Source organism: Mya arenaria, chromosome 11 (genome assembly GCF_026914265.1).
Source record: "Mya arenaria isolate MELC-2E11 chromosome 11, ASM2691426v1".
NCBI lineage: Eukaryota > Metazoa > Mollusca > Bivalvia > Myida > Myidae > Mya > Mya arenaria.
Window position 1 is genome coordinate 9,212,639 of NC_069132.1, and position 72,089 is coordinate 9,284,727.

At 34.5% G+C, this 72,089-nt stretch overlaps 3 protein-coding genes across 3 annotated transcripts in view; all 3 read right to left on the reverse strand.

Moving 5' to 3' along the window:
• Positions 1-1,642: 1,642 nt before the first annotated feature.
• Positions 1,643-30,732, reverse strand: LOC128207890 (uncharacterized). Its single transcript, XM_052911078.1, has 47 exons — positions 30,625-30,732; positions 30,231-30,347; positions 29,793-29,837; positions 29,072-29,170; positions 28,255-28,274; positions 28,010-28,128; positions 27,401-27,583; positions 25,162-25,290; positions 22,465-22,623; positions 20,666-20,709; positions 20,157-20,182; positions 19,646-19,764; positions 19,201-19,374; positions 18,833-18,897; positions 17,044-17,140; positions 16,367-16,522; positions 16,230-16,270; positions 16,066-16,094; positions 15,452-15,576; positions 15,149-15,310; positions 14,950-15,008; positions 14,693-14,812; positions 14,405-14,567; positions 13,877-14,044; positions 13,405-13,451; positions 13,226-13,266; positions 12,818-12,927; positions 12,464-12,601; positions 12,257-12,306; positions 11,832-11,945; positions 8,784-8,897; positions 8,294-8,440; positions 7,697-7,968; positions 7,389-7,545; positions 7,044-7,151; positions 6,702-6,815; positions 6,448-6,561; positions 6,048-6,158; positions 5,851-5,964; positions 5,557-5,670; positions 3,684-3,797; positions 3,437-3,519; positions 3,070-3,141; positions 2,803-2,887; positions 2,467-2,567; positions 2,117-2,182; positions 1,643-1,898 (listed from the first exon to the last, which is right to left on the reverse strand). The coding sequence occupies exons 1-47, from the start codon at positions 30,638-30,640 to the stop codon at positions 1,794-1,796; spliced, it is 4,926 nt and encodes a 1,641-aa protein (XP_052767038.1). The 5' UTR covers positions 30,641-30,732; the 3' UTR covers positions 1,643-1,793.
• Positions 30,733-39,864: 9,132 nt separating this feature from the next.
• LOC128209124 (uncharacterized) lies at positions 39,865-43,870 on the reverse strand. Its single transcript, XM_052912996.1, has 7 exons — positions 43,744-43,870; positions 43,461-43,509; positions 43,142-43,236; positions 41,337-41,483; positions 41,064-41,110; positions 40,823-40,836; positions 39,865-40,427 (listed from the first exon to the last, which is right to left on the reverse strand). The coding sequence occupies exons 3-7, from the start codon at positions 43,171-43,173 to the stop codon at positions 40,164-40,166; spliced, it is 504 nt and encodes a 167-aa protein (XP_052768956.1). The 5' UTR covers positions 43,174-43,236; positions 43,461-43,509; positions 43,744-43,870; the 3' UTR covers positions 39,865-40,163.
• Positions 43,871-52,372: 8,502 nt separating this feature from the next.
• The window catches only part of LOC128207891 (uncharacterized), a 22,061-nt gene continuing 2,344 nt past the window's right edge, over positions 52,373-72,089 (reverse strand). The window contains exons 6-27 of the mRNA XM_052911079.1: positions 72,008-72,089; positions 71,739-71,782; positions 71,096-71,127; positions 70,846-70,943; positions 70,534-70,701; positions 69,819-69,865; positions 69,461-69,574; positions 68,715-68,831; positions 62,731-62,775; positions 62,047-62,145; positions 61,176-61,195; positions 60,946-61,064; positions 60,306-60,488; positions 56,812-56,979; positions 56,606-56,658; positions 56,455-56,483; positions 55,870-55,967; positions 55,476-55,616; positions 55,129-55,178; positions 54,223-54,336; positions 52,743-52,793; positions 52,373-52,497 (exon numbers count right to left, since the gene is read on the reverse strand). The exon at positions 72,008-72,089 is cut by the window's right edge and continues 92 nt beyond it. Coding sequence (XP_052767039.1) covers positions 52,373-52,497; positions 52,743-52,793; positions 54,223-54,336; positions 55,129-55,178; positions 55,476-55,616; positions 55,870-55,967; positions 56,455-56,483; positions 56,606-56,658; positions 56,812-56,979; positions 60,306-60,488; positions 60,946-61,064; positions 61,176-61,195; positions 62,047-62,145; positions 62,731-62,775; positions 68,715-68,831; positions 69,461-69,574; positions 69,819-69,865; positions 70,534-70,701; positions 70,846-70,943; positions 71,096-71,127; positions 71,739-71,782; positions 72,008-72,089 — 1,997 coding nt within the window. The remainder of the gene's footprint in view (positions 52,498-52,742; positions 52,794-54,222; positions 54,337-55,128; positions 55,179-55,475; positions 55,617-55,869; positions 55,968-56,454; positions 56,484-56,605; positions 56,659-56,811; positions 56,980-60,305; positions 60,489-60,945; positions 61,065-61,175; positions 61,196-62,046; positions 62,146-62,730; positions 62,776-68,714; positions 68,832-69,460; positions 69,575-69,818; positions 69,866-70,533; positions 70,702-70,845; positions 70,944-71,095; positions 71,128-71,738; positions 71,783-72,007) is intronic.

Consider the following 72,089-nt stretch of genomic DNA (forward strand, 5'->3'; position numbering starts at 1 on the left):
GGCTAATTTGCACCTGGTATGTTTTAAGATGCATTTATACGCTTATTGTATTTTGTTTAATACTTTCAAGTATAGCCGATGGTTTGCATTAAAAACGCCATATAAAATACTGCTAAAGATATAATTACAAATAAACTATAGAGGAGAATACGTGAATACTTCTTATTGTGATTCCTCTATTGTGCAATTACATTGTTGTCCGAATGACGTAAGGCCTATAACAGCTACTAGCCACTTTAGTCTGGAAGCCAGTACTTGCGTGAAAAGGCACGTGATTTACGTACCATTACTCCAGTAATTGTTGGAGACGACTTTCACGTATTGAACAAGCACTCTAGCAACCCAAAGAAGCAAGCCCGTTAACATTTAAAACACCGTCGCCTCAAAGGGAGACGTAATGTTAGTGTGCCGCCGAAGTTAAGGTTCTTAAAACACCATTTGTTACTGTATGCACACTATGTTCCGAATTAGTGTAACGGAGTGCTTGAAGAAGTTAGCACAAATGCTGCAGCTTCATTAAACGTGATTGTTAAGTATTTGAAAGTTTATCAACGAATTAGTATGTTTGATTTTAGTCTTCAAGTTTACTCATGATCCGATGTTGTTTACAAAATAGGGTTCTATAAATAAATGATGGAACAAGCCAGTTACACACATTGATGAACCACGTCTGGGTCATTCCCGTTTGTAGTGCCTCCCTGCTATATTCATAAATACGAGGACAAGTGTCAGGTGGATATATCATAGTTTATTCACCGCTTATTTATCACTGACCGTTCCGAGTTATGACCCAAACATTTATTGCCAATTTGATCATTTATAAGTTTTGTGGGTGTTGTCTTGTGGTATTGTGGCGTTCTGCATCTCATTGAATGTTTGTTATTCTTTTACCCTTTTTTTCTGTATTGTTGAGCGGAAGGCGTCTATGATTTTCTCTTCGTGTTTTTACAAAGTAAACTAACAAACATTTGTGTACCACAATTTCAAGTAACTGCTCATGGCATGAACATATAGCATCCGTCAAACGAAATGCTTGGCAGCGTATATACTTAATGCAATGGTTCAAATATATCCTTAATCGAAAATCACTTAAAATGCTTTACACGAAAGTCATACTACTTTTGTTTGAATATGTAGATGTTGTCTATGATAATCATACTCAAGCTGACAAAGACAACGTAGAGAAAGTACAAAACAGGGCGGCACGAATTATCTGCGTTGCATCACGAAGTGTCTCCATATAAATTTTCTATACTAAAAAGGGACTTGAATCTCTAAAAGAAAGTAGGCTTAAGCATAAACTAACCTTATATATAATATATAAGGACAAACGCGTATACCGTCGTGCTCTGTGCACCGGAGGCATTTTGTATAGTTTTGCACCAGACGAATGCAATAAATACATATCGAAAACCCGGTTAATTCTTTTTCACTAGTTATACATAAAATAATTGTACGATTTAACTGAACTGTGTCTTTTAGGTTAAAGATAAAAACAAACACATTTGCAAACGTTATTTTAATAATAACTAATACTACACTTACTGACAGTAATATACTTCTTGATTAAATGTTATCCTTTGTATTATTATTGTTTTATATTTAATGAAACATCACATCACATTGGTACATCAGACACCATACTATGTAGTTCAACATTATGTCACATATTCGACTTTCCAACGCTATTCCGCAATAGGCACCAAAGTAGACATTGTGTATTTGGAGTCATTTGTGTCATGGTAAGATTCTCCTTGGTGTTAAAATCCCTTGCTTAAGTCGAAAATCAAATGTTATCCAACAATGGCGACCTCGGCTGGTCGGGTGCAGTTAGTGTTACACATATCCTGGTCGCAACATGACTTGCAGAATCCATCAGCGGATGCCACGCCCGGGCACTGGAATGTAAATGTCAATACGATATTATTTGTAAAAGTAAACGTTGAAAGCAAAGAACTGTAGAGAATAGAGCCTTCTAACGAATGCAACATAATTTAAAATATATCAAAAATATGCTTTTGTCTCACAAACGTTTGTGAAGAACTATACTATACTACGGAAAGGAAGAGGTTTTGATTTCAACATCATCTTTTTGTTTAAATTTAAACAAGGATACCTGGAAGTTCTTGCTCACGCACTTTCCGTCGTAGTGTGTAAAAGGACTTCCGTAAATTGTGCAAATCTGTGTAACACAGGTGAACGTATATGAAAACCTTGCTACAAAAACCTTGGTTAAAGTAAACTCGCGCTCTTTATAATACTAGTTATCGTAAGAATTATCATTTTTTACAATATTTACGGATGATATCAATTTAAAACAATAACGTTAAACTTTTTATCCCATGATGTTATTGCATATTTGAGGGACATCGTTTCTTTATGTCATTTAAGTTAACAATACGATAGCACAATTTTAGGAGCAACTGTGATTTTGCTTATTAGGGTCATGTTTCGACTTGTTCTTACTTCGTCCTTGGCGCAAGGGGCTATGTTTTTGCAGAGGGCCATGTTTTCCATGTCATCACAGTCTAGACACAAAGGTCCGCGGTCACTTCGAAGACCGTGTCCTACAATACAGATTAACCTTTACAAAAAGAATATATCAACTAATGTGTGGAGAGATGTCTTTGAAGACACAAAGTAATTGATGTTTTGGTATTACAACTTTAATTCAATGGGCAAAGAACACCATTCATGCTTTCTGTCAATGTTTGATTGAGACTGTTCATTCACAGAAAAAGAATACAATGATACCAACGCCCTATAGCACAGTCATAGTATTTTATAATAAGTAATTCTCACCCATTACGCTACATCCTTGGTGGTTGCAGAAATCCGAGGCACAGCAATGAGTACAGGTGTCACCGGAAGACCCGGACACACAAACCTTCATGTGTACAAATACAGGCTGAGATGAAGTTCTTACACAAAATATGTGCACACTTTTTTAACGTGTTTATGCCGATGTCAAGTAAAGTTTAAATGTCAATGGTTATTTTTTTATTATCTGACTTGTTTAGTGTTGCAGCAACTTGTGCTGTAATGCAGAGTTATTCCAGCAGTACTTACATTGGCTTTTAGACATCCTGTATTATATCTCCGAGATCCATCAGATTTTTTATACGTTTCAGTTACACAAACCTAAAATGGCAGATGAAATTAAAATACTTGAATCGATTACGTTGGTCCGTATAGCTTATTTGAATATTTTACAGGAGTTAGTATAGTACAGGAGTCAAGTTTATGCAGTTCTGTGAATGGTAAAAATCAGTTAATTACCACATTTTGATTTCTTAGTCAAAAGACAGGAATTTGTATGTCTTATAAATAAAAACATCATGGCGCATAATACAAAATCTGTGTATACATAATAAGTATATCAATGCTTATAAAATAAAATAAGAATCTGAAATGTATAATTTAAATGTAAACGCACCTCATCTGACTGACATGTAGTTATAGAAGTGCATTTCTCTGCCATTCCGAGATGAGCGCAAGAAAAACACGTGGGACCGTTACCTGACACAAAATCAAGAACATTTTAAACTAAGGCAACGGTTAACACTGCTCAACATCAATTACAAATAGTGATGAACTCCGTTACGGTTACAAGTAGAGGAAGTTTCCAATCCCATGAACAATTACTCATCTTTTATGAAACAAGATACGACATGTTAGCTTACCATCAGAGCAGACGACGCCGGCAAATCCAAGTGGACAGTTACAAGTGAACGAATTTACCCGGTCTAAACATACACCTCCGTTTTTGCATGGTGAACTCTCACACTCGTTTATTTCTGGCATAAAGTAAACATTAAATGAACAAAGGATAACAATGACTACCATCGTCTTTATGTGTTATGAAATGAACATTATTTATATGAAAAATTATAGGAACAAATCCAGTAGTCGAAACTTTTAAAAATGTAACTGACTACCAATGTGAGGAAGCAGAATTCTCACTTGACAACAAATGTTAACACTCACGGTTAAATTGACACAACAATCTTGCTTAACGGCAATCGAATAAAAAGAACAAAAAAAAGCAGCCAATCGCACGCCAATTGATTTCAGATTTCATGCAGTATAATGTTTGTCATTCGTAGTGTTGTGCATTTTACTTTGATAATATTTATCTTTTACCTTTTTTCTTTATTTAGGATTGTTGGGATTAGAGTGAGGTTTGTGCACGTAAACTGGTTTAACACCCCAGTAAATTTAAATGTATATATGCACTGTGCTGTTTGTGGTGTTTTGTGCTGTTCTTTTTTGTTTCTTGTTTGTGATTTTTTGTTTTTGCGTTCTATGCCTTTGGCGTTTACCCAGTGTCATTAAACCGTGTTTGTGTTTAAACCTTCTGCTACTGAGCATGTTTCTGTAGTTTTTCACATAAGTATTGAGAAGATTCAAACTCGAAGTGGAAACGGCGGAACATGATATCGTAATAGGCGTTTAAGGGTTAAATAAATGTCCGATAACACAGTTGGATATATCTGATTGACATGCATTTTCTAAAGTTACCAAAGTAAGTCTGAAGACAAGACCTGGGAAAATGTGCGATTAGTCGCAAAACAGTGTAGGGCCGGTCGGATAAAATAAGGCCGATCAGGCTAGTGGTCGGGTAGAATAAAACAAAATCTTTTAATAACTCAAAATCGATGTTTACCTTGCAAGAGTCCTCGAAATGGTAGTTTTTAGAATTTCAGATTTTTAGTACCAAGTCCCAATATAATAAGTCTCCTGTTTATTAATGTTTTCGAAAGTTTTACCAAATGGGTGGTTGTCTGCATCACCCATTCTAAATTTGTATAATATTGTTGTCAAAAGTATTAAATCACGAATGACAAAAGCTATACGACAAGGTCGTACTTTTTGAACGCCGCAATCAAGTGCGTACGGCAAGGGAGGTCTTAATTGATTGATATACCGTTCAGAAAGAAATATAAAGACCCGATGCGTTTTGTTGTGTCAGTTACATCAAAGTTGTTCACATCTTGTGGTCGTGTTTTTTTTTGCTCATTTTCAAGTAGTACAGTAATTTCTGATAATGCGATTGGCAAGCACTGTTGAGCGAAACCATGTTTAATCTTGCCTGATATCATACGCATCAAAAGCTAAATGATTATTTAAACAAACAAAAACTTTTTTTTTAAAAACATCTATGTCAGTTTTTGTCTAATACACTGATACCCTTCTCCGAACTTTTAGTGAAGATAAATATGAAAACACTGTTGGCAAAACGACTACTAAGGAATACATAATCAAATGTAATAATGTACACGCTGCAATTAAATATACAGGGAAAAAAGCCTAGTAGTCAAACATTTAATACTTACTCTGTTGATAGGCACAAGGTCAATGTCACAACACACACACAAAATACAGAAAACCCGCTCATTATCTAGTATTGTTTTATCTAAAATATTAAGATAACGCATTTGAACGGTAAATCAAACACGATTTCATAGTAACAAGCTTGTACTGCAGGTGTTATCCAATTTATTTGCGCATAACACTTGTCCAAAAATACAAGGGCAATAAGTCGTTGATACTTACTTGAACTACAAAGCTTTCCACTGTATCCAGGCTGACATTGGCACATAAATGTTGCCAATCCATCAACGCAAGTACCATTATAAGCACATGGGTTTGACAAACACTCGTCAATATCTGAAGGCGGACATAGTCTGAGTTTTAATAATTCATTAATGATCACCTTTTGTATGACTTCGTCGTCAACACTCTAAACTATTTGCTTAATATCGGTAAAGAACCAGTCAATTTTTGGTATTGTTCCCAAACGTTTGTTTTTCATATAAGGGCATAAATAGGGATAAAATTTATATGTACCATGTTCGCATCTGGTTCCATCAAATCCCTCAGAGCAGCTACACGTTAAGGTGTCTTCATGGGAAGAGCAGGTAGCTCCGTTTAAACAAGGCATGGATGCACAAATGTCTTGACCTGAAATAACAAAAAAACATTACAAAGAAAGAGTATTTGAAATAAGAATAATATAGAGGAACAACAATAGATCAGACGCTTACTCATTTCGCAGTACTTCCCGGTTAAATGCGCTGGGCAGATGCACAGAAACAGAGAATGATGGGAGAAACATTTTCCATTTACGCAGGGATTGGAGAAGCACGGGTCCAGCACTGAAATATTGCAACAAAATACTAACGCATGTGTAATTTGATTGTTTATGCCTCTGTAACGGCTTGAGTTGCTAATACGAAAGTATCTTAAGGAATATGCAACAAATTATTGAGATAACCTGAATAAGAAATAAGTTGAAAAAGTATTAGTTCGTGGCACAAATATTATATGACCACAATGAAGGGTGGCAGAAATACTTACAAAATAAGTTTTTTTATCATTTATATCATGTGTAATTTATTCGAATTGGTCAACATATAATTTTTTCCCACAAATATTTTAACATACTGTTTTCGCAATGGTCACCATCAAAGCCCTGCACACACGTGCACGTGTAACCGTTTACGTCATCCGAACATGATCCGCCATTCAAACATGGATTTGACAAACAATCATCAATTTCTGCAAATTGATTAAGTGTTCGTCGGTCAACTATTTTTATACATTATTGAGATATATGAGTATGAAATGCGTCTTACTGTTGTTAACTAGTCTGTACTTCATTTTGATTTTGTGATAAGCACACTTTAACAGTTACTTACCTGTTTCACATAATATCCCTGCATAGCCATGTTTACAATTGCACACGAAATTGTCAACGTCATCTTCACATGTCGCTCCATTCTTGCAAGGAGATGAACTGCATTCGTCTTGATCTAAGAATTGGATACAGGGATGTGCAAGAAAGTATTTTTCTGTCCTTCAAAGCTATATCAATATCACTCTAAAATAACACTGAACCGCTTTATATTAACACAAACTGGTACCACTAAAAGCGAAAACAATATCTTCATAATACACAAGCGCTAGTTTTGTTACGGCATTGATGTTGATGATTAAAAAATAACTGTAGATCAGAGTGTATTCATAACTATATAAATCACCTATCTGGCAGTTTTGTCCTCCATAACCGGCATGACAGACACAGAAATATTCGTTTTGATGGACGTAACACACTCCGTGAATACATGGATTGCCTTGGCAACCGTTTACTGTAGAAGATACATGTACATAACAACGTTTATATTGGATGAAATTTAAAAGAAGAATCTATTTGCGTAAAGTTTAAGAACAGAGATACGAAAAGAATAAATTTACAATTATCTGTAGAAATTTCATCATAAAGTATTAATTTAAAAATATCATCTAGATTGATAGTGGTTAGACAACAGTTTAGAAACTTTTGAATTGTGTTTTATAAACCGCAATTGTAAAACTTGACTTCTTACAAGTTCCGGATGACGTAGTTGAAAGCGACGTTGTAACTGGTGTTGTTGTGACAGGGGCAGTTGTCGGTTTTGGTGCACATGATCCATCAGCAAAAGAGATGTCATCCAAAGCAATGTCTCCAACGTAACCGTCACCAACACTGCCCTCAAAAACGATCTGGAGAACATATGCAATTCGACTGTTTTCAATATTTTCACTACAAGTAATACTTTAAAATTGTCAAAACCATGCATGTTTCTAATGGCTTGAAACAGAAAAAAGCAACAGCTTATGTTTCGTTATTACTGTAAAACCTTTTTTGATTTACCTTAAGATCTGAGTGAGGGATGATTTGTACTTTAGCAGACCGCCAAACTGGCCCATGATTCCCTATCGAAGACCAAACGCGTTTTGCTGGGATGTGTGTACCATTTACAGATTGTAGATAAACGTTCAGAGTACCTATGCTAGCGCCAAACATGTTGTACCAGAAATGAAGACAATAAACCTGAGCATCCCTGTAGCTTATCACCGGACTGACAAGCCATGCGGTCTCGTTAACAATTCTCGGAGCACTTGTTTCGATATAAATGTAAGTCCCTACAAAACAAATTCATGTAATGAAATATATTTATTATATATTCAATCAAGGGTATTCATCAAAGAAAAATCGGTATGGTGAAGGTTTTGTTTACGAATAAGTAGATAGCAAAACGATTAACTATCACTATGTTCGTTTCATTCCAAAGGCGTGTTTGGGTCAATAAGACTAAGTCTCTTGGTATTCTACAGAACATCTCACATGTGTGTACTATTAAACGTGTAAGACCCTACTGCCACTTACATATTACATTAATTGAACTGTTGCACGTTTTGTCTGAATCAACATTTGTTTTGAACTTTTATTGACATATTTGATGTATACCATTTGCTGTGCCAACCGTATGGTCCGCATCGGGACCAGTATCCATCGAAGCCGTTGACATTCGTTGAAGCGTCCAATCAAAATTATCCCACCTTTGTTCATTGCGCCAAGAACAAAATGTAGCCTTATCAAAGTTGCATGACATGTCTACAAACAAAAAATAGCTAACATTCAAGATAGTTTGTCCAGCAATGAAAACAAAAATAAACTCGAAATAAAGTGTTAAACAATATAGATATACAACCGAACGGTTAGAACAGAATACACAATTTAGTTTATTTTTAACCGTAAGATCTTAATTTTAATACAATATTTACTATACTAGTACATTTTAAAAACATCGTTGCTAAATACATCAATTATGTTGCCACACAATGTGTACTTTCAAAAACACAAATGCAAGCATTACATTACGTTACACCGACTTAATTCTGATTCGAAAGACGCAGTCAAAATAAAACATAAAACTGTTCTTCAGACAAACCTGTACCTATTTCACAATGAGTTCCAGTGCGTCCGGACGGACAGAAGCATTCGTATCCATCCACATGATCCAAACATGTGCTGTCTATGTGACAAGGACTAGAACCGCATTGATCGACAGCTTGGAACCAGACATGCATTTTATAAATGTGACGTAGATTGTTTCAAAACAATTCAATGTACTATTTGTTAGCTTGCTAGAGTAGTTTCAAGAGTTATTTCGAAATAATCACAAACCTGCTTCTGAGCCAAATAGCTTTCAGGGAATGTTTATTTATTACAACATTACACGAGGTCGTAAATGAATATCAGTGGTTGAGAACTGTAATTTCTATTTAAATGGTCAAATTCAAGGTTTTTATTATTGAATTTAATAAGAAAACCACACATTGACCTAAACTCAAAGAAAAGTTATCTGTTTTGAAATGTGGAACAAACAATATTTTCACTATTATGATTGTACGGGGGCCGTGTTCTCTAATGTCCTGAGTCTGAGTTTGAGGCCCAGAATCAGTGAACAAAATATTTATAATTAACAAAAGTTGTGTGCCTTATTGTAGAACAGATTACTTGTTACACATTTGCTCCTGTTATAGCATTTTTAAAGAAAATCATGTCTGAGGTACTTTAACGTCCTTTTCAACGGAATTTTCTTTCTTAATAACTCGTCATACCGACGTAATAGAGTGTGGATGATCCTTGCTGCTATAGTATGTTTCATTGTGAATATTGCAAAGGAAAAAAAAAAGACAAAAAATACAAGTTTCATTCTAATGATTGATTCTATGATGCTAATTACCATACGTGTTCATAATTATTTTTATTAACAGTAAATTCTGTATTGACTGGTTATGCAATTGGAAATTGAAAATCACGAGGCAACACATGTATTCAAACAAACACAGACAAATCTGGTTGAACAATATCAATGTCAATAAATCGTCGAATATAATGATAATCTGTTTCCTACTTATAGGGAAAATAAAGATGAAAACCTTGTGTATAATACAGCGTGTTAGGAATAAAACATTTGTGATGCTTTGCAAAGTAAAATGAATTCTGCAGGAACTAGCCTATTAGTCAAACATTTAAATATAAACCCTGTTTTATTTGCACAAGGGAAAGGTTTACATGACACTGGACAAAATGCAACAACGTTTACACACCACAGACAAACAACATGCTCATCAGAACAACCTTTAACATAAATATATACATTATAAATTCCATTCATTTAATAAACAGCCTTTCGGCAATGGCAAATATCTTTTGAGTAATAACACAATATTTTTTGAGTATATTCGGATCGTAAATAATCGAGTATTAATATTGTTTGGTATTTCATTAATATAAATGTTACCATGATTACTCAGAGCTGCTAATGAATATTAGAATCTGCCTATTGTCTAATGTTATTCTTTTTACTGCTGCAGGCTTTTGTACATAGCAGAGTTGCGTTTACTATCATGAGATGTATATCGTGTTCATATACACTGACCACCCAATTTCATAACATGGTGTCAGAAGTGGGATTCCACTGCTAATGAGAATGGACATACTTAGATAAAAAAGCAATATATTCAGTGATACTGAATTTATTTCTCTGCACACCGAAGTATACTTTCACGGATTACAAAATGAACGAATTTCATCCGCCGGATAGTTTTGACTTTTCATCACCGAATAAATGGGAAGATTGGAGAGACCGTTTTCAACGTCATAAGACAGCTACAAAATTGCACAAATAGTTTAATCTACTCTTTGGGGAAAGACGCTGAACATTTATTTAAAAGTTTTGGACTTTCGGCAGAGGATCAAAAGAATTTTGATACGGATTGGAAAATTCAACGGACATTTCACACCGAAAAAGAACATTATTCATGAAAAAGCAAAGTTTCATTCTCGAAAACAAACAAAAGGCGAATCGGTCGAATGTTTCATCAGGAGTCTGTACGAGTTAGCTGAGAGCTGCGAGTTCAACGCTGCCGTAAAATCAGAACAAATCCTAGATGGCATAGTGGTCGGAATTCTCGACAAACAGTTGTAAGAGAAATTGCAGTTAGAATGCGATCTAACATTGGAAAAAGCCGTCTCAATGGCAAGACAGAGCGAACTGATAAAGGGACAGGTAAAATAGACTCAATAAATTTACATTTTACTGACCGTTCCAAGGCGGTACCTAACAATTAGCATTACTGGTTTTTTATAATTATGCACTGTGTTGTTTGTGGAGTTTTGTGCTGTAATTCCATGGTTCTTGTTTGTGATGCTTTTTATGTTCTATGTCTTTTGCGTATACCCTGTGCCATTTAATGGGGTTTTGTTTAAACCGTTTGCTACTGAGGTTGTTTCTGTAGATTTTCTTATGAATATTTGAACAAGAGGTGCGGTGTGAATGTAGTAAACTTGCAAACTTTCCAAGACAATACGAATATGACCATCAAAGGTTATTACAGTTAACACTCATGACACACATGCAATTTTCCGTTGTTAACACAAGAAGTAATCGCACTGTCATTGCAGGACACGTATATAATGCAGACTGAATGTAGGGGAGGTTTCGTTAGTATGTTACAACGAAACTAATTAAAAAAAACATGGTCATTATAAATGATACGGACCATCATGGGTGTCAAGACTACCACGGCAATAACTCAATATAATATAAATCTATTTAGTCTTAAGCTATGCAAGTGTACACATACCAAGTAAAAAAACAAAATTTGGAACTTCGATTCACTAGCTCGGGTGCTGCATTTAGACCTTAATGAAGGGATTTTAAAAACGATTATACTAGAAGCCAGACATCTTAGTTCGTAACATTGAGTATTATTATCATTTTTATTACGTATATATTCATTGCGTTGGATTGATTTCTATCGATTGTTTTCGATACACTGAATAACTATGTTTGTATAGATTTAAACTATCGTCACTATTAACATTATTTCACATTACCACAATTCGTACTCCTTATATATAAAGCTGCGTTTGTCAATAGTCTTTTTACGCATTTATCTCAATAGGCTTACATTTAAGATACGAATGCGGTTACCTATAGAACACTCCTGTCCCGTTCTTCCGGGCGGACACAGACATCGTGCGGACATCTCGCTGGACAAACACATCCCACCGTTCATACAATGAAGTTTTTGACACTTGCCGTAATCTGAATATGGATGTGTAAAACAAGGTCTAAATTCAATTAAGGTTAACAGGTGCTCACGTTTGTTAAAGTGAGTTATAGTATGTTCTATACAGCATATAGAATGCAAGTCAAAACGCATGCCAGCTACAAACGATATTTACTTTCATTTTGCGAAAAATTGTCTTAACAATTATGAAAATTTTTACGAGCTCAAATATGAGCCGTGTAATACAATATGGATGTTTACTTAAAATTGATTTGCAACCATGCAGACCTATACAAATATGCAAGTTTTAGGATAGCGCAAAAAAGAGACTATCATTTTAATTTACCGCTAGTTCTCTTTGTTTCTATCAGAAAAGTTCTTTGTTCTCCCTTTGTCCTAAAAATAAAGCAAATAAAGTGTTACCTAAACGTTTAACTTCTGAGCTAAAAAATATAACTTGATCTCCTACACTATCAGGAATGCACAACATGTCCGACTGAAAATGAAATCATAGACACATTTCACAAAATGAATGTCAAAAACCAACACGTACCCGGCCGCAACACACAGCGGCATGACGGTGGGGGTAGACGTATGGTAGCTGATGTCCGTTACACAGGCGTTGTCTACTAAGTTTGTTGTGAAAACATATGACCCAGGTAATCCATTGCCACACTGTCGCACCTGGTCGCTGCAATGACAAGAGAAGTTTATTAGTTTAACCACAAAGTAAAATACTTTCTGTTCTTGAAAAAACTAAACTTCTTGAATGGACTTGGAACCAGAAATATATCCAAGCACGTTCAAACTGAAAACATGCTGGTGTAGCATGATATTTCAGGCAAATCTAACGAACGAGTTTAGAGACTAAAGATACAATTGCTTTAAATTCATCGCTGTAACATACCATTGACCATTGTTGCTTTGAGTTGAAACACTAAAATGACAGGACGAGTCTGGTTGGCACAGAAAACTAGAGTTGGTCAAAGGCATTGAAGGAGAAAACGTTGAGTGACTCTGCAAACAAAATTACTGTTGGTCAAAAGGCATGGCAGAATAAAACATTGAATGTGTCTGCTATCAAAGCTGACAATACTGAACACAAAAGTCGAGAATTGTATAAAAGATCTTTTTATGATTCATATGAAGACAGGTCAAGTTTTATAACATGCCAAATGTATACTGTATCAACACTTAAAATCTAAAAATTGTTATCATATAAATATTGTAAATCTGAAGGGATCAAGATAAGTCATTCTTCTTCTAGCAACTATATTAATTGTTATTTAAACGGTATATATTTGATGCAGCTTACGGAGTTGAACGGTGTTGGTAACGTAGTCAATGTATCTGAAACTTTAAAAAAGCATATTATTTAGATTTGCAAGAAAGCTTCCTTAATATGGTATTTTTTATATACGCATATCGCATTTATAAAGTGCTATATTCAAATAAAACCTGACACATTAAGCCAACTCATATACAAGTACCGACCTGGTGGCTGAATATCCACATGAAGGCAAATCTCGTCAACGTTTACCCTGGAATAAGTTCGAAGTTAATAGGTTAAGACATTTGTGTTAGATAAATAGGGAATAATATACTATTCGGTTGATCTGTTGGGCTCTATCAGTTTGCCTTGCTTGACGTGTATTCCGAATGATAATTTGCGCATGCACAATAGTGAACTGTGTACTAAAAAAACACAAACACATTTTAAGTGCTATGTCCTGCTGTAAACATGTTTTAATTATGAACTATTTGAAACAAAATCTTAACAGACACGAACTCAATAATTATAGAGAGGTTTTTGTTTGTTTGTGTGTAAATTCGCAATACATTTCACCGAGTAAGCATCGATTTCTATATGGTAGACTAATTGAAGATTAAATACTTTCGTGAAAATTGTCAAATGACTGTGGTCTGTTCATGTACTGTATTGGAGTTAATCTATCAAGCTGCCTACCCTTCTTTAGTTCCGTTTGTTGTGGTTTGAAAACAACAGCGATGTGATCCCGGAGGAGCTTTCACGGATGTCATAAGCATGTGTTCGGAAGGATGGTTGAAGCTGCTTATGCTTAGAGATCTGGTGCTGCTTCCGATAATTATCAAGTCACACTTGCCTGGCACGGGTCTAATTTTGAAATATTAACATAAGAATAACAAACCGTACTTGTTGAACACATTGGAATAGACTATCGTTTAATATAAAAGTGTATATTGAAAATACACGTTATTAAGATGTAGTTAGGACATGGATCTCTCATTTAATATATATGCAAAAAGCTAAGTTTGCAATTTGTAATTATACTATTAAAATAAAATGGACAAAATCATGTTCAAATTGTAAATTAGTTAGCCTGTGATTGTAAAGGTATAATCAGCGATATGTGATTCTGTATGTGTGGCATAAGTTCTCATATTTCTCTTAAAGTATTATACCATGAGTCCTATAACCTACCGACAAAGAACGTTAATTGATACATTAGCTTACGGTTTATTAGGAACTCCAATGTAGGGCACAGAAATTGTGCATGGGTTTCCATACTGACAATGGATTGTTTTAGGAAGGGCATTTGAGCCATCAAAATGAGGCGTGTCTGGTGTAGAAGGAGGAGGGTTTATTACACCCGGTAGGTCTTTTGAAGTATAAATAACTGTAAATTATAATTTTGTTTTAAAATATATTCAGATAATAAGAGGCGTGATTACCGTAAATGAGTAGAGAGACATACCAAATACAAGCGATTCGAAAAATAATGTTGTATTCAGGCGTTCATACCCTGTGAGCAATCTGCTCCACTGAAGCCTTTTGCACAAACGCACTGACCGTTGTTGGTATTAAGATCAGAGACACATTTGGAGCCTCCGTGACAGGTAATTGTTTTGCAAGGACCCGATACTTCAAACAACAATAAACAAATTTAATAATTTCAGAATATCTTTGGAAGGATATACAGGAATAGGCTCCTTATAAATGATACATAGTCACGGGTTACAGCATATTCATTTAAAATGACAAACTCTTGCATACTATACCTTTATCAACGACATTGTTTTCTACTGTTATTGTGAAGCATCGTTCTTCTCCTCGCTTACTAAACACAGAGAGAATAAGACGTTTATCACAAATTGATAAAATCAAATCAATTATTGCAAAACATGATACACGGTATTACTGTTTAATGTTGAATACCATAAACAATGCATTCTACAAGGTTATCCATTATCTGTATACCCTGGAAAGACCACCGTGAGACACAGTGTAACAGAGTCTCCAGTCGACATACTGGATGGTGCAATATAAGTTATGTCGCTGGTACATTTTCCAGTGACCTGTTCTGGCTCAAACACGTGAATCCCTTCCACCAGCTCAGGGCTGCTGTCTATGATGCTCGGGCTGAATAATGGCAAACGTTGTACAGTTCATATGAAACGGTTGAAAATAAACACAACATAGTAATAATATTAATTAAGATCAACAAAATTAATAAAACTGTACCCGAAATCATATTTATATTCATATAGAAAAATGGGTTACCATGTATTCGGAAGATTTAACTTTGCGCCGTCAGTAAAGTAAGCAGTGATAAAGCAAGGATTATTCATATTGCAGGAAATTATCACGTCTGTTTCGTATGTCGGTGGTAAGAAATACGGCTTCAGCTGTTTAATCAAAGAAGGTCTCTTGAATCTCATTTTTGTATTATACAAATATATCAAGAAAGTTAGTATTGACAGCGAAAAAAATATAAACGGTTGATTTTAAATATCTATTTGAAATGTATTTGGGCGCATAGGCCAAATCAAGTAATTACATATGAATATGACTAAGATGACATGTTTTAAACAGGAACAGATCATGTTTTGCCAAAATATTGGTTCCAAAAGACACAATATTATGATATTAAAATGCTTAGGTAGACTCAGTATTATGTTATTCACACATTTATGCAGCAAAATATTACGATGTTTACACATCTAGGAAGTCAAAATGCTATGACATTTACCCTTCTGGCATGACACAATTATTGATACTTTCACGTCTCGGAAAATACAATATAATGATATTCACACCTCTAGGAAGACTCAATATTGGGATATGTCCACGTACAGGAAGACACACGTATCTATATATGCTGTTTAATGTCTTACCGGGTCAACCTTAGCTGCGGATTCACGATCTGAAAAACAATAACAACAAAGCACATGTTTTAAATTCATTTTATTTGTACCCATTTGGAAATGTGCAGCAATATTTGGTTACATCTTAATTGATACCTTACAAATTGGCAACACAAAACAACTTTTGGCAGTACCTGAAATCTTAACTGTTGGGCATATCTCATCTTCCACATGTCTGAAATGAAACAGATGTGGCACATAATGATGAATGTTTTTATGATCATAAAGAAGTTATTTAAAAAATACGCTCAAAACCAGGAGTGCAACGTACCCATGTTTGATGGATTGAATGCAAAATCTATGTTCACCAGTCTCTGTTGCAATGAGCTTCACGGTACCAGTCTTACAGTCAGAGGTGCCATTCAACTGTATGTCTTCAACAATCAGATTCGGAGTCACAAAGCCCACACCAACCTCTACTGTCGACCTGGAGATAAAGAGGATCTCAAATGAGTGTTTATTTTGTATCGAATCTATTAAACGAGTTCATTTTAAAACGATCAAAACGAGGCTTATAACATAACTCATTTACGGTCGAAATCCAGGTCAAATTTTCTTCAACACCTTTCTCTTGTCATAGTGTTATTAATTTACATTGTGTGTTATTAGGATGCTTCATCCGCAGGAAAGAAAATAGCCCGATATAAAAACATTTGATTAATAATAAAAACATCAATCGTGTCTCAAATATCAACCGTATTTAAAAGGTTTCACCTATAAACAGCAAAAATACATCTTTCAATCCACTTAAATCAAGCAGATCAATAATAAATGCAATGTCATAACTGTGTGACGTCATAAGAAATCACACGAGTTTGTACATGTCATTTTGCGGTTGGAGTTTAAAAAGAACATACCAAGTCAGCGTCACAGACGCTTTCAATATTGTAGCTGGTCGATGACAGCATGGAATTTTGTCATTTTGAGGGATGTGCACAAAGACATTACCTCCGTGAATTGGAGCACCTTAAATTTGTGAAATCCACCAGAAAAGGGGGATTTGATGTGGAATCAGTGTGTGAACTTAGCATTGCTGGCGAGGTGCCTAGAATGAGAATTTTGCAAGGAAGTAGACGTTTTTTTCACTGGAGTAGAGTATGCTGGACATTTCCTTGTGTTAATTGGATTTATATGGCTAAGGTTGTTCATCGTTAGATGCAATGTTCTTGTGTACCGATGGTAGTATAATATGGTTCGCAGGAACATTGTTGTCATTCAATTTCTGGACGAGATATTTTCCGGCGCTGTGGACCAGGGAGGTGTTAGTTTGAATTAAGCCAGGCATTCTTCACCATTCGTTTCATCGTGGTGCTGAGTTTGCTGACACCGACATTATGATTTCTTTTGAAACAGCGTTTGTAATGTTTGTTTACATTTTTGACAGCGCGCATGAACACATTTTTTCTGTGATGCAGTTACCTAATTTGCATAGTTTTTAGAACTACATGTAGTTATATATGAAAAATATTACATGGGGTTATATCACTCCTGCGCCGTAAGTTATAAAATAATATAGTGCATAACAATTTTTTTTAGCAAAATTACCATATTGTATTAAATAACAATGCCTTTTATTTCAGTGCACAGTTTTCAATTTATCTCAGTAACATCTCTTTTTATCTCTCCCTTACAAGCTCAATATCTTTTGTGAATTAAGGCAGTAAATCCATGTAAATGATGAATAATGCACCCTTTATTTACCACAGAGGACATAAGCTAATTCGCAACAATTTATTCGCCATATTTGTTCATTTCGAAGCATTTATAGATTAATCCATATGAAGACCACTTACGATGACATGCCGCAAATATTGAAAGGGAAAAGGCAGAGTTCTCCTTGTTTGCACTGAATACCGGATGGAACTCCATTTATGTCTCCAGTGAACGTCTGCGGCATTTTGAATTAAAGTTAGTACACACTATAGTCAGTATCAAAAGTCAAAGGTCACAAATATTAATTAACGATTACCTTGCAATACACGATTTCGTTATAAATCTATAATCTTTGTCAACATGTATTGGCAAATGTAGCACTTCAAATAAAAGCATTGTGTTATTTTACTTCGCACCTAATAAAAAGTGAAGCATTGGTAAGACAACGATATACAAGGTACGAACCGATTGTATGCCACCTCCAGTTGATGCTGGCGCAGTTGGTTTAGCGCCTAAAGAAGGAATATATCAAGCGTTTGTAGCATTTAATGAAATCAATTAGTGGGTTATATGTTCAATAAATGAGTGAAAGGGTATTGAATACAATATTTGTCAAGAGATATAACATACCATTGATACCCATTGCTGAGAGACATAGTCATGTAATTCAAATTATTTAGTAATCTGCTTAGGGCGCATTCAGAGTGGCCATTCACTACATTCGTCAAAACGATTAACTGACTTGTTGTACTCATTAAACTCTATGTAGCTACGTTTGCATAGAAACGTCGGTGATTTCGCTAGTCATCAACATCAATTTCAACAAAATGAAAAAAAGGTACCTAGATCGCAATTGGGTCCGGTATATCCTTTCTTGCAGTAACATACGGGATCATTTGGATCATGACCGTCACAAAATGCTCCATGTTGACAAGGAAACGCATTGCAACCGCCAATTGTTGCTAATAAACGCAAATAGAACTGGTATACAAAAATTATACTTAACGTTTAACAAAAACATTTCAAATACTGATACATAATGTGTACAAAATGTGATATGTAACATATTGGCATTATCATATACCTGAGACATCAGCAGTTGCAAGTACAGACACAGTGAAACACCTATCTTCACCGTGTATCTGTCCCCTATTAGAAAAGAATGAAAACACAATTGAAACGTGAACATATATATTTGTTCTAAATATATTTATATTGACTATCAGGTAAAAGTTTAACATGAATGTATCGGTATCTAGTGTTGGTTTTGCAAAACAATATATGCATATCATATCATGTCCGTATCTCATATTGTCGGCCTGTATTGTGGTTTAGTCGACTATGATGTATAGCAACAAATGCTGAACAACACGAGCTGAAATTTCCAATAAACTGGTGCCTTATTTTACTTAGGAATAAAAGAGAACCGGTTATAATTATCAGTATACGAACACGGTCCTGGCAGTTGCCAGACAAATCAGCTTATTCCCTGTATCCCCCACGTCCGGTCTGAACGCCAGGTCAACCGTACAGTTTCCGTTGGTGGACGACCCTTCAATGCATGGGTCGCAGTCAGAGAATACATGCATATGTTCAATATCTGCTTTCTCAACCTTGACGTCGACACTGGAATAATTAACAGTAATTGTTATTAATGTATGATTTCTTTAATTTGACCAATTCCTTTGTGATACTCACTGATTCATAATTAGATATCACGGAAATATATAAGCAGCTATATGCAATTAAAACAAAATGTCGTTTGTAAACGTTAACTCATCTACAATACGAATGCCATTATTTTAACCTGTGTTACCAATTGAACATTGAATATTTGTTGAAAAGATAATTCAATGCAGTGTTTATTTATATTACGTATAACATGTCGCCAAGTTACCATGAAAGCTCGTGTCCGACTCCAGGCGTTACAGTATAAATGACATGACAGGAGGTCCCTTCCTTACACTCTGTCTTGGAGTACGGTTGAAGGCTCGGAAGGATGAAGTGTGGCTTAGTCTGATATCAAATGAAAAAGATTTTAATACACATCAAAGATACGGTGCAGAAGAAAACGTGACGCACATTGTGCGCCAGATAGCTGTAGGTAGCTTTCGATAAAAGTACTAACCTTATTGGGATGTTTACACAAGAAGGCAGAATATATTCAAGATGGTATATATTCAATTTGAGAATACTGTATGAATAGTATGTAAACTAAAAAGAAGCGTTGAACAATGGATATCATTTACATACCTCATAAATATTACAGCAACTTACTCACAAAGCTAAAAACGTATGTAAGTGGCATGCAATTAAAACAAATAGAGAAACCGTTCTGACGTTTTTTTGGTTCAGTAGAACAATAGAACAAAATGTAATATAACAACTGAACAAAGACGAATACATACCGAGTCGCCGTAAACGTACGATACACCTTTAAACATAAAAACGTATAATTAACTCTTATTCATGGTAACACGTCCGGTAATCATTGGATAAATAACATCTTGTATTGTGTTGATACTGGGAATTTAAAATATGAACAGAAATCGTTCAACCTACCGAACGATTATCCAGATGTTAATACTGTCAACATGAAGATCTACCAACTTGTGCAAGTTCATTACGATTCGATTTTTGATATTTGTTGAGAAGTAAAAACAAAACATAGTCAATACTGTGTAAAAGTTCCGACATTTTTTTTTAAAAAGGAAAAGCAATAGACCAAATCTCACTGCTCCACAATCTATGAGTTTGACCATATTCAACGCAAAACAAATTATTAAAGCTCTGATGATTGTTCGGCGTGAAAAGGAAATTTCAGAATCCAAACAATTTGGCAAAAATAAAATATGGTGTAAAATTGAATTAATATTGGATGTCTTATAGAGTGCTTGAAAACAATGCCTTAACGTACCATCGATGACGTGGATCTTGATGCATACCTCGTCCTTGTTTATTCTTAAATGAAACCAATGGATTCAGGACATTAACCAGACAACTTTACATGTTAATATAAACGATTTATCATATTAAGTGAAGGAGTTTTACTTGCAGACTTATAATTAAATCATGATAATTATAATACAGTAAAACTGCGGTCGTTCGAACAAGTGGTCGTTTGAGAACCGGCGTTCCCTCGAGGTCGGAGCTTGGTCCCGCATTTTTTCCTTCTATTTTCATATAAAATATAGAACAGAACAGAACAGAACAGATAATTTATTAAGACTTGTACAAAGTACATCATCTTCTTAACCTTATACATATATAATGATTGAACACATGGTGAGAACACAGGTAATACAATAATGAGTAAATTAGAATACAGATGTATGGACATATTCAAATTAGGTGAGGATGAACAAAAATATAACAAAAAATGAATCATTGTTATAATTCAATATTAAGAGTTGTTCGTCTTATACATAACGCTTCTTTGACAAATAAAGATAGTTTTATAAGTTCTTGTCTATTTGTTGAATTTAACAGTTCAATAAATTTTAGTACAGACGGACGTATATAATAATTACGTTTGATGTATTTCTTTCTAATAAGATTAAAACATGGAAAAATAAAAATAAAATGGAACTCGTCTTCTATATCTCTTCTATTACAACATAAACAATATCTTTCATCACGTTGAATTCGATTACGGTTATATCTACCCGTTTGAATTCTTAAAGGGTGAACAGAAAGTCTAAGTCTACAAAAGAATAGGCGTAAGCTTTTAGGTAAAATGTCTAAATAATGTTCATAACCAAAAGTGGTTTTAAAGTCTTTATACAAAATATACCTGCGCTGCATCGAAATATGCAATATTCTCGGTCCCAAGTACACAAATCATGCACAAAACCTAATGCCCCCTCGAGGTCATAATTTCACACTTTTTCCCGAACGCGTGTTCCAAAATAAACAAACAATTGCTAGGTATCAAAATTTTCGCAAGTTGTAAAAATTGCAGCGACAGTTGAAAGGCAATTGATAAGGTGTGAAAATCCGTTTAGCACTGTTAACGCATGACCGATATTAGTTGATATGGGCATTTTAGAAGAAAATTATGAGAAGTAAATGACGAGAAATTCATTGTGAGAAATGTAAATGAGTAATAAAAATATGAATAAATACTACCATATCGATCCAACATTGGAATCTCTGAAAAGAATTACTTTCCGTCACTTTGCTTTTGCAATATGGCCATTTTGTAAACAAAACCGATTATTGACTTATTGATATTTCTTTTACATTTTATATTTAGTATACATATAGTAAACGACAGCCTTTGAACATATGAGCGATTTCCACAACGCAACACATAATTGGTGTCTTAGTAAACAGACTACTTCAAACTTGAAATACACTGAAATATAATTCATAACAGACTGGAGAATTGAAAATCGGGTCGTTCGAAACCTCGGTTCCCTCGAGTTTAGGCTCAGTCCCCTGCGACCTCAAGCGATCGCAGTTTTACTGTAATGTATATGTTCGTCCACGTTGGCTTTTGTCGTTCCAATGTTGCAACTCAAACAGTGATTGACAACGATATTGTAATGTTTATAGGCGTTATTCCTGTCTGTGGCTTGTGAACTTTAGTGTCTATCAATGTTTGTAACAGGACTAAATAGATAGTAGATAAATGATGGATCTTAATTCAGTAATTTCCATTGCACCATTAGCCTTATCCATGTGTTGTAATGTATCATCAGATTGATTACATACCTTTGTTTATTGAGCGTTTGGAGACACATAACAAAATCTCCAACTTCAACGGGAAGAAAAGAGGCAGAGGACAAAAAGCTTCCAGGGGCGGATAACGGCGTAATTTTAATAGCTGTATCTTCTAAATGAGCGCTCACGTATCCCGGTATCACCAAAGGTCTACAACATTAAGAACATATGCTAAGAATGTCACACACACACACACACACTGATAACTTTTAAGTACTTTAATTCCATCTCTAAAGTAAGTTTACAATGAAAATGTACATATATTAAAACGGCTTTATGTACAAGTCATATAGTACACGACACTGCATAGGCTTGCTGGCTTTAACAAGAATATTAATATTTATGTTTATATATTATATAATTATATATTTGATAAATAAAAAAACGAAATTCATTTGAACCTTTCATTTTTTGGGAAAACACCGGCAACGTTGACCGAAAATCCACACTTTCTGTTCCTGTTACAGTTCACATCGGTAGGCATAGTGGAAGGTATAAAATTTGCCTTAAATTATAAACATAAATAAAATGGTAATTTTATAGTAGAAAACAATAAAGTTACAATTCTTAAAGTTCCATAAAATAAAAGATAGTAACAGTTCAACAAATTGAATCATAAGCATATTACCCCTGTTATTATCGCCATAGGGTTGCTTTCAGAGTCGACTGCAACAAAACCAAAATGAGATATATATTCCGTAACATTTGCCCGAAGCGAATGTCTTTATGCAAATATTTTTCCACAAAAAAAGCTGCCGTAGCAAGAACTGTTCCTCAAAACTTTAAGACTTATGAACAGTTTGTTCATTTTCATGATCAAATTTTGTTCATAGATGCTGCATAAAATATTTAAGCTTCAATGATTATAGATTTGGAAAACGACGAAAACACACTTCAAACACGGGCAACAATAAAACATGATTTAATGTTAACTTTATGTGCCTTTTTTCCTTTAGTACAATATCTGTCTGATCGAATAGGGTAAACAATAAAAGCTTCCTTGTTGGAAATAAATGATGGGTAAATTACAAAATAATTGAAAATATATTGTTGTTTTTTTAAAGAACAAAATGTTTTACTTTTTGTGCAGTCAAGTCCTAAAAACCCTGCCTTGCAAACACATGTAGCTGTGTTTGCGTCAATCAAACAAGCGCCATCATTTTGGCAATGGTTATCACTGGTCCTACAGGGCCCTGTCAAAAAAACCCCAACAAAACATGAACTAATATCTGATAACTTACACGATATGCTGTGTATTTGATGCAGCGTAGATATATAACAATAATAGTATAATATATTCCAATGACCTTTTGTATTAGTGAATCGCAATTAAGTTTCAAAACAGCAACATCAACACTAAAATCAAGAATACGATAAAAATGCAAAACAAACACATATCTACATACACATGTAGTGTTACCTTTCTCACACTGGTGTCCCGTATATCCATCCATGCATCGGCACACAAACGTATCGAACGTATTGCGAAAACAATGTCCGTTGTTCTTACACGGTGAACTTTTACAAGGATCTGAATGTGCAACATAATTAACAAAATTAATCTTACAAAGCGACAGCACAAAATTTACTCTCGAAAGGATACTGATGCTTAGGCGTATTATCGCACAGAGCAAAACAACGAAAATTTATAATTTTAATTTTAATAGTGATATTTGCGTTCTCTACGCTTTTAATCACATTTTATACACCTAAACGTATTAACGTTTTAAAGCTGCACTCTTACAAATTGAACGTGTTGACAACTTTTTTTTTTGTCTTGGAACGAGCCAAATTTTGCGAAACTGCATGGAAACCAGTTAAATAAGACTGCTGACAAACATTTAGATCGCAGATTATTATATCTAAGTTCAAAAATTGATGTTTTATGCATTTTGCTTAAACCGTTAGTAACGGTTTAAGCCATTAAACATTATTTTTCGAACGGAAAGATGAAAATCTAAGATCTGATTTTTTTGTCAGCAATCTTATTGGTTTGCAGACATTTACGCAAAAATTTGCTTTTTCCAAGACAAAAAATAAAAAAAGTTGTAAAAACGGTAAGTTTGTGAGAGTGCAGCTTTAAAATCCATATGTTTGTGTGAGACAGGTCACTGAAGGTAAACAGGAACAGTGGAACAATCTGTGAATCAAAACATTCGAGACAAACATAATAACTGATTGTTAAATTATGTTCAATACTTATACGATTAACTTAAACATACAACACAATTTATACCTGCTGTATATCCATATACATCGACGGTGAAACATATTACTTGATAGTCTGAATCACTGCAATATAAAAGTATGTCAGATTGCATATGGGTTTGTTTTTTTACAAAATGGCGATTTGAATAGATAGTAATTTCCTTTGTACTATTATTTGAAAGTTTTTGTTTCATCCATATGTCTTGAAAACTTTAGATGTATGATATTGCTGTCAAAAGAAGGCTGGACATCGAGTGTGATATCTTGTAAATGTTTGGGATACGCTGTTTTGGCAAATATCAAACCTTGCAAATTGAATCATATAGTTGGAGAAATGCGATTGATTAAACACAACCAAAAAAGAACTTCACAATAGAAGCAGTTTAATTTGTATTGGGATCATATCGTCTGAATTATGATGTTTGAATTTTTTGAGGTACAATAGCGTATCGTCCTGATGAAACAAAATTTAATACTAACGCTGACATGAAGCAAATGTCATGTTGTCCATCTGTTGCAAACTCAAATCCAATCTCACTAACACAGGCATGTTCGTCCTGCTGAGGTCTTTGTACTATCACCTCGGGCATAACAGAGCTCACTTGATTGCTTATGAAAAGGTAAATGACAAAACAGACACTTTGTAAATGGTATAATCATGATATTCAAATATGAATATGAATAAGCAAAATAAATTCCATATGCACGCAATCTCCTTAATATGTCTTAAATAGTAAGTGAATATAGAGTGCCGAATGAAACTTAATAAATACCGGAATATTATGTTATGAAAAGCAAGTAGAATAACAATTACATACCATGATTTGGTAAACGTTGTGTAGAGAAGTACATTGCACATCGTATTTGGCATACAGCGAAACACACTGTGGGCTTGTGGTGTGGGGTTGATAAATCGTACCTTGCAATGGAAAGTAATTAGGTAGACAAAAAAGACTTTAAGGTTTAGTTAAACTCAATATCACTATAAGCTCACTGTCCATATAGGGTACTGTAGGTTTATTAATACTGACCCATGCATCTGTTTAAAAGGTTATTAAAAGGAAAATGTACAGACAGTTCAGTTAATAAATGCCATTTCTTTGTTTATGATTCCATGTACAAATCTTCATTTATAATCATTGATTTCACCGCACTATAAATACACTATAATGATATAATGAAGTATCTAGTTTTTTTGTACCAAAGCAACATAAAAACAATTTAAAGAGTTGCCAAAATTTAAAATGTGTATAAATTACCAAAACACAAAATGTTTAAAATATCAGGTAAACACTTTCTGATTAGAAATGATATCTTCTAAACTTGAGGTATTCTTTGCCTTCTACAATCACTTCGGATTGTTTTGTTTATGTGTATTGTCTTATTTGTATTGATGTTGTTTTTTAATATTTTACGTATAACCAATACAGAAGAATAATATGAATGCCAAATAAAAATGTGATGTTCTTTTTCAGATAACACTACCCCTATTTAACAGTGAATATGTGTTTTATGGCGGAGTGTGTGTCGCTTTGTGTCTCTTGGGCTTTCAGTTGTTTCGCGTACAAAAAACCAAGCACATATAATATTCTATCTGCTCTAGTTTTGTTTGTGTTGTCTTCTGTTTGTGGCCATCAATATTTTTTAGCTGGATTACTATTGAAATTGATATCCATTCAGTTTCACTGCATTCCTATATAATATATACTAGATTATCGACATAAACATAAAAAAACGAACCACAGAAGCCTCCAATTTAACCAAGATCTGTTTAAAAACACAGCGTTGGAGGCCGATCAAAGACATAATGAGAGAGTCTCATTGATCCAAGACGACCGACACAGCAAGCACATATCAAAATATCGTTACAAGTATATTTTGGAGTAGCCTTGGTACAGCTTCCGAAGACTTTGTAAAAAATCACTAAGAAATTAAGTCAGTATACAAGCAATCAATGCTTACAATTCCTTAAACATTAGCTGAATTGAATTTTGAAAAGGAAATACTTACAACAGCTGCTTTTGAGGTACCAGGTTCTGAAACGAAATGAATAGTTGAGAGTTAATTATTAAAACAGTTATAAGTCCAAACTTGTATTACAGACGTTAATCCATTCCAGCAGATGTAGCTGCATGTAATTTTATAACGCTTACTGCAATTGACAAAATATGCCAAACTTATAGCGGTATTAAAATATATTTCGATGTCTGTATAAATTAATTTTACAAACGTACGTCACTAGAGCTCGTTAACTATCTTTACATATGTGTGTACATATTTCACCAAACTCAACCAACCTGATAAAAAATCCAGCTCCATGCAAACACTGTCTGAATCGTTTCTGTCAATCAATTAAACCATAAGAAGGTATAAATCTCTCAAACAATATATTCTGCCTTTTTAATCAAATCTGTATATTGTAAGTGATAAACTGTTATTCAAAACTCATTTCCCAGTAGTTCAGAAAGGTAAACGACCATTACAACTGTTGCGTTTAATGCTGTATAGGGGCTTAGTGTAAATCGTCACTATATTTAATACGTAACGCCATGACAGAACTTAATAAATTGTATCTCTACATGATCAAAACGGAACAAATTTGACAAAAGTCAAGGAATGAGTTGACAGAAGAATTAAGAAAAAATGAGGTTAAAATTTCTGAGCAAAACAAATAATAAAGATACACGCACTATAAACAATTTGTAAGTATTGATTTTACCCGATGTTAGCATCTACGCAGATATACTGTTCAGATCTTTCATTCATATTCAATGTCCCTTTCACCGATATTAAACTTGCAAACACATTATCCAGTCCTTCAATTGTCAACGTTGTATTTACTGGAGAAAATGTAGAATTGCTCAGTGCAGGTGAACTAGATACTGTGAGCGTTGGTTGTTGTCTACAATAGAACACCGATGCTGAATTATTCTGCCTCATATATCTTACAGGGCACAAAAAACATAGGTTAAAGAAGCACAAAGTTGTATTGATCCCCGAAGGACACGCATTTACGGTCGCCAGTAAGTGCTTAAACCTGTTGCGGTGAAATAATAAATTTTGAAAATGAGATCGGAAACACACAATACACCTCAATATTATCCTATCAGCTGTCTCGGTGTAATGGAGACGACTGCTATGAAATCAACTAGATCGTTAAACCAGTGCAACTGCGACTATTATACCTACTGCGACTATTATACCTCGATGATCAACTTGTAAAACACAAACAACGTTCTGTTGTTTATATAGTATTTATGCAACCAAAACTGTGCAAAGATTTTAGGTAAGTGAAGACTGTGTGAAAGAAAATCAAAACAAAACATACCCAGTCTTTGTTTGGATGAAAACCTGTAATTCGCAATTTTGAATTGCCTTCATATGCAAATAGCAAACGAGCTTGCCTCCATTCTTAAGGGTTGGATCAATAAACTTTATAATAGGAGCCTGAAAAAAATAGTCTTGGAAATATCATCATTCAAGAGTCATGATAAGGCGACTTTTACTTTGCAAAAATATCAGTTTTTTTAACAAAATCCAAAGGTCATACACACTACTCTAGTAGCTACTTACATTGGAATGTACTCCAGATCCTGCAAATACAACATAGTTTTTTATAATTCATATGGTATTCTGTTATAAACTGCATAAACCATCATGCCATTTTTGCACAAAATATACATTTAAATCCACTGTTTTCTAGGTTTTAAGGCTAGCTCATTTGACTAGAATTTATTATGTCGAAAAGAAAACCATATAAGGCTTTTAAATATTTTCCCCCAACTAGCTGATAACTGCCGACTGATAGTATAAATGTTCTGAAGTATGTTTTACTCATCTACAACCAAGAACTTAATGAAATATTGACAAATACTACGTCAAATAGGAAAACATTTTACTATTAAACCTGTTTCAGTATATGTCCCTAGTGGGACAATAATCAACGTATTTGACTACTGACCCATGGGTAGCGAGTTTAAATCCTGCTACCCATGATTTGTAGGCATAGTTTTTATTTAATTTCAACACAAAAATGCAAACATGGGATTTAACACATGTTAAACTAAACATTAAGGTTAATCAAATTGAAACGTTGGTAGAATAAGTAGTTATTTACCTGTATTTACAATTATTTATTTTCTTGACAATTATATGTCCTAGTATTCATAATTGCAATTCAATTTTTTTGGTATTGTCCTAGCTTTCAAATAATACGAAGTTTCACTTTATCTGTATTTGTACAGGTTTCCGTTTAGTCTTTACTGGTCTGATACTAACTGTGCTTTCATTAACGTGTGACTTACAGCTCCCATGGAGATGTTCAGAAGATGAACTTTTGCGATATTAATCAAACAAAGATATCGTATTTAGCTTTTAGCAGAATACTCACGCGAGAGACAATCTAGTCCTGTAAATCCTAGGCTGCATTGACAGTGGGAATTAACGCATACTCCGTGTGAACCACATGTTGGGCTACAAACGGGTGCTGCTGCAGAAACAAAATAACACTTCATTGAATGTTCTCAGTCCATCGCAATAAAAACTTTATTTAAAAACATGCTTTACACTTCCATTTCATAAATTCCATATACAACAAGAATTGTCATTTTAAGATTAACACATTACCGCAGTTACACATTACGGCAGACTTATCTAGAAAAAAAATCCTTGCTGAATTATTATTATTTCCAAATTGTAAATACAAATGTAATTGATTCCGTACATGTAGTGTGAAATTCAATCGCAAAACAAAGAAACCAAACATTGTGGACATTCTGCTTAAACGGCAATATTTATAAAGCTTAACAAAATTTACCTTTTAAGATTTAAAATATGTGTTTTTCAGTTTTCTCAAAATTTATCTTAGAAAAAAGGCATTTTTTCTCCAACTTAAACGTTAAGATTCTTTATGAATACGGCCCATAATAAATATAATTGGAACACTGTATTTTAACATTATGTTCACTCAGCGATAATCCATGAGTTACAATATAAATGAATAGTTTGTTTACTCAAGACTTTGTTGTTTACTTATATATATTTGTTTGACGAGCTGCTTTGTTGCATGAATCGAAATTTACTTTTGTTCTGTTTTGTTCTGACAATCTTACCGTTTGAGCAGTCTCGATCCCCTTGCGGGCTGGTTGGACAAGTGTCTATGAATAGAAAAGAGATAAAGCGTGTGTTTGTTAATTTGAGTTCATAAAAGTCTGCCAGCGCCTTTGGCTGCATTATGGTTTGACTGCACCGTGACGCCATTTCGACATTAACTTTGTTTAAATGCCGAATGCGACGTCAAACTAGAAGTCTTGAAAACAGAAAGTGAGATACAAGATATATCGGTTGCAATACCCTAGCTATTTACGAAGACAGCTCTTGGTTCTTTAACGTACTCGGTGTAAAGCACCGATACACGGGATACAATTTCCTGGGTTTAACAAGTTTTGAGTAGACCATTTACCTAATACTACCCTTCTTATATCAAGCGTTTGGCAATAAAGCTACAGGTACCGTTTCTTAACGTCTTTGAGTATTAGGAAGGCACTTACCATTTTGGCAATGCTTTCCATAATATCGACTAAAGCACTTGCAGGTGTATGTTAGCACCCCGTCTATGCAAAGACCACGGCCTTTGCACGGATTGTCTACGGCGCAATTATCAATGCCTGGAACAGTAAAGTTTAACAATGCAACAGAAACTAAACGGACATGCAATGAGGCCCAACTCCAATTATTATATCATTTTATGAAACAATGTATCTAACATTATTACAAACACATAGCTAGTGAAAATATTGCTGTAGCCGCCTTGAAACAATGTAAGTGCTATCTGTAGAGTGATTATTATGTACCAATTAAATATAAGCAGTAAAATAAAAACTAATTAGTTGTCTTTAATTGCAGATAATGTCTATTCTAAACAGTATTTCCACTTTCCCATACGAGTTTCACAGCTCATTCCCGTGTAGTCATTAGCGAAGTTCTGGTCGTCCGAGCAAAAACAGAGGTAAGGTTTCACGTTGGGAAAGCAAAAACCATGTTCCGCACACGGATTGGGATGACACACGTGAGGTGCTAAGGAATGTTAGAAGCAAAAATAACTTAAAATGTGTTGCCTCTTATACGCAATTCTACTAATACTTAAATTTGATATTATTTTCGAACTGAATATGAATTTGTTTTCGTTTCCAAAGAAAGAAATCACAGAATCATAAGTTAAATTTCATGGTCTTAATTGAACGTCAAGGGGTCTGAAATATGTCCCAAACGGACGTAACGTTGTTACAGAAGTTTACCTAATTGACAATTGATGCCTTCGTATCCGTCCACACATTCACAATTAAAGGTGCCAGCTTCCTTGTCAGACTTGCATGTCCCGGAATTTAAACATGGTGTCTCCAAACAAGGATCTATCGAAACATTGATGCATTTTTACAATATCAAGAAATACACGTATGATAACACATATTATACCATTAACAGAGTAAATAAGATTTATATAAAAAAACAAAACAAAAAAAACAAGTGATCGTATGTGTTTTAATGCAAAACGAAATAATTCAGTTATGTTCCACTACAGCAACACAATCAAGACAAAATGTTTTGCATTGTATTTGAAAAAAGGAAATTATTTTGAAATATATTTTGCGTCAGACGGCAATACCTGGGGGCATAATCTTGGTAGTAAAACACAACTCGTCACTTAAAAGCCTGAAAATGTAAAATGAATTTATAAAATAACCAATGAAAATAAGTATCAAAATAATCATGAACTTGTTAAACGGTTGGAACTATGCAATGAAAATGCGTACGTATGCCAAAAACACACGTACCTATAAAACGCCGTTGGAATATATCTATTGAATATATTTCGATGTTCCCTTAGCAAAATATGTCTGCTTTAAAGGCGCACAATATAGGTTGAGGCAAACCAAATGTTTATTTCAATGCATTTTAATGTTTAACTCATTTGTGGTTCATGATAAAATCATTTTCTTAAATGATTTAGGTAGAGATAAAACAAAATAAACCTTTTATTTTTGTTTACTTTAAACAATAGCTACGTAGCCACGAATTCCCCAGTTAAAAAGGCGCCAAAATATCGCCAATACTTTTTTTTATCTCTACCGTAATCATTTTTTGTTTTTGTTTTGATCAATCAAGTCAAATGAGTTAAGTATGACAATTGATTAAAATTAACAAAAAATGCATTAAACTATATTGTGCGCCTTTAAGTATATGCATAATCTAATCAGAGAAATGTAATCAGAGGACTAAGACATGTCATACCAGCATTTAACGACTTAACTGCAGATGTATGTTGTTTGGCCAATCATATAAATGTCAAACTAGATAACTACATTTTTTTAGAAATCATACTTGTTTACGTCTTCCGCCTGTAAACAGATCTGAACTTCGTCGTTTTTAGGATGTTGGAATGACAGGTCAGCTTTATAGAATTCTTCTCCGTTAACGGTGACTTTGGACACTAATCCAATGCTCGCCGTACGGACATAAGCATCCCGAACGTGTATCTGACTGACAATGCTAAAACGGAAAGAGTAAATATGTACAACAAATGATTCGCTGAATAAAACATAAATCATTTTGTTAAAAAAGGTGAAACGAACATTAAACTATAATTATGTCTTTTTATCATCTAATGCGTTTCCAACCTGCTAGAGTTGACGTATATTGGTATGATGCATGCTGTGTCAGTTGGGCATTTCACAAACTCCGACGTCGAGGGCACATGGACGAAATAGGGCTTGTTCTAGGTGTATATTAACAATAACAGATACAATTATCACTAAAAATGCATTTAAACGTACACAAACCTATTTCATAAATACATTATTACTACAAAGAATGCAGATTTTGTTTAATCAATTACAGTGCTAACTTACTGAACTGTGTGTAGATTGATTAAATCTTTCTCCTGAAGTAAACACAAATATTAAATCATACACAATTAAAAATAGAACATATTTCACATGCTAATTGTCTATAAGAATATATAAACTAATGTCGTACAAGTTTACGATACAAATTGGATATTTACGGTAAACAAAGTAGGCAATGCTGTGGTATTATTGTAATGGTATACATTTAAAAGAAAAATGCTGTACTATATAAAGAGTGCCATAGGAGTCAATATCATTTAACGTATAAATCTTTAATCCGAAAAGTACGTTCAACATATACACACCTTTAACATTCAAACCGAAACATCGACGTTCTTCAGAATCAACCCTGAATTGTAAAACGTTTCGTTTAACGCCTATCTAGCTATACCTGGTATAGGTGATGTTTTGAGTGATTATACGCTATTACCTTTACGAATAATATTCAATGAAATGAAATTTAAATATTTTTTCTCGCCAAATAATCAATACCCACAGGCCCTGCCATTTCAATAAATTGTTTTCCGTATACACGGATTTTATTTTGGCGTGCCATGAAGTTGATTATGTTTCATACCCGGTAAGGTCGGTTGCTGTGATGCATGCCAAATGAGGTCCAATATCAGAGTCACTTGGGGCCCACTTAAGCTCAGCAAACTTAACGTTTTCTCGGCCATCGGGGTCGTTTTTTGCTAGCGAAATTTCATACGTCTCCTTGTCGATCCCCATAACCGCAAACGAGTCTATTGTTCTGAAAATATTTAAACGCTTTTATATCTAGGAAAATAGTATTTGTTTAATGATCAAATCACATTGCCTCTGCAATAACATGAACACTACAAGGCATCTCTCGTTGTTGTTTTTTTTAGTTTGATTATTTACTTAATTTGAATTTAATTTTACATAAGTGCTATTTATTTCGTTACAAATGCTAGTGTCTTGTTTTAAGTCCTATCTTTGGTGTTGTGTGTACATACGTATTTTCGGAGGTCTTTGCAAACACCGTAATTTTCCAGGAAACTCCAATGTAAAGATAAAACTCTTGTTTTGCTGGAGGAGTTGGATAAATGAACACAGGAACATCTAAAACGTCCTTCACGTTTACGGCGAACTGGAAAAGAGAAAAATGTGTATTATATTATAATAAAATATGACACAATATTCCAAAAAAAGGAAAACAACAACAACAACATCAACAACAGTATTTATGCTTGTTTATCGACGTTGTTACAATTATACCTGCAAAGACGTTTCACTGAACGCAAACTTAGCTGTCTGGTAGACGCCGTCGCCAAATATTACATCAGTTCGTGGGAAGTCTCTAACAGTGACAAGAACAGCTATCCAGTCTTCGTTCTTGTAGCCATACTTGCTGAGGGCTGCTATTTCAACGGAGCAATCCTGGTAATAAACGTTTTATTATCTGAAATAGTATCTTCACAAAACGAATATAGGCTGAAAGTCCCATATCACTACATGTATTTATTCATTAAGCTATTAGGATATTGAGTTCGGCAAAGTGAAGAAACGTGAACGAGGAAGAATATATATATATCAATACCTTTAGCGCATTCATAGTTTCCAAGTAAGGTTATTAACAGATACACACTTTGATTTTAAAAGCTTACCTCTAGAACGGTTATTCCCGGCACAGTTATGTTAGTAAATTCGCCAGCCGCAATGTGTATGGTTTGAGTGCATCGTACAAAGTCACCATCCTTATCCATAAATGGAATCTCTATCTTTGAAGTGGTATTAAGTTTTATTCTAAAAGGCAAGAGGAGGAAAAAACAAAGAAATGAAGTTGATTATGTTGTCAATCTTGTAATAAAACAGTTAGGGGCTATACCTTATAATGTACCACTTATAATTGAATATATTTTTAATTAGGTACAAATGCACATGCGTTTCTTAAAATTATCTATAAAAAATAATCCTGAATTAAAAACAAACTGATATTGGAATATACAGTTAAACAGAAAGAGATTACGAAAACAAAAGAGATAGGCCATCAGAAGGTCAATGAATATTAACTGCTCAATACATATGTACATTATGAATATAACAGGCGGATAAAAACACAATGAAAATGCAATGCTAATGTAAATAAAACTAATGGTAGATTGCAGTCTTCGCAATGCATAACATATTTTGCTTCACGATGCTGTTTCGAATACCATGTCTTATTCAATTTTACAATGACATTTCCCATTTGTTAAGGTGTATTTTTTCTTAAGGAGTGACAGTTACTCTCCGAGTTAAGCATTCAGACAAAATTATGGCCGTTTGAACAGGGTGCGTTGGGTATATATAGTGAAATGTAGAGGTGGTTTGGCTCCCTTTAAAACATATCAAGAATAATTATATTAAAAACAACATACTTATTGAGGTTTAGTTTAAGTTACAATTCCCTCATTTATTCTATTAAACTTGGAGGAGTTTTGCCTCGTTTGTAATTATAATTACATGTAGTATATTAGGGGGTGGGGGTGGCTAAAGATTTGAGACATAACCACACAACCTGCCCCTGTGCCTAGAAATATGATTAAATAGCTGTCTTTGCCCTCGGGTATTAGAGATCACCTTACATTGACGTAAAAATAAATAATTGTAAACGACTTTATAGGACTTGCCACATTTAGAATATAACCTCAACGAATCTCTCTCCCTTGTCGCTCCGCTTGTAGAGCATTGCCGTCAAGCCTGATCGGCTGAGTTCGATATTCAATAGTGTGGTTTCATTTGAGATTTTTTAAAATTTATTATACATATTTTCGGTAACTTTTATGTATTCGTTTAACATGGAACATTCATCATGGGTGAGTAGAAAATGAATTGTAATTTAGACAAAATGAGTTTTAGAAACGAAGTTACGCGTATTTGTTGACTGATGGAACGTGTTAATGTGTTAGCCAACGGGGTCGTGTTTAAACAATTATCATTACAGAATAATTTGCTTTGTTGCTAACTGTTATTGCTATCTTATATATTTATCCAATTTAAAATATAGATACTTTTTCACCAAATTTTCACCCAACATTATCAATTACATGCTGAATTGATTATGTTGTTAGCAAAATGGGTATTACTTTGTTCCTTATCAGAACAATGATTAGGTAATACATTTTATTATTACAAAATCACCTATATGAAGGTTTCGCCATCAATCTCGGACAGTGGTTTCGTGAATTTGTGTCATCTCGAATATGGGACTGTATCCTTGTTTGAAGATGCCATCGGCGTTTAGAACCTTGGATTGAGAGGTCACGCCAATATACGCCGTCGAAGCTACATCACAAAATTCATTGGTGATATTGTTTTTTAACAGATCGCTTAAACATATAATGCCTATGTTACTTTTTATATAAGATAAATACAAACAAATGTATTGATATGACAATACTTACTTGAAGTCTTCTGATGTGTTATTTTGTAACAGCGGAAAGATAAATTTTGCCGATTCTTGTTCCCATTGCCCAGCCATGCTCACTGCGATAACATGTTCATGAAATGAGCTGTGAAAAAATTTTGATAAATCTCTTATAATTGGCTTAGAGTCATTATTCGAATAATCAGAAGTTACACTCCCAAAAAACGTTGGTCCTTCTCTTGCAGTAATTTTAGCCCTTGATAGACTTGTATTTGATCCTATATACGAGCTGTTACATCCTGGACCACAAGGCCCCGTACCAAGCACCCATCCTGTTGTCAACTCAATGTGTGCCTGCAATTGGTCATTAAGAACAAGAGCTTGTAAGCATTAAGTAATTTATGTAAAAGTGAGACGATGTGTCTTATACTAGACAGTATGATTAAACTACACTTATATCTTTAATCTAGAGGTTCTTTATTGACTGCAATGACAATAATGTATTGTGCACTGCTGTGTTATGCCAGGATGTAACTGAAATATTAGCTATATACGTTCTTTATAAACGATGTTTTATATCATCTAAAACTATGACTGCATTTTATCTCTACAGAAATCGAACATAGTTTATAACTGTGAAATCGCTACTTAATGGTCTGGTAAACGGTGTTTTAGGCACTGTTTCTCATACATTCATTGTTGTACAAGGGAGTATTCCTGAGCTTAAAAATAGTTGTAAAGTACTTAGTTACTTACGTGTACATCGTCACCGCTATCTTCTAAGCTATATGTCACATATCCGCCGAAGAATTCCGGGGTAGAGCACGCAATCCGCAAAGTGAAACAAAGGAACACCAGTGTACAAACCGTCCTTCCAATTTGCATTTTGATAATCTAAGTGTTACATTATCTTCATGTTATACCTTTGACTGTTGCAATTCTTTTTCAACTGATATATCTTATAAAGGATTCCTTCATTTATGTCATGTTTTAACTTTTTGTCAGAATTATTGGAAAGTAGATAAAACCATATATCATGCAGTTGAAGTCATTACCATAGACGGTATGTCAATAATCGATGTTGGGGTCAGTTGGATGTTAACATCAAATTACAGTCGGATTTTTTAAACTGCCTTTGTCGGTCAGTAAAGTCGCATGAGGAGATTAAAGTATCAATGTACACGTTCAAGTCGGATTTGAATGTTGATATTTTAATAAGATAGATTTTAATGTGGACCAGCTATCACAGCACGGATTGCAGATAGGGATTTTGTTACATCTTCACAGAAGACGAATTGATTTGTATCCCCGCTTTCTATTATCAGTATTTACTACCAACTAAGGCCTAATACATTTAGACGATTAAATGCTTCGCCATGAATATTTCTGACTTAAACAATCATTTTTGATTTAATGGATTATGAAGATTTATGGTTTCATCCTACATCATTTCCATTACAATTCGCCAACAATCTAACAGTCGTTTTTCGTAAGCAAATATTATCCTCAATTATAAGTGTAACCAGTAAAATAATCGTATTCATTTCTGAAACAAGCAAATGATCCTGCTATTTTCTTATTCTTAATCCCTGCCTTTGTGGCCCATCATGTGACGATAGTAAAATCATGTGTGCATTAACTAAATTTCAATTAAACTCATATATAAAGATTAGCGAATTAATAAATATTTCATTTGCAAAAACTCAACTTCGCCGTAGTTGCAAGCTTTTTAACACACATTGCGCCTACCCCATCGTTGAGACATATACCATTTGGCCCCTCTTTATTGGTTCAGTAACTAGTTTTTCTGACCTTTCATGTCCATGCTGTCTCTTTCGTATACTGTATTTACAAAAGTCAAACTTTTATTTTTGGATATCACTTCCGCCGTCGTCGTCCTTTCATCAGTTCACTACGAAACATTTGGCTTATTTGTGTTCCTTTGTTTCATTTCATGCTCGTAAAATCGCTCCTCTCGTCTATCCGTCTATGGGATACATTTTTATGTAACGAGTTGGATGTATGTACTAGTAATTTAGATTACGAAAAGGCGATCTAGAGTTGCAGTGCAACCATGTTTTGTTTCAATTTTATTATATGCAGCTACCGCTTTAAATTTTCATTCTCATGCTCGATTCGCCGTTCTTTCCCTCGTGTCCAATCACTTCTATGTTAAAAAGCAATATGTTCCCAGGGTTGTCCCTAAGCTCTAGGCCTTATTTACAAATACATATCTATTTTCCTCTTGGCTTTTTTGTCAACTGATTAGAAACAAATGATCAGGAAACGATCTGATGTAGTTAAATAGACTCTGTTCAATAAATACTTTCTCATCAATGATTAGATTTCTTTCTTCAAATCTCAGTATAATATTTTTGTATATTGCTCTTTACAATGGACGGGAATGAACGATTCTCTTTTCCCTTGCCCCATTCATGGCTTCTCTTTACAGTTGGCAGTCACTGACTGAGCCTAGGCTCCAAAACCATTCTTATACCGCCCGCTAGGTTAGAGAGTTCATTCGTAATGTGCATACATGTGCGGCAAGAACTGCGGAAGGGACCAAACCCTAAACAAGATGTGATGTAGCCTCTCGGGATTAGGAAATACTGTCGAGTTGTCATATTGATACGCAATGGTCAAATGACCGTATTAGGCAGTTCTAATTTGTTGGACTGTATTTTTATTGGTATAAGTTCACTATCGCAGTAGGGGACCCACCCTCATGACTGTGTTTATCAACTATTTACCAAAGATTAGTGAAACTTTGTTTCTTGAGTCATTTAAAATTCAAAGATTAAATTAAAACTTTAAACCATACATACGATATATTGTATTAAGCTTTTTAATGGGTTTTCGATATCGCGGCGTTCTCACACATTGTAAAATAGACAAATCTAAAAGTGTATGCTTTGCTATTTGTGCAGCACTCAACAGTCTCCAGACATATCGGTTACACGAATGACACTTATTTTCCTCTTGTTGCTATTATCGATAGCTACAATTTAGATACAGTATACCTTGTAAGATACACATACATAGTATTTGATTCTTTTTAACTGGACTGTTTAATGTTTACTGATTAAAGAAACAGGAGTCGCTTCGATTTGATACCGTCTAATTCTCTGCCGTAACTAAAGTCTGTTTTTTTCCATGTTATTGCTGTTGTTTGTGTTTGAAAGTTAGTTATGGTCGATGATTGTATGTACGAAAAGTATTGTTATAGATATCATAGAAATAAATCAAGTTCACAATTAATTTCCATATCTAACAGGCCTGTTTGATTTAAATACCTCAATAGAACATTTGCCAGCCGAGATGTACATGTTCCCCCACATGTAATGTAAACTGATATGCTTGCACATGGTAAGGCTACTTTTATCTCGATGTAAGGCTTTAACGGAATTTCGATATTCTCTACAAAAATATTCTGAAATGAATTCAATGTATAAGTTGTAAAAGATGACGTCACTTTCTTAGAAAACTGCCTGCACAATATATCCGGTACACTCTTAATAAACACGGTAAAATTCCATAGTAGAGTGTTGCTTCATATATTGAAAATTGGTACATGTTTCAAGACCAAGACGATTAATCCATAGGACGTAAATAGTTAGACAATGTAGAGTATTGACACTGATGGAATACTTTACATTAAATCCCCTGATATACTAGCCTCAAGTCCTGAACATAACATAACTGAGAATGTTGACGTCTATACCACACCTTTTGATAATAAACATAATATTTTATGGCGGCCATTTTCGATTGGTTGTTACTCTACTTAATGACGGTAAAACGGAAAAGGATATCAACCAAATATCTATATTCTTTATTTCTTGGATAACATATGGCAACAAAATAAATGATACATAGTTATTCATTACAATTATAACCAAACCCCACAATATTTTTTTTCTAAACAAAGATATAGCTTGAATAATAAACAAATGAGCTTTATTTACGTTCATCACATCATAACATGCATGTACCTCAACAGGCATAGATGGTTTACAACACAACAGCCATAGTTCATACAATATCTATAGTAGTGCAAAGTAATAAGATATAACAATAAATAATAACACGCAGTAAAAAGGAAACCTGCAGTCGCTAATGAAAAGAACAGCAGAAATAACCACCATAACCCTCTATCAGGAAAGTGTCAATGTTTATCAATAAGTCACATGGTATCGAAAACCTTTTCTTCATTTTTCCGCCGAAGCAACCTGATTTTGGTCACTTGTAATATGCACCTTTTTAGTTTTCGAAAATAGTTTGTTCTTGAACTTAAAAACAAAGAAGATAGCTGTTCCGATGCCCGAGGTGCCAACAAGGCTGGTGGCACCATATCCCGCAGCCTTTGCAAGGGAACCACTCTTGGGTACCGGCCGCTTCTTGATGATGTGGATCTTCTCGCCGCTGTCCGTGAAACAGTAGCAGTTGGCGTATCCAGCAGACACTATAGAGCGCTGAAGAGGAGACCATACGGTTATACGTTGTATCGAACGGTTGTTACTTTTTCGAATATTTATCTTTTCTCTCGTGAAAAATTATATGTTTTGAAGGCTAGGTTCAAATCATTATATCATGTGTGTTTAAAAAAGAATATTATTGAATGTAAATGAACTACTATGGTATCAAGTGGAAATAAGTATTTTTTCATTATTTCTAAATCTCTTTTTTGTTTCATTTTATTTTTTCAGCTAGTAATTAAGAATGCGTGATTATTAGGGTAAAATTAGTGTATATCAATTATGACGTCATGCTATGATGGCGATGCCATTTATGATATAAACATTTATTTTTATTTCATTCAAAAAGTGAAAAATATTCTTTATGTTGATGTCATTCATTTCATACTTACAGCCTGTTCACTTGCTGAAATCAACAATAGATACATAGTTAATGACAATCATAACATATGCTGCAGAAAGAATAACAACAATTGTATGTTTAGGATTCAGTGTAAGCGTTACAAACGACAAATGTAAAACAGCATGATAGAAATCCATAACAAATTATGCAAAAAATACAACAACAGTTATTGTGCATGATTTAGACTATTTTGGAGTATTGTAAGACTTTATTGCATCAAGTTATATTACCTTTCTTATGATTACAGCCAGTTAAGCAAGACATGCATCTTACCACCCTACAATATAAGTTATAAAGATATAAGTGTATGATATTGCATCATCTTTCATCAAAAACTGCACGTGTTTATAATCTCCGCTGTTTCGATTATAAAGTAGATCCAATGACACTATTCCAACAATGATTATAGTTAAAATAAATTAAAACGATGTACTTGTGTCCTTATATTTGGGCATCGCATGGATTTGTATAGTGCTTTACAACATGTAATTAGAGAGAGTTACCCGTAATCGTCCCTGAGGCAAACTGTCCCATTTGTGACATTTTCGAACCCGGAAACTGTAGCAAAGCAAACTCCATCTTCCACCTTCTCGTTCTCCATGATTTCATAATCAAACATTGTTGTCTCCTTGTATACCGAAAGACTTGGACTGAAAAACATAAATCATCACAGAAGCCATATCATTTATACAATTTAACCAAAAGGTAATCTTTATTAGTTATTCAAGTCCTGTTACAATGATATCTAAAGGTACAGTTTTGTAGACTGGTTAAACGACAACAGTTGTCAAGAAAGTGTTATTTATGTTTGTTTAACACGTTAAATGAGATGTCACATTAGTCATGTCTGACAAATACCAAAATCTGGTGTTACAATTGTCGTTTGTTTTATTGGTACCACCTACATCACACCCTTCCATGTACGGAGCACTGCGAATAAACGTTGAATACTAATACAAGGAAAAATATGGAAGCATATGCATTGCTTATTGGCCTAGGGATGCAAACGAATATTCGAATATTCGATCAAACGTTTGGTATTCGAATGTCAAAATCGGTATTCGAATATTCGATGTTTTTTGTTGAATAATTATAATAATAATTATAACAACTATGTTGTTGTGTTTAAGATTCAATTATCTTGTTTTAACAACGATTGTCCTATAATGCCAGAGGTGTGAATGTGATGACAATACACTAAACACGCGTCATGTGTCATTTAGGGACATATCGTCGGGTACTATAAAAAGTCCGCGTGTTTTTACAATAGCAGGCTTATTGTAAAAACACGGGGAGTGACAGAAAACGACAAGTGACAGAAAACAAATCAATTATTTTAGGTAAATTACTTCTACCAATTAAGAATTTCTGAAATAAACCAGTTCCCAAGTTTGTTTAGTTTTTCCGTAGTTTATATAGCAGAGGTCGATCCCAGAACGAGAATGCTCGTCCTACGGAGACTCTCCTTTGGCGCATAACGCCAATTGACCAGAAATCAATCTAGGTTCACGTTGTTTACAAATATGAAGGCAGAGGAATATTAATTAAAAGTTTTTCTTTGTTCATAAAGTATTACTTTTTGTCTCTCTGAAATGAAGAATTTCAAAGGCTCATTTGGTGAAATTCAGGGTCCGCCACGCGTAGTTGATAGGACAAAGTAGAGCTAAAATGCCCCGGCTATTACTTTAGAGAATATTATAAAAGTTTACTACAACTTTTAAAAGATGTATTTTGGTAATCGAATATTCGAATATTCGTTCGAAAGGATAACCGAATATTCGAATATCAATTTTGCCATTCGTTTGCATCCCTACTTATTGTAATATCTTTCCATGAACATAGCATATGTAGCGTAAGTTAAAGTTGTTGCAACGCTTAAACATCATTTGCAGTTGTATTTCGACATTTACATTTAGAATTGAGTTTCGATATTTTAAAAATGAATCAAATACGCCTGATTTATATTTAAGTGTATAAATGCGGAAGCCCTGTACAGCTCTCCTACATGGTAATTGGTATAATGAACAATCATACATTAGGACGATTATTCAAAACTTTGTTAAAGTTAACATAGAGATTGACGACATCGTTGTTTACTTTTAAACGTGAACTTTTTGATGATTCGCCCACATATGATACTATAGATAAAAAAGAACTGAAACTGTTGTGTCAAATTGTTAGAAATACATCAGATCAAAAGAGAATTCATTCAAGAGCAGTACCAACGTTGTTAACTTTAACAAAGTTCTGCCAATCAGCCATTTATCATGTTATTTTTTGCAGGTTATTATTCGCAGCAACTCGTTACCATGTGTCATTTAGTCCCTTTTCAATTTTCATAACATGGGGAATTCGGTCGCCAAGTGATGTAGATGAACAATTATAAAAAGCATCTGTTCTTTTCTGAAATGATAAAACATTCTTGAACCATTATTTTTCCCTATAATACCAATCATTAATACTTTTAAAAGACTATAAATATCGGGCGGGTTTGAAAGAAAACTACACAAGCATCTATTTTACATTTTTGCAAATTCGCTAGAAGACAAAACTTGACACGGTATCAAAGTTCTAGCTCGCGAATCTTTTAAGGTCACGGACAAACAGTGATATTATTTATTACTTACCAGTTTATCTCGATAATTAATGGATGTACATTGTGTCCTTGAACAGTTCCTGTTAAAATATAGTTGTGTGTAAACATTAACTGTACATTGTAAAGGAAACTTTATAAAGAATATTAAGGTACATTAAATAAATGTCACTTAAAACCTTCTCGCTCTCAGGACTCCATGTGTAAAGTAGGAAACATTTACCTTATCCTATGCAAAGTATTATAACTAGATGGAACAGGCAAAAAGTCCATCTTCCGAACAGAATGCATTCATGTGTAATGAGGAATGTACTTACCCATGTTTTCCGTTAACATACGTTGTATGGCAAAAGTCAAGGGCTTCTGTCAGCTTTATTGATACAAAGTATCTCTGCACTTCATTAAATATATGGGCTGTGATTTGTGGTGTGACTGTCTCGGGAACCTCTGATACACCAGGGACCATCAAACTAGAACACAGGAATGTTTATACACTTCTTGTTTTTTCTAAAGTCCTTTATTATTAAGACACAAACAGACTACACTGTGTTTTCTACACCATTGTGTTTACTTCATTGCCAATAATGACGATGAAATATGCTTTCTAATGACAATTGGTATATTGAGACATAGACATGTTTGGCGTATTTTACACACAATGCACAACATAACTATCTACTGAAAACAAGTCAATTTGTTTATTTGAAAAGTAATATAACCGCATATAATAAATACTATGTAACTATTTACTATACATGAAAAGTACGGTAAACTAAATAAAACATACAATAACTGCTAGGTTACTGCTACTATATATGCCAAGAACGGTATACTATAAAATCATTCAATTGTTTCTTGGTCAACCTTTACTCGATGTGTTAAATACAGTATTTTCAAAGGAACTTACTAGATATATTATGTACTTGTTGACTAAACATGCCAAGAACGGTATATTCAAATTGCAATACAAGTTATGGCATTGTTGACTATACCTGCAAAGTACGGTATTTTCAAAGGACCATACACTATATACTAGTCACATAACTGCCAAGTACGTTATACTCAAAGGGGCATAAATTAGCTACTATGCCACTTTATACTATATCCGCCAAGTACGGTATACCCAAAAGACTGAACAAACACCTACAATATCACTGTTCACTATACCTGCCAAGTACGGTATACTCAAAGGAGCATGGTAACGAGTTACAGACGAGTTTTACTGGAGCAGACCCTATGGCACAAACTCCATCTAAAAAACAAAAATGGCCACACATAGGATGGTTTTCATTTTCAAAATAAAGGAATAACTGTATTTATTTTTTATTTTACTTGAAATAGTTGTCCCCGATCAAAATACAGTAAAAATATAAAAACAAAAACATAAAATTTTATTTACAACTCATAATTTTCAACATATTGTCATTTAAAATGAACAGTAAATGCTTGTTTCAATTTCAACAAAGCAAATCGAATCCTTAAATGATATGCACTTGATAATCACCTATTTGACAATAAATCCCTCCGTAATCCTCTGTACAGACACACGTGTAATATATTGTCAAGATATTGATAAGACAATCAATACAATATATTTAAGAGTAATCTGACAAGGCATGATAATGCAAGTATAAGAAAGAAGGATTACACCAACAATCGAAAGCCAGTAATCTTTTGTCAGCAAGGATAAATTAATATGTGTGCATATTTCCGTATTTATTTACAAAGCAAGATAACAATAAGCACGGAAATCCGATAGGAAAGCCATAGCTTATCATGTCAAATATGTCCATGCATTAAGGCTACAGGGGTTGACAAGCGCATTCCGGAGCTCGTGCGTTTTAGGTTGAAACTTAATAATAATCTTAAATCATTATTTATAACTTAAATAACATTAGCATGGCTGATTGTAGTTGATAGGTAACCTACATTTGAACTTATTGTTAGGGCAGTTTGCATTTAATTCATGAGTGCGTAATGCTGAAATAGCAATGTCAAAGAAATATAATACCTCAAAAAGTGAAATTTCTTATCATTATGTTGATACTAACTATAAACGGAATTATTATATTCCTACTTCATATTCACCCCTGTATTTTGTAAAGAACTGGTACTTCACGGACATAGTGTAACATATCTATTTTACATTTCTCCACTGTATATTGTAGAGCTCTAGACGTGCTGATTATCTCACGGACATAGTGAAACTAACTTATTTCACATTCACTCCTGAATATTGTGGACGACTGGAGGTCCTGAGGTTACTTAACGGACATAGTGTTACATACCTATTTCACATTCTCCCCTATACACAGTGAAGCACTTGAAGTGCTGATAACCTCACGGACATAGTGTAACATACCTATTTCACATTCACCCCTGTACATTGTAGAGCACTTGAAGTACTGAAAACCTTACGGACATAGTGAAACATTCCTATTTCACATTCTGCCCTATACACAGTGAAGCACTTGAAGTGCTGAAAACCTTACGGACATAGTGTTACATACCTATTTCACATTCACACCTGTACATTGTAGAGCACTTGAAGTACTGAAAACCTTACGGACATAGTGTAACATACCTATTTCACATTCACCCCTGTACGTTGTAGAGCACTTGAAGTACTGAAAACCTTACGGACATAGTGTAACATACCTATTTCACATTCTGCCCTGTACATTATGAAGCACTTGAAGTGCTGAAAACCTCACGGACATAATGTAACATACCTAGTTCACATTCTCCCCTGTACATTATGAAGCACTTAAAGTACTGAAAACCTTACGCACATAGTGTAACATTCCTATTTCAGATTCTCCCGTGTACATTATGAAGCACTTAAAGTACTGAAAACCTTACGCACATAGTGTAACATTCCTATTTCACATTCTCCCGTGTACATTGTGAAGCACTTGAAGTGCTGAAAACCTTACGGACATAGTGTAACATACCTAGTTCACATTCTCCCATGTACATTGTGAAACATTTGAAGTGCTGGAAACCTTACGGACATAATGTAACATACCTAGTTTATATTCTCCCGTGTACATTGTGGAGCACTAGGTGTGCTAAAAACCTTACGGACCTAGTGTAGCATACCTAGATTTTATCTTCCCGTGTACATTGTGGAGCAGTAGGTGTGCTAGAAACCTTACGGACATAGTGTATCATACCTATTTCACATTCTCCCCTGTACATTGTGGAGCACTAGGTGTGCTTGAAACCTTACGGACATAGTGTAACATACCTATTTCACATTCTCCCGTGTACATTGTGTAACACTAGGAGTGCTGAAAACCTTACGGACATAGTGTAACATACCTAGTTCACATTCAACCCTGTACATTGTGAAACACTTGAATTGCTGGAAACCTTACGGACATAGTGTAACATACCTATTTCATATTCTCCCGTGTACAAAGTGAAACACTTGAATTGCTGGAAACCTTACGGACATAGTGTAACATACCTATTTCACATTCACCCCTGTACATTGTGGAGCACTTGAAGTGCTGGAAACCTTACGGACATAGTGTAACATTCCTATTTCACATTCACCCCTGTACATTGTAATGCACTTGAAGTGCTGAAAACCTTACGGACATAGTGTAACATACCTATTTCACATTCACCCCTGTACATTGTGGAGCACTTGAAGTGCTGGAATCCTTACGGACATAGTGTAACATTCCTATTTCACATTCATCCCTGTACATTGTAATGCACTTGAAGTGCTGAAAACCTTACGGACATAGTGTAACATACCTATTTCACATTCACCCCTGTACATTGTGGAGCACTTGAAGTGCTGAAAACCATACGGAAATAGTGTAACATACCTAGTTCATATTCTCCCCTGTACATTATAAAACACTTGTGGTGCAGATAACCTCACGGACATAATGTAACATACCTAGTTCCTATTCACCCATGTACATTATGAAAACTAGGTGTGTTGATAACCTTACGGACATAGTGTAACATACCTATTTTATATTTTCCCGTGTACATTGTGGAGCACTAGGTGTGCTGGAAACCTTACGGACATAGTGTAACATACTTAGTTCACATTTTCCCGTGTACATTGTGGAACACTACGAGTGTTGATAACCTTACGGACATAGTGTAACATACCTAGTTCACATTCTCCCGTGTACATTGTGAAGCACTAGGTGTGCTGGAAACCTTACGGACATAGTGTAACATACCTAGTTCACATTCTCCCGTGCACATTGTGAAACACTTGAAGTGCTGGCAACCTTACGGACATAGTGTAACATACCTAGTTCACATTTTCCTGTGTACATTGTGAAACACTAGGAGTGCTGAAAACCCTACGGACATAGTGTAACATACCTTGTTCACATTCTCCCGTGTACATTGTGGAACACTACGAGTGTTGATAACCTTAAGGACATAATGTAACATACCTAGTTCATATTCTCCCGTGTACATTGTGAAACACTAGGAGTGTTGATAACCTTACGGACATAGTGTAACATACCTAGTTCATATTCTCCCTTGTACATTGTGAAGCACTTGAAGTGCTGGAAACCTTACGGACATAATGTAACATACCTAGTTCATATTCTCCCGTTTACATTGTGAAACACTTGAAGTGCTGGAAACCTTACGGACATAATGTAACATACCTAGTTCACATTCTCCCGTGTACATTGTGAAGCACTTGATGTTCTGGAAACCTTACGGACATAATGTAACATACCTAGTTCACATTCTCCCGTCTACATTGTGAAGCACTTGAAGTGCTGGAAACCTTACGGACATATTGTAACATACCTAGTTCACATTCTCCCCTGTATATTGTGAAGCACTTGAAGTGCTGAAAACCTTACGGACATAGTGTAACATACCTAGTTCACATTCTCCCATGTACATTGTGAAACATTTGAAGTGCTGGAAACCTTACGGACATAATGTAACATACCTAGTTTATATTCTCCCGTGTACATTGTGGAGCACTAGGTGTGCTAAAAACCTTACGGACCTAGTGTAGCATACCTAGATTTTATCTTCCCGTGTACATTGTGGAGCAGTAGGTGTGCTAGAAACCTTACGGACATAGTGTATCATACCTATTTCACATTCTCCCCTGTACATTGTGGAGCACTAGGTGTGCTTGAAACCTTACGGACATAGTGTAACATACCTATTTCACATTCTCCCGTGTACATTGTGTAACACTAGGAGTGCTGAAAACCTTACGGACATAGTGTAACATACCTAGTTCACATTCACCCCTGTACTTTGTGAAACACTTGAATTGCTGGAAACCTTACGGACATAGTGTAACATACCTATTTCATATTCTCCCGTGTACATTGTGAAACACTTGAATTGCTGGAAACCTTACGGACATAGTGTAACATACCTATTTCACATTCACCCCTGTACATTGTGGAGCACTTGAAGTGCTGGAAACCTTACGGACATAGTGTAACATTCCTATTTCACATTCACCCCTGTACATTGTAATGCACTTGAAGTGCTGAAAACCTTACGGACATAGTGTAACATACCTATTTCACATTCACCCCTGTACATTGTGGAGCACTTGAAGTGCTGGAATCCTTACGGACATAGTGTAACATTCCTATTTCACATTCATCCCTGTACATTGTAATGCACTTGAAGTGCTGAAAACCTTACGGACATAGTGTAACATACCTATTTCACATTCACCCCTGTACATTGTGGAGCACTTGAAGTGCTGAAAACCATACGGAAATAGTGTAACATACCTAGTTCATATTCTCCCCTGTACATTATAAAACACTTGTGGTGCAGATAACCTCACGGACATAATGTAACATACCTAGTTCCTATTCACCCATGTACATTATGAAAACTAGGTGTGTTGATAACCTTACGGACATAATGTAACATACCTATTTTATATTTTCCCGTGTACATTGTGGAGCACTAGGTGTGCTGGAAACCTTACGGACATAGTGTAACATACTTAGTTCACATTTTCCCGTGTACATTGTGGAACACTACGAGTGTTGATAACCTTACGGACATAGTGTAACATACCTAGTTCACATTCTCCCGTCTACATTGTGGAGCACTAGGTGTGCTGGAAACCTTACGGACATAGTGTAACATACCTAGTTCACATTCTCCCGTGCACATTGTGAAACACTTGAAGTGCTGGCAACCTTACGGACATAGTGTAACATACCTAGTTCACATTTTCCTGTGTACATTGTGAAACACTAGGAGTGCTGAAAACCCTACGGACATAGTGTAACATACCTTGTTCACATTCTCCCGTGTACATTGTGGAACACTACGAGTGTTGATAACCTTAAGGACATAATGTAACATACCTAGTTCATATTCTCCCGTGTACATTGTGAAACACTAGGAGTGTTGATAACCTTACGGACATAGTGTAACATACCTAGTTCATATTCTCCCTTGTACATTGTGAAGCACTTGAAGTGCTGGAAACCTTACGGACATAATGTAACATACGTAGTTCATACTCTCCCGTTTACATTGTGAAACACTTGAAGTGCTGGAAACCTTACGGACATAATGTAACATACCTAGTTCACATTCTCCCGTGTACATTGTGAAGCACTTGATGTTCTGGAAACCTTACGGACATAATGTAACATACCTAGTTCACATTCTCCCGTCTACATTGTGAAGCACTTGAAGTGCTGGAAACCTTACGGACATAATGTAACATACCTAGTTCACATTCTCCCCTGTATATTGTGAAGCACTTGAAGTGCTGGAAACCTTACGGACATAATGTAACATACCTAGTTCATATTCTCCCGTGTACATTGTGAAGCACTTAAAGTGCTGGAAACCTTACGGACATAATGTAACATACCTAGTTCATATTCTCCCGTGTACATTGTGAAACACTTGAAGTGCTGGAAATCTTACGGACATAATGTAACATACCTAGTTCACATTCTCCCGTGCACATTGTGAAGCACTTAAAGTGCTAGAAACTGTACGGACATAGTGTAACATACCTAGTTCACATTCTCCCGTGTATATTGTGAAGCACTTGAAATGCTGGAAACCTTACGGACATAATGTAACATACTTAGTTCATATTCTCCCGTGTACGTTGTGAAGCACTTGAAGTGCTGGAAACCTTACGGACATAGTGTAACATACCTAGTTCACATTCTTCCATGTACATTGTGGAGCACTAGCTGTGCTGAAAACCCTACGGACATAATGTAACATACCTAGTTCATATTCTCCCGTGTACATTGTGAAGCACTTGAAGTGCTGGAAACCTTACGGACATAGTGTAACATACCTAGTTCATATTCTCCCGTGTACATTGTAAAACACTAAGAGTGTTAATAACCTTACGGACATAGTGTAACATACCTTGTTCATATTCTCCCGTGTACATTGTGAAGCACTTGAAGTGCTGGAAACCTTACGGACATAATGTAACATACCTAGTTTATATTCTCCCGTGTACATTGTGGAGCACTAGGTGTGCTGAAAACCTTACGGACATAGTGTAGCATACCTAGATTTTATTTTCCCGTGTACATTGTTGAGCAGTAGGTCTGCTAGAAACCTTACTGACATAGTGTATCATACCTATTTCACATTCTCCCCTGTACATTGTGGAGCACTAGGTGTGCTGGAAACCTTACGGACATTGAATAACATACCTATTTCACATTCTCTCGTGTACATTGTGTAACACTAGGAGTGCTGAAATCCTTACGGACATAGTGTAACATACCTAGTTCACATTCTCCCGTGTACATTGTGGAACACTACGAGTGTTGATAACCTTACGGACATAATGTAACATACCTTGTTCATATTCTCCCGTGTATATTGTGAAACACTAGGAGTGTTGATAACCTTACGGACATAGTGTAACATACGTAGTTCATATTCTCCCCTGTACATTATGAAACACTTGTGGTGCAGATAACCTCAAGGACATAATGTAACATACCTAGTTCATATTCTCTCGTGTACATTGTGAAACAATAGGAGTGTTGATAACCTTACGGACATAGTGTAACATATCTAGTTCATATTCTCCCGTGCACATTGTGAATCACTTGAAGTGCTGGAAACCTTACGGACATAGTGTAACATACCTAGTTCACATTCTCCAGTGCACATTGTGAAACACTTGAAGTGCTGGAAACCTTACGGACATAATGTAACATACCTAGTTCATATTCTCCCGTGTACATTGTGAAGCACTTGAAGTGCTGGAAACCTTACGGACATAATGTAACATACCTAGTTCATATTCTCCCGTGTACATTGTGAAACACTTGAAGTCCTGGAAACTTTACGGACATAATGTAACACACCTAGTTCATATTCTCCCGTGTACATTGTGAAGCACTTGAAGTGCTGGAAACCTTACGGACATAATATAACATACATAGTTCACATTCTCCCGTGTACATTGTGAAGCACTTGAAGTGCTGGAAACCTTACGGACATAATATAACATACATAGTTCACATTCTCCCGTGTACATTGTGAAACACTTGAAGTGCTGGAAACCTTACGGACATAGTGTAACATACCTATTTCATATTCTCCCCTGAACATTTTGAAACACTTGAATTGCTAAAAACCTTACGGACATTATGTAACATACCTAGTTCACATTCTCCCGTGTACTTTGTGAAGCACTTGAAGTGCTGGAAACCTTACGGACATAATGTAACATATATAGTTCATATTCTCCCGTGTACATTGTGAAACACTTGAAGTGCTGGAAACCTTACGGACATAGTGTAACATACCTAGTTCATATTCTCCAGTGCACATTGTGAAACACTTGAAGTGCTGGAAACCTTACGGACATAATGTAACATACCTAGTTCATATTCTCCCGTGTACATTGTGAAGCACTTGAAGTGCTGGAAACCTTACGGACATAATGTAACATACCTAGTTCATATTCTCCCGTGTACATTGTGAAACACTTGAAGTGCTGGAAACTTTACGGACATAATGTAACACACCTAGTTCATATTCTCCCGTGTACATTGTGAAGCACTTGAAGTGCTGGAAACCTTACGGACATAATATAACATACATAGTTCATATTCTCCCGTGTACATTGTGAAGCACTTGAAGTGCTGGAAACCTTACGGACATAATATAACATACATAGTTCACATTCTCCCGTGTACATTGTGAAACACTTGAAGTGCTGGAAACCTTACGGACATAGTGTAACATACCTATTTCATATTCTCCCCTGAACATTTTGAAACACTTGAATTGCTGAAAACCTTACGGACATTATGTAACATACCTAGTTCACATTCTCCCGTGTACTTTGTGAAGCACTTGAAGTGCTGGAAACCTTACGGACATAATGTAACATATATAGTTCATATTCTCCCGTGTACATTGTGAAACACTTGAAGTGCTGGAAACCTTACGGACATAATGTAACATACCTAGTTCATATTCTCCCGTGTACATTGTGAAGCACTTGAAGTGCTGGAAACCTTACGGACATAATGTAACATACATAGTTCACATTCTCCCGTGTACATTGTGAAGCACTTGAAGTGCTGGAAACCTTACGGACATAATGTAACATACCTAGTTCATATTCTCCCGTGTACATTGTGAAGCACTTGAAGTGCTGGAAACCTTACGGACATAATGTAGCATACATAGTTCATATTCTCCCGTGTACATTGTGAAGCACTTGAAGTGCTGGAAACCTTACGGACATAATGTAACATACATAGTTCATATTCTCCCGTGTACATTGTGAAGCACTTGAAGTGCTGGAAACCTTACGGACATAATGTAACATACATAGTTCACATTCTCCCGTGTACATTGTGAAGCACTTGAAGTGCTGGAAACCTTACGGACATAATGTAACATACCTAGTTCATATTCTCCCGTGTACATTGTGAAGCACTTGAAGTGCTGGAAACCTTACGGACATAATGTAGCATACATAGTTCATATTCTCCCGTGTACATTGTGAAGCACTTGAAGTGCTGGAAACCTTACGGACATAATGTAACATACATAGTTCATATTCTCCAGTGTACATTGTGAAGCACTTGAAGTGCTGGAAACCTTACGGACATTATGCAACATACCTAGTTCATATTCTCCCGTGTATATTGTGAAACACTAGGAGTGTTGATAACCTTACGGACATAGTGTAACATACATAGTTCACATTCTCCCGTGTACATTGTGAAGCACTTGAAGTGCTGGAAACCTTACGGACATAATGTAACATACCTAGTTCATATTCTCCCGTGTACATTGTGAAGCACTTGAAGTGCTGGAAACCTTACGGACATAATGTAGCATACATAGTTCATATTCTCCCGTGTACATTGTGAAGCACTTGAAGTGCTGGAAACCTTACGGACATAATGTAACATACATAGTTCATATTCTCCAGTGTACATTGTGAAGCACTTGAAGTGCTGGAAACCTTACGGACATTATGCAACATACCTAGTTCATATTCTCCCGTGTATATTGTGAAACACTAGGAGTGTTGATAACCTTACGGACATAGTGTAACATACCTAGTTCATATTCTCCCGTGTACATTGTGAAGCAATTGAAGTGCAGGAAACTTTACGGACATATTGTAACATACCTTGTTCATATTCACCCATGTACATTTTGAAGCACTTGAGGTGCTGATTACCTCACGGTTAAAGTTTAAAATACCTATTTCACAATCATCCCTGTATATTGTGGAGCACTGGGGGTGCTGATTACTTAAAGGACAGAGTGTTACATACCTGTTTCACACGTCTCCCCTGTGTATCCGGGGGCACAATAGCAAAATGCATTCCCGTTTTCCGACACACATGTTCCTCCGTTTTCACAATGCCGCTTTTGACACGGACCAAATCCTGAAATGTTTTCTTTTTAGGTAGAAATTTGGCTCGTTCCTTTAGGTTATTTTATGTTACTTACAGTGGATACATACGAACAAACGATGACCTTTATTATTATTATTATTATTATTATTATTATTATTATTATTATTATTATTATTATTATTATTATTATTATAACTATTATTATTTATTATTGTTTACGAAAGAAAACTTAAATAAAGACTAACCAAATGTTAGTGAAAGCGCTTGTAAAGTGGCCAGCGCGCATGTGCGAAACTCCTCTCTTAATAAATTCTATCAATTAATTAATGAAGGTTTGATTGTTTTCGTGAGCGACTGATTAATGTTATTATATCTTTGTGCGATGACATTGGTAGACACATGAGCGTAAACACAAAACTATATAAGCTTATCGCTTTATGATCATTTATTGAAAGGGCAATTTACGAGTCAACTTAGTTCACTTTCCTTATTTCAGAATCTTATTAGTCATATGATAGACACACTTCATAACTTTTAAAAATAAAATACAATATTTGCATTCACTATATTGAAAAAAACACACGTGAATGTTCAAAAAGTCTATACATTTCTCTAAGTTTGACTTTTTGTTTTCAATAAATCGACTTTTAAAGTAAATAATGACTTAAGATGCGTCGGCACCAGGACCTTTCCTTGAAATATACATATGGAGCAGATAGTCCAGAAATAAAACGGATTGAACATATAGTTACGGTGTTTTCTGTATGTAACAAATAACAGCTTCTCAGACTCCGTATTAAAAATCAAATGATTTTGAATTACCGTCAGGTGTTAATGCAAGAACTGTAAAGGTGATTTCAGGACCGCTTATTCTGAAAAAAGGAGAAAAAAACTGTCTGTTTCTTTAAGATGTTTACGAGTGTTCAAGACAGATAAACACTCAATCAACAAGAATATCCATGTTAAAACGAAAGACCATTTAAAAATGCTTTGTAACAACAAAATGCCTTAGCACAACATACTTTTGTAGTGTATTGCCCTTATATAAAATTTAATCTCATTAACATAGTGTTTAAGATGGTTGGAGACCAGCCACTTACTAACCTCAAAACGTGTATGGCAGATTAATGAAAACAAACTACTTAAAGGAATGCCTTATTGCTAATTACCCAGCCATTGCGCAAATGGTTTGTTCTTGTCCCTCATTCAACGTGTGTACAACGAGTTCAGTCACGCAGACGTCGTTCAGCTCGTTCGTGACGAAGATGTGAATGTCGTCTCCTTTATTGCAGCAATGTATCACTTGGTCGCTGTTTATATGGGGAAATAAACATGTTTGTGTTTAGTTATTCTCAAGCGAGGAGTATAACCAGTTGTGCGATTTTTATAAATGCTGAATCCGATTATTTAAAAAAAGATATCACTAAAAGAAAGTGAATGGTTCCAGCTGCTGATCAGACTTTTATTATGATTGAGAAGAACATAATCTAAAAATGTTTAGAATATATATATTTGATGTGATGTAAACTTATTGAACATGAGTTTAATAAGCATTCAAGTTACCATAACTGAGTTTTTTCCGTAATAACAGTTATATAGCAGTCGCTGTTCTCCTTGCAAATGTATAGTGAATTCTTTGCTGGTGATATAAATCGAGTGACCTAAAATGATGTATACACATTCTAAAACTCGGTTCACTTCTGAAGTTTCGTAATACCAATAAAGGGATATACATTAAACCATTTCTAAGTATTTCCGTATAAAACAATGTTATAATTTAATCTTCATTATTTTATAACGATACATTTACACAACATATGATAGAGAACCAACAACAGAGAAACAAAAAAATAGTGCAATGTAACATTTCATAATTGAATGGTCATGCAAAAGCAATTGGGCTACTAGTTTTGTTAACATCAGTTATGTCCCTTTTCCAAACTGTCACATAATAAACAAAATGATTATATATTCTTTACATAAGCCATGAAACAAATGTCATATTTATTATAAGCACATGATATAACTGTTATACGAATCACTATAAACTGTGTCTATTGCACGTTGGAACAAAAAACCTATCTCGTTTATTGTCCGGATGACTGTTAATTTATTGGTTTAAAACAACTTCTTGTAAGACGAACAAACCTGACTGCTAGTATTTACTGGAATATTGCCTGAAGAGAAAAATATAAATGCGATTAATAACAAGCTAAACAATAACAAAATAAACCATATACATACATTAACTGTTTGTAACAAAATAGTACATGCAATTCGAACACGTAAATATACTTACCTCCTGTGATTAGTGATATGTCAACTTCGAAACAAAACTCGTCTACATTCATGCTGTAAAAGAGAAATATCATGCTATAACAAAACACACATAATACTTATTCATTTATTATGTTTAGGACATATTTGTACCTTGCGCATGCATTTATAAACACAAAAAGTAAAATGTCAAAACCAATATAGATACAGGACTCTTAACGGGCGTACCCGTGTTCAGATCCGTCCACGGTTGTCTGGTAACAACATACGTCTGTTCCAGATGATCCGACGAATGTTGAGTACAACAACTTCAGATCAGGTGTTTCCGCCACATTGGTGATCACATGTGTTCCAGGTTGTTCTGTTAATGACGTGTTGCAGTATCTTTTCACCGGTCTAATAAGATAAACATATACTTCAACGTTTTATATTCAAGGGTTGGCATTCACATTTGTGTATGAGGCAAAAGACCAGTTGTGGCTTTTCAACTAAATTATTTTACGATTTCACGGTTTCAATTTCTTATGATATCGCCAATTCTAGAAGTTGATTTCGTAAAATCGTAAAACTGAAATTCGCCAAGGGTATTAAGACATATATGTATTTTTCATTTATTAACATCAATATAATAAAGTATGTCCAACTACGGTGTATTATTATGTGCCAATATCTGCTCAAATTATGCTTGTGTTTAATATAAAAAACTGGAACAATACTCGCGAACTCATTATTGTGTATCTACTTACCGTTGATTTTGGTTCCCGAAATAAGGTATAACAAAAGTACACTTCTCGTTTGCCAAGCAGACAGTTTTATTTAATACACCTCTAGAAGAATGAAACCTCGGTCCGTTGATAACTAAAGATTCGTTCATATTCTCGACACCAGGAAGAAAATCACTGCTTGGGAAATCTGAAGGAAATCAAAGCTAAATTAAGAGGAATCACGAAAAGGGAACTGAAATGAAATGACGACGCTTAATTTACCCGGTACGAACTATAAACAGTAGGATGTATGTATATGGAAATGTTGCTACTATAATGATTTTAAGGGATGAACTGGTGAATGACAACCTTTTAAGTAATTGTCGAACTGTGCTAATACAGTAGTATACTACTGACAGACATTTTGACCGTCATGCAGTTATTTCGCTTTCTCTACGAATTTGGGAATTATGGTTTGTGTAGTTGGTATTGCTGTATTACTTACTTTCACGACAATCACTTCCATTAAATCCGTCTTGGCAAATACACTTATATGTATCAAAAGCGGTGTTTGCTATACAAAGTGATCCATGTCTGCAGGTTGAATTTTGGCACTGCCTAACGACTGAAATAGCGGAAATCGCATACAACCACAGGAGTACAACATTTTGAGACATATGATATAAACATTTTATAATTAGTAAATAAAAATATATCTTTAGCAAACTTTATACTCTAAGTAGTATTATGACTCATGAAAAACAAAATATAATGGTAACCTTTCAAAGACGGGAGAGTGTTTTTGATGTTGATGGTAATACAATGCTCCTCTCCATGTACTCTGTAAAGCAAATTTTGAAATGTGATAAAATTTGTACCGTTATAATGCATTAAGCATTTATTATCCATTTAATAAATGGGATTATAAATTACACAGAAACATATACATACGAATGATGTACCTCGGGCAATTATATTGAAACAAACTGAAACGACGGAATAATGGTCAGAACTTTACATGCTATGATAAACGTTTATTTTTACATAAAAGCGTAAGTGTAAAAAATAGGTCATACCGCGGTAATGACAATCTCAAGCAGAGCTTCTGTTTGTCACCAACATTTGCAGTTGATGGAACTTTATAGGACACATCGCTTACACACTGCCAGACGTGATGGTTGGCAGGAAAGATGTGAACGTTGTCCATGTATTTTGAAATACTGAGCGTTGGACTACAACCGTGTAATAAAGCTTGAATATTAGCAGTAGAGCGAAATATATTTCACGAAAAGTGAGTTATGCAATTTTGCAAAATCATTCATTTAGTTTTTTCTTCATATTCTTAATATCTTAAGTTTAGAAATATTTATTTTAAAAGCACATTTGAAGGATACTACAGTGCATCGGCAACTTTGCATCTTTGAGAAACAACGTGCAAATTTAAGTTATCTTTGATCAAGCGTCCATTTGTCTTCCGATCGATATGAGACCTTCTTTTATTAGAACATAATATAACTATGTTCAATTGTAACACACAGAAGCACTGTTTAAGTTACATACCAGGGTAATGATGTTTGAAACCTGGCCCCATCTGTGTACCGAATGTCGAAGTGACAATCAGCTCCTTTTACACAATCGACGTCTTTTAAAATTGGTGACAGGAAGAATGGCTTTTCCTAAGAACAGGTGAGTTTAACAATATAGGCTTCTTTATTTGAAGTAAGATTTTCGAATTACAATATAAGACAATAATAGTATAGTTTTGTTACTGTGCATACTATATATGTTTATCGAAAAGATTCGAGAAACGTTACGAGCTTTTCTAACGAACTTTAATGATTTAGATAACATGATTTTTCAACATAAGTATATGCATTTTGTTTCAATAGTATATAATAAAGTAAGTTATAGTTATCTGCAGATTACCGTTTCTATAACGCTTCCCCAAGGAATTTCTGAAACAAACACATAATATATATTCTCTAGGATACAAAATAATAATGAACGTAAATAGATTTTTAAAGAGCCAATATTCAGGAAAACTGTACCCCGTATACATGTCCAAGTAACTCTTTTCAAATGGGCATGTTAGATTAAAGTTGAATAAATACGTCAGTCGGGTATGCAAAGAAATATATTATTCCGTTTCTTGTTGTAATAATTTGATTACAGCAAAACGTGAACACATACCTGACAAGACGACGTTTGGACAGATCTCATCCTTTACTACCCTACAATATTTAAGATAAATACTATTTTGAAATACTTACACATTCCGTTAAGACATACTCATTGAGGATAATGAAATACTTACAACAGCTGGTTTTGATGTACCAGGGTCTGAAATGAAATGTATAGCTGGGAGTTGATTATCAAAATAGTTATAAGTCCAAACTTGTATAATAGACGTTTATCCATTCCAGCTGATGTAGCTGCATGCAAATTTATAACTGTAACTGCCATTGACAAAATATGCCGAACATATAGTGGTATAAACATATATTTCGATATCTGTGCAAATTGATTTTACGAAAGTATTTCACTAGATCTCGTCGTCTTTACATATGTGTGTACATATTTCACCAAACTCAACCAACCTGATAAAAAGTCCAGCTCCACACAAACACTGTCTGAATCGTTTCTGTCAATCAGTTCAAACATAAGAGGGTTTTAATCTCTCAAACAGTATGTTCTCTTTTAAATGTGTCTATTTGAAACTTTTATTCAAAACTCATTTCCCAGTAGTTCAAAAAGGAATACAAACATTACAATAGTTAGTATACTGTATGTGGGGTTAGTTTAAATTGTCTCTCTTATTCTCATTAAATGGTGATACTTAACGCCATTAAAGAACATAAAAAATGAAACTGTACATGATCAAACTGGAACAAATTTGACAAAAGTCAAACGATGAGTTGACAGCAGAATTGAAAAAAACAACACTGAAGTTTGATTTTCTAAGCACAACAAACAATAAAGATACACTTATTATTATGATTATAAGTATTTATCTTTTACCCGATGTTGGCATCTACGCACACATACTGTTCAGATCTTTCATTCATGTTCAATGCCCCTTTCACCGATATTAAGCTTGCAAAAACATTATCAAATCCTGCAATGGTCTGCGTGTTTTGCACTGGCGAAAACGTAGTTCTGCTCAGTGCATGTGAACTAGAAACTGTCAGCGTTGGTTGATGTCTACAATAGAAAGCCGATGCTGAGTTCTTCTGCCTTATTTATCTTACAGAAGCAAAAACTACATACATAGGTTGAAGAAGCACAAAGTTGTATTGACCCCCGAAGGACCAGCAAACGAATACGTATCATTACTGTTAACGAAGTACACACGCCTATTTACGGCCGCCTATAGCACTACAACGTGTCGTGGTGAAACATAACTATATTTTGAAAGTGAGGTCTTCGGAAGCACACAATACACCTCAATAGTATGAATTAAGCTGTCTCGGTGTAATTGAGACTTGTTATGAAATCAACTAGATCGTTGAACAAGTGCAACTGTAACAATCACTACTCGATGATCACCTAGTGAAAAACAAGCAACGTTCTGTTTTTATATAATATTTATGCAACTTAAACTGTGCCAATCTTTTAGGTAAGTGTAGCCTGTATGAAAGAAAATAAAAACAAAACATACCCGGTCTTTGTTTGGATGAACACCGGTAATTCGCAATTTTGAATTTCCTTCATATTCAAATAGCAAACGAGCTTGCCTCCATTCTTAAGGGTTGGGTCAATAAACTTTATACTAGAAGCCTGAAAAAAATCATTCAAGATTCATGATAAGGCGACTTTTACTTTGCAAAAATATCAGTTTTTTTTAGCAAACTTCAAAGGCCATACATCACTACTTTAGTAGCTACTTACATTGGAAAGTATTCCAGATCCTAAAAATATAAAATAGTTTATTAATGACACTTTTTATTATTCATATGGTATTCTGTAATAAACTTCTTAAGTCATCATGCTGTTTTTGCAAATATATATACAATTAAATCCACTGTATTTTAGGTTCATTTCATTAGAATTTATTAAGTTGAAATAAATCATATAAGCCTTATTAACATTTTTTCCCAAACTAGCTGATAACTGCCGACTGTCTAAAAATGTTCTGAAGTATGTTTTACTCATCTACAACCAGGAACTGGATGAAATATTGACAAATACTACGTCAAATAGGAAAACATTTTACTACTAAACGTGTTTCAGTTTATGTCCCCATTGGGACAATCGAAAACATCTTTGACTACAGACCCATGGGTACCGAGTTTGAATCCTGCTATCAATAATTTGTAGGCATAGTTTTCATTTGATTTCAACACAAAAATGCAAACATGGAATTCTACACATATTAAACTAAACATTAAGGTTGAACAACATGAAAAGTTGGTAGAATAAGTAGTTATTTACATGTACTTACAGTTAATTATTTTCTTGATATAATTATATGTCCTAGTATTCATGATTGCAATTCAATTATTTGGTATTGTCCTAGCTTTCAAATAATGTAAAATACCTCACATATGGGCCCATTTTAAACCACTGAAAATGGAAATTTTCCTTATTGTTTCACATTATCTGTATTTGTACAGGTTTCTGTTTAGTCTTTACTGGTCTCATACTAGCTGTGTTTTCATTAACGTGTGATTTACAGCTCCTATGGAAATGTTCAGAAGTTGAACGTTTGTGGTATTAATCAAACAAAGAAAGCGTATTTAGCATTTAGCAGAATACTCACGTGAGGTACAAACTGGTCCTGTAAATCCTAGGCTGCATTGACAGTGGGAATTAACGCATACTCCATGTGAACCACATGTTGGGCTACAAGCGGGTGCAGCTGCAGATATACAAAATACCACTTCAGTAAATGTTCTCATCCATCTCAATAAATGACATAATTTAAAAAAATGCTTTTTATTTCAATCTAATAAATTCCATATAAAACCAGAATTGTCATTTAAGATGAACACATTACGGCAGTTATACATTACGGCAAATTTATAAAAAAATCCTAGCTGAATTATTTTTATTTCCAAGAATGTTAATCCAAATGGAATTGATTCTGTACATATAGTGTGTAATATAATAGCAAAACAAAGAAACCAAACATTGTGGACATTCTGCTTCAAGGGCCATAGTTATAAAGCCCAGCGAAACTTTCCTTTTTTAAGATTTAAAATTGGTGTTTTTCAGTTTTCTCAAAATTCATCTTAGAAAAAAAGGCATTTTTTCTCTAACTTAAACGTTAATATTCTTTATGAATACGGCTCATAATTAATATGTTTGGAACACTGTATTTTAACATAATGTCCGCTAAGCGAAATTCCACGAGTTACAATATTAATGAACATTTTGTTTGACTAGCTGCTTTGTTGCATGAATCGAAATAAACTTCTGTTCTGTTTTATTCTGACAATCTTACCGTTTGCGCAGTCTCGATCCACTTGCGGGCTGGTTGAACAAGTGTCTATAAATAGAAAAGAGATAAAGCGTGTGTTTGTTTATTTGAGTTCATCAAGGTCTGCCAGAGCCTATTGGCTGCATTATGGTTTGAATGCACCGTGACGCGATTTCGGCATTAATTTTGTTTAAATGTCAATTGCGACGACAAACAAGAAGTCTTGAAGACAGAAAAAGAGATACCCGGATGCAATACCCTAGCTATTTACGAAGACAGCTCTTGGGTTTTTAACGTTCTCTGTGTAAACCACCAATACACAGAATACACATTCCTGGGTTTAAGTAGTACGGAGTATACCATTCTCCCAGTACTGCCCTTTTAATATCAAGAGATTCAAGAGTTTATTGGCGAATCGGCATGTTTGCCTTTGGCCATTTACAAACTATCTAATTATGCCCAAGACACAAAAGTATATTGATTTATAAAGCAATAATGTGATAACATTACATATACATTCACAAAAGCAATATCCTAATAATATATACGAAAATATAACCAATAGAAGCAGCTAAACTTCTAGCTTTTCATGTCTTAATTTCATAGCACTATATATAAACTTAGCTAAGTTTTGTAAAAATAAATCCCTCTTTACTGACATCAAATATTTAAATTTAGCCATATTTGGCCAATTAAATTTAATATGATTTTTTTCTAAGATCTGAATAGGCTGTACAACAAAGTAGAAAATGGTATTCAGACTCCACAGTGTCATGTGAACAGAGTTTACATTTTCTGTTTTCTCTGTTAATAATCGTATATCGACCAGTCTCTATTTCCAGTGAATGAGCTGAGACAGTCTAAATCTTGATAATTCTTTTCGGTGTTTATCATTTTAGACACACGTTAAATATTCTTCAAATAAAAATTCTTTTTTTAAATCTACAATAGTATTCCATTTTTGGTTGGGAAGTTAAGTTATCATACCACGTTTGAATATATTGATCCCGTACTCTTTGGGTTAACAAAGGAAAATAATTGTAATCTGAATTAAAATCAACTAACAAGTTACCATAACCCCTTCTGTTTAACAAATCAGACATAGCTGAGTGCCATATATTTTTACTAGCAGGACGTATGTTATTATAATGATAAATATTGGATTGTTTTGTTAACACATGGTGCATTAATGAATTCGGATTCATATTAATTTTTATCCAATATTTTAATGCCCTTTCTTTACATATAACTGACAATTGAAACCGTCCTAGCTCGCCTAAAACGGCGGCATTAGATGTCTGTTGTTTAACACCAAGAATATGTTTGCAGAACTTTAAATGGAGTTTATCTAGCTCGCTATGATCATATGCTCCCCAAATCTCCGATCAATATAAAATAGTTGGTACAATTAGAGCATCAAACAACGATAGTTTAGTTTTAATATCTAGTGTTAATCTACTAAAGACAGATAGTAGATGGTTGTATGCCTTTAAAGCCTGTTCATTCAGCATTTTTACAGCATTATTCATACTCCCAGTATAAGAAAAGTTAATACCTAAGTAACAAAAGTTATCCATCACTTCAACAATTTCGTCATTAATTGTCCATGTAAAACTACACTGGCTTTTCCTGCTTTTAAACACACATATTTTAGTTTTTTTTAATGTTGATTTTTAAACCCCAGTTACATGAATACATGTACAGAGAATTTAGCTGATGCTGTAAACTTACAGGATCAGTGGTAAATAATGCGATATCATCCACAAACAACAGCAGAAAAGTAGATAGTGTGTCAATGTCTGACTCAGTTAAATTGTGAAAGTCAACAGAGTCTTTAACATCATTGATAAACAAAATAAATAAAAGGGGTGATAATGGCTCCCCTTGTTTAGCAGCAAGTGATATTTCAAACATATCAGAGTAGGACATATTACTAGCATCCTTAATACAAGCCTTAACACTTCTATATATAGATTTTATCATATTTATCATCATGGAGCTAACTCCCGATTCTACTAATTTTACCCACAATGCATCATGGATAACAGTATCGAAAGCTTTTTCGTAATCAACAAATGCACAATATAGTTTATGTTTGCTTAGAATAGTATTCTGAATTAATGCATGTAAGATAAAAATACAATCAGAAGTACTATGACTATTTCTAAATCCGAACTGTGATTCATTATATACATTATTGTTCTCACACCATTAATCAATTCTATTTCTAAGAACTAATGAGAATATCTTAGCAGTAATATTAACTAAAGTTATTCCTCTATAATTTGCCGGATCAGAACGATCACCTTTTTTAAAGATTGGGACAATAGCCCCTTTACTCCATGCTTCTGGATAGACACCCTTCTGAAATATGTAATTAAATAATTTGGTCAAATATGGAGCAATAAATTCTTTGGAATCTATGAAAAAATCAGCAACAACATTAGATGTGTCACAGCTCTTATTGCGTTTCAGACTTGAAATAATTTTACATATCTCATCAACAGTGAAGTCGCAATCCAATTCATTGGTTTCAATAGTATTCACAGAATCAGGATAATCGTTAACATCGAAATCGCTGGGATGGGGTGTATTTGACATATTTTTGAAATACTGAACAAATTCATCAATACTTATGTCATTAGAATTTGTATTTTTTTACCTTTATTCTTATTAATATATTTCCAAAAGGATCTAGCATTTGTCTTGCTAAGTGTAGCTAATGTACATTTTTCAATATATGAATACCTTTGTTTAGCTTTACGCTTGGCTTTACAATACAAAGCCCTAGCATTCAAAAATAATAATCTGTTATCAGGTGTAGGATTTTCAGTATACAGCCTTTTACAATTGTAAAAATCCTTTTTACGTGTTATCAAACCAAGGCGGCTGTTTTCTGTGTGGTGAACTATTTTTGTTACTTGTAATACGAATGGTTTTACCATGTACAGCAAATGATATATCATATATCAAGGTTGAAAAATCATCGATACAAGTGTTTAAATCCAAACAATCGTTTAATAAATTTTCAACAATATTATCAAAATGAGGCTTATTATCATTTAGTTTTGATAAAAATTGTTCCTTTTTAGAAACATCCCACATAATTTTATCACATGAAAAATTTTCATTGCAATTTTTCATATTGTTTAGATTTATTGTAAAATGTAATGGACAGTGGTCCGAAAATTCATTTAGTTCATGCACTTCAAAATGATCAATCAACTGAAACATATCATAATTGACAATAACATAATCAACAACACTAGCGGCTAATCTATTCCTGATCAGATTATAGCAAGTAAATTTCCCCACTTCATTGCTACCATTTACAATAAAAATACTGTTTTCTTTGCAGACCGTTAATAGTTTATTTCCGAAACCGTTAGATTTATTGTCAAACGACGATCTTTTTGGTAAATTATCAGCAGGTATATCGTTTAATGGCATGTCAACAAATCGGTCAAGATTAATATTTTGTACAATATCTGGTACCCTCTGGCCTACCCTGGAGTTCAAATCTCCCGTTATAAGTATATCTCCAAGTTGGCTATAATGCCTTATATCATTCGGCAATAATTCAAAAAAGTCAAATTCGAATAATTGTGAATTAATGTTTTTATGGACATTAGAATCTTCAGGTGGAATGTAGCAGCTACAGATATAAATATCATTATCTGTTCCGAAGAATGTTTTGTCTACCTAAATCCAAACTAATCCATTAGTATTAATAGAAATGAGTTTTATATAACCAAAATATTTTTGTTTATAGTAAATTATTACACCTCCACTATTACGTTTAGCTTTTTTATTGCATTTTGGGCGCGGGCAAGTAAAACAATGAAAATGGTCTATGTCTACATTAGTAGTTTTAGAGTTCCACGTTTCAGAAAAAAAATAATATGTCATATTTGTTTATCAAATTTATAAAATCACTGTCATTAAGTTTCCTTGCGAGTCCTTGTACGTTCCACGAAAGACAAAGGAGCTGCTTCTCGTCGAGATCCTAGGGTCTGTCACTCGCTCCGGTGGCCAGGCGCGCCTGATTCCGGTGGTTGCAGGGGGGGGGGGGGTAGCTCCGGGACGGGACCTGGAGGGGGGCGGTCATGAGTGTAGCGAACTCTGTCTATATAAAGGGCGTCATATGCCAATGACGCATCCTTGCCCTGTTTCCTGGCATGTACAAGGTATGGGATTAGCTTTCTCCGTCGGTCCTGGATGGCCTTCGGGAACTGGTCGCTTACACTGAACGGAGAACCACGAAGATTAGTTCGCGCCTCTCCCTTTACTGTTAGTTTGTCACCGTAAAAGTTGAATTTAACAACAATTGGGCGTGTGTTACCCTGTTCGTACCTGCCAATTCTATGAGCCCTATCAAGTTTAAAATTAGTTCTTGCGTTATCAATTTTGAGCTCTTTTTCACAAAAAGTTATAATTCTATCAACACAATTTTCCGTCTTTCGCAGATCAGCTGAGTTTTCTTCGGTGATGTTAAAAAATAAAAGATTGTCTCTCATTGAGCGTGATTGCAGATCAATAATATCTTCATTTAACTGAGAATTTATATTCTTAAAAGAATTTATTCCCTCGGACAAACTTGCATCCTTCTCTCTTTGGTCAACTAAAAGTTTTTCGACATTGAGAAATTTGGTTTTTAAATCATCGCAAGTCTGACTATCAAAACTTCGGCTTGATTCAATTTCATTTAATTTGTAGTCCGTGGCTGTAATAACAAGCGCTTGGCAAGAAAGCTACTCGTGTCATATTTTAACGTCTTTCGTTTTGACGCAGCTAGGATTCAAACCCGGGACCTTTTGCACCAAAAGCGATCACTCTACCATGAGGCTATCGGGGTGATAAGAGATAATGCGCTAAAATGACCAGCAGTTATCAACAAAGGCATTATCAGTTTTTAGAGTTTTCAGTTATTGACAAGTTCATGTCCGCCATATTATGAGGAGCATATAACTGATTTGTGTGCTTGATGTATCTAAATCTACAAATTTGGCAATATATATTTTATGATAAAAAGGTGACAGGCCAATTAAAGATGCAAATCAATCAAATCAATAAAAATATTAACGGCACAATCCAATAATCACCTGGTTTTATATACAGCACATTCTTGTTCAAAACCTATACCATAATCAGTGTGTGTATACCACGTTATAAATTGCTTCATATATGCTACGTCGAAAGGCAACATTTTGCTTAAAATGAAGACTTAAACTTTTCTTTTACTACACCATTTTAAATAAACAAAGGGCAGTCTATGCCGCTTAAAGAGCCGAAGTTTGATAAGGTGGTAAGTTTCATCAAACACTTTGACAAACCTGTTTTCAAAAAAATGTTTTGACAGTGCTCCGCCAGATGGCCGTATTGTTAAAAGATAATTCGAAGTGTTTAAAGAAACTAAGCTCTCAATCAAACTCTGGTAAAAGACCGAAGGCGGGGCTCCGTAAGTGGCATAGACAAATTTCATTTAAAATGGTAAAGAAATAGTGAAGTAATATTTTTTAAAGTCTTTATCCGAAGCAAATATTGCCCTTCGATGTAGCATTTATGACTCAATTTATCACGTGGTATACACACACTGATAATGGGTAAGTTTCGATATTCCTGTTTATTTGAACAGGAAAAGCTAAATTAAACTAAATTGGACTTTATCAATTTTGATAGAAATACATAAATATGTAATATATGCTTCAAGTACAGAACTGTCATAATTTATAGATGTATATCGATGCTTATTAACAGTTTTTCAGTTCACCCAAAACATTTTTATGGAAGTCGTTAGCCAATTTAGCGTGATGGTTTGGACAAGGTCATTTCTCATGACTAGAATTATAGCTTCCAAGCTAGATAAAAAGGGAATTAGGTTTTCTTAAAGCACACCGTGATTTATTCTGATTTAATTAATCACAGCAATAAAAAGACTATTTCTATGTTAACAGCGTGTTATTAAATCAGTTCTACATCAGCATGTTGAGTTATATGAAGGTATATACCATGTTCGCAACGATCTCCGTCATATCGACTAAAGCACTTGCAGGTGTATGATTTCACCCCGTCTATGCAAAGACCATGGCCATTACACGGATTGTCCATGGGGCAATCATCAATGCCTGAAACAGCAAATTATAACAATGCGATGGGAACGGTTTGGACATCCAAAGAGGCCAAACACCAATTATGATCTCTTTTTATGAAACAATGTTTCTTACGTTATAACAAACACATAGCTAGAAAAATATTGCGTTAGCCGCCTTGAAACAATGTAAGTGCTCATTGTAGAGTGGTGATTTTGTACCAATTAAATATAAGCAGTGAATTAAAAACTGATTATTTGTCTTAAAATGCAGAAAATATCTATTCTAAACAGTATTTCTACTTTCCCATACGAGTTTCACAGTTCTCTCCAGTGAAGTCATTAGCGGAAATCTGGTCGTCAGAGCAAAAACAGAAGTAAGGTTTTATGGCGTTGAAACAAGACCCGTGATTCGCACACGGATTGGGATGACACCAGTCAGGTGCTAAGGAATGTTAGAAACAAAATAAACTTAAAATGTGTTGCCTCTTATACACAATTCTAATTATACTTAAATTTCTTATTATTTTCGAACTAAATGTGTGTTTGATTTCGTTTCCAAAGAAATAAATCACAAAATCATAAGTGAAATTTCATGGTCTTAATTGAACGTTAAGGGATCTGAATATGTTTTATACGGACGTAAACGTTGTAACAAAATTTTACCTAATTGACAATTGATGCCTTCGTATCCGTACACACATTGACAATTAAAGGTGCCGGCTTCCTTGTCAGATTTGCATATCCCGGAATTTAAACATGGTGTCTCCAAACAAGGATCTACCGAAATATTGATGCATTTTTACAATATCAAAAAATACACGCATGATGACGCACATTATACCATTAACAGATTAAATAACATTTATATAAAAAAAAACAAGTGTTCGTTTGTGTTTTAATGCAAATCGAAATTATTCAGTTATGTTCCACTACAGAACAACACAATCAAGACAAAATGTTTTGCATTGTATTTGAAATAAGGAAATTATTTTGAAATATATTTTGCGTCAGACGGCAATACCTGGGGGAATAATTTTGGTAGTAAAACACAACTCGTCACTTGAAAGGCTGAAAATGTAAAATTAATTAATGAAATAACTAATGAAAATAAGTATCAAAGTTATCTTGAACTTGTTAAATGGTTGGAACTATGCAATGAAAATGCGTACGTATGCCAAAAACACACGTACCTACAAAACGCCGTTGGAATATATCTATTGAATACATTTCGATGTTTCCTTAGCAAATTATGTCTGCTTTAAAGGCTCACAATATAGGTTGAGGTAAAACAAATGTTTATTGCAATGCATTTTAATGTTTAACTCATTTGTGGTTGATACTAAAAAACATTTTGTTAAATAATTTAGATACAGATAAAATAATATAAACCTTTTATTATTGTTATTTATTAACAATTGCTACGTAGACACAAATTCCCCAGTTAAAAAGGCGCCTAAATATCGCCAACATATTTTTTATCTGTACCTTAATCATTTTTGTTTTGGTTAAGATCAATCAAGCCAAATGAGTTAAGTAAGACAATTTATTAAAATTAACAAAAAAATGCATAAACCTATAGTGTGCGCATTAAAGTACATGCCTAGTCTAATCAGAGAAATATAATCAGCGGACTAAGACATATCATACAATCATTTAACGTCTTTACTACAGATGTTTGATGTTTTGCAAACAATATAAATGTCAAACTAGATAACAATATTTTCGAGAAATCATACTTGTTTATGTCTTCCGCCTGTAAACAGATCTGAACTTCGTCGTTTTTCGGATGTTGGAATGACAGGTCAGCTTTATATAATACTTCCCCGTTAAAGGTGACTTGTGACACTAATCCAATGCTCGCCGTACGGACATAAGCATCCCGAACGTGCATCTGACTGACAATGCTAAAACGGAAAGAGTTCTATACAACAAATGATTCGCTGAAAAAACAACATATTTAACAAACAAAAATATTTTTAAGAAAAAGGTGAAAGGAACATTAAATCATAATAATTTCATTTGATTTTATTATCTAATGCATTTCCAACCTGCTAGAATTGACGTATATTGGTATGACGCACGTCGTGTCAGTTGGGCATTTCACAAACTCCGACGTCGAGGGCACATGGACGAAATAGGGCTTGTTCTATGAGTATATTAACATAAGAAGATATAATTATCATTCCAACATACATTTAAAGGACCAAAACTAAATTTGATTTAATACCATATTACTACAATGAATGCACAGGTTTTTTTTTTACTTCAGATGTTTAATCAGATACAATGCTAACTTACTGAACTGTGTGTAGACTGATTGAATCTTTCTCCTGAAATTATTACAAATAGTTAATTATATATTTAATTTATAATGGACCATTTTTCAAATGGTAATTGTCTATAAACTAATGTCGAATAGTTTTACGATACAGACCAGGTTTCCACGGTTTAAAAAATAGGCAATGCCGTGGTAGTCGTGTAATGTTATACATTATAGAGAATCGTGTAAAATGCTGAACTATATCAAGAGTGCTATGGAAGTCAGTATCATAGTATTAATTGCTCTTTAAAGATGCACTCATTCTGCCAAATAAGATTTACCACAACTAATACAATTGTTAAGACAAATAAAGGATGCATAAATGTCAAGAAGAATGGTTCTTATGAAGGACACCGAGTTAAATTTAAAGAAAAGTGCGGAAAACACGGTAGTAAGTCACAGTCTTTTAGCATTCACCAATCATTTGATATAATTGTGTGTTAAGCTAATAAATAAATGGTTACATTCTTGTTGTCAGTCGTAAATATTTTCAATAAATGCATAATTTAGCAAGTATTTACAGGTTTATCACCCAAGATTATATTTGTTATACATGTGTATTTATTGATTTTGAAAAAGAGTGTCACTTTAATTTGAAAAGTATGTTTAACATATACAAACCTTTAACATTCAAAACGAAACATCGACGTTCTTCGGAATCGACCCTGAATTGTAAAACGTGTTGTTTAACGCCAATTTAGCTATGCCCAATATAGCTGATGTTCAGAGTAAACATACGCTTTACCCTTACGAATAATATTGAATTCAATGAAATTGAAAAATATGTTAACGCCATCTTATCAATACCACAGGCACTGCCATTTCAATAGATTCCATTGTTCTCATACGTCTGCCTAAATAGATGCCATGAAGTTGACTATCTATCATACCCGGTAAGGTCAGTGGCTGTGATGCATGCCAAATGGAATCCAATATCAGAGTCACTTGGGGTCCATTTAAACTCAGCAAACT

Excerpts from the sequence above, each read along its gene's own strand:
- LOC128207890 (XM_052911078.1), bottom strand. Across the intron at positions 12,928-13,225 it reads TACCAACACCGTTCAACTCC|AGTCACTCAACGTTTTCTCC; the intron begins GTAAGCTGCATC and ends TTTTGTTTGCAG. Across the intron at positions 7,152-7,388 it reads AACTACGTCATCCGGAACTT|TAAACGGTTGCCAAGGCAAT; the intron begins GTAAGAAGTCAA and ends TATCTTCTACAG.
- LOC128209124 (XM_052912996.1), bottom strand. The coding sequence starts at position 43,173 with ATGAAAATTGAAAAGGGACTAAATGACACATG. Across the intron at positions 41,484-43,141 it reads AAGGGACTAAATGACACATG|TCCAAGTCTTTCGGTATACA; the intron begins GTAACGAGTTGC and ends TATGTTTTTCAG. Across the intron at positions 41,111-41,336 it reads TGCCTCAGGGACGATTACGG|GGTGGTAAGATGCATGTCTT; the intron begins GTAACTCTCTCT and ends CTTATATTGTAG.